Source organism: Uloborus diversus, chromosome 9 (assembly GCF_026930045.1).
Source record: "Uloborus diversus isolate 005 chromosome 9, Udiv.v.3.1, whole genome shotgun sequence".
Classification (NCBI taxonomy): domain Eukaryota; kingdom Metazoa; phylum Arthropoda; class Arachnida; order Araneae; family Uloboridae; genus Uloborus; species Uloborus diversus.
The window spans coordinates 134,878,114-134,934,557 of record NC_072739.1 but is presented as its reverse complement, the minus strand read 5'-3'; the positions used below and the strand labels follow the sequence as shown (position 1 = coordinate 134,934,557).

At 35.3% G+C, this 56,444-nt stretch overlaps 1 protein-coding gene across 1 annotated transcript; it reads right to left on the bottom strand.

The window, feature by feature from the left end:
- Nucleotides 1-3,202: 3,202 nt before the first annotated feature.
- On the bottom strand, nucleotides 3,203-35,640 carry LOC129230513 (dynein axonemal intermediate chain 1-like). The gene is made up of 5 exons (XM_054864916.1): nucleotides 35,408-35,640; nucleotides 30,753-30,852; nucleotides 27,744-27,880; nucleotides 8,438-8,489; nucleotides 3,203-3,326 (listed from the first exon to the last, which is right to left on the bottom strand). Exons 1-5 carry the CDS (start codon nucleotides 35,638-35,640, stop codon nucleotides 3,234-3,236), a joined length of 615 nt encoding a protein of 204 aa, XP_054720891.1. The 3' UTR covers nucleotides 3,203-3,233.
- Nucleotides 35,641-56,444: the final 20,804 nt, after the last annotated feature.

Below are 56,444 nucleotides of genomic sequence, written 5' to 3'. Positions count from 1 at the left end.
AGGTACAACAAATCTGTGTTTCTGAAATTGGGCATAAACATAAAGTTTTAAACTTTGTACACTTCAAATTCAATTCAGAACCTAATGCTGTTATGATCACTATCTCCAGTATGATCCCCTACACACAACCCCTGAACAGAACTTCCTGTCACAGAAAACTAGATCCAAAATCGTTTCCTCTCTAGTCCCCTGAGTTACAACTTGATCTAAGAAACAGTCACTACTTACTTTTAACAATTCCTCTTCTCTGCCATTACTAGGATAAAAATTATTCAAATCAATACACAGAAAATTTAAATCCCCCATTATGGTGATGGATTCCTTACTGGACACGTCACTAATAATATGATGCATCTACTCATCTTGTATCTGGTTTGAATTAGATGGCCTATAAATGTTTCCAAAGTGCAATTTTTTGCCCTTATTGCTCATCAACTCCAGCCAAACCATATCAATATCAGTAGGTTTATCATTTATGACTAATTTATTGCAAGTGAAATTGTCCCTAACATAAAATAAAACCCCACCACTTTTTGGCCTACTTTATCTTGTCTAAACAAATTATACCCGGCAAATAAATCTACATCAAATTCGGTAACTCATGTCTCTGTAATTTCAATAACATCCAACTTCATATCTATAATTACGCTTTTCAATTCTTCCACCTTGTTCCTAATACTGCGAGCTTGGTATAATCAACTTTAAGCATGCCCAAATTGCTTTTGTTTAACATCCTAAAATTTCCTAAATCACAATTGTTAAAATTACTGCTCTTGTTCGACAATTTAATTCTATTTCTAGCAATACCGAAAAAAAAATTTCTCATGGTACCTGATGCTTAAACCTTGCCCCCCCCCCCCTTCAAACTTAGTTTTTTGACTCTAAAGCCCCTAAAATCAAACCACTAACCATTTTGACCCCTGTAGAGCTCAGATACAAGCCATCCCTAGCAATCCAATCCCATTTACAATGACTCCATACATCAATGAACCTGATACTACTCTTTTCGCAAATTTATTTAAGTAGCAGGTTCATACACCTAGCACGTTGATTTAGCCAGCTCCTATGCACTCCATACCTGGGAAGCAAACCAACCACTTGGACATTCGTCGAAAAGCTGGTTGCTTTATCCAACAGGGATTCCCATTCCCTAGAAAACTCCTCATTTTTACTGTGGCCTACATCATTTAATACCTCCTTTTGAGCAACCTTATTAACGTCTTTCACCCTAGCCCCTGGTAAACAACACCTAGCCACCTTACACTTAACTCTCCCGAGTGTATTACCCACCTCCCTTACCATCGAGTCCAACAAAATTACAACCTTAGTTTCTCAGTCTAACTCCTTATTTGAAACTTCCCCCTTTATCTCTGGAGTATTTACAGTACCCTCTACAACTGACCCACAACCTAATGCTAACTGGGCTTCCAAAGTTATCGTCCTAAATCTTAAGTTTGAGAGTTCAGCACATTTAGTGCAAATATAATCCTCCTCAAAAACAGACTCATCCCCCCCTCCTTATACAGGCAGAACATATAAGTCACAAGAGATCCACCTGTCCCCCTTCCCACTCTTAAACTCTTTCATAATACATATAACACCCATTTCTACTCAGTGAATACTCTAAAAGACACACCAGAATGACAAAAACGCAAAAGAAACACAGAATGATACTAAAAACAGCAAATATAGCAGTAAATAAACAAACTGAGATGCTATACTCAACAAAGCACACAAATCAAAAACTAGGAGATCACCACATGTTAGGCTTAGCTCTAAAAAAAGCAAAAACACTTCAAAAATACAATAAAAGCAAAAATGAGCCCCCAAAACAATACAAAGCTAAATTACATGATGAAATACAATAAAAAAAACTAAAACTAGATAGTAATAATCAAAAAATACCATAAGAAACCACTTATTTGATTAGCAGCAATAAAACTCCCTGCATCACAGGCGCCCTCTAGTGGCCATCAATGCTTCACCTGGCTGAACTGGATCCGGTAACTTAACAGTTTTACTTGTAAGACTGTGTCATTTCAGAAGAATGAAGAAACAAAAAAGTGGTCAATAATCCACTAAAATTAAGATTGAAATTCCAACTATCAAAATATCACCTAACAGGCAAAGGCTTCGTTCAAATGCAAAAGCAATTTTCACTCGTCATCCCTTGACGGGCGATTTTCTAGTAAATAAATAACTGGCTTTTTCACTCCTAAAAAAAAGAGCTTTTCACTCCTCAAGTGAAAAGCATTTCAAAGAGCTTTTTCGCTCCTCAAATTTATATCCCCTGTGGGACAGGTAATGTAAATTAGAAAATACTGGGCCAAGAAGCTGTTACGTTGTCCTTTAAAACGAAATTAAAACTGTCTTGCTATTCCAAGACGCAGAAAAGAAATAGCCTTAAAAATGTGTTTCGCACAAGTTAAAACAGTTATGATCTTAAATAAGGTTGTGCAAGAGCTCTAAAAAATTTTTATTATAAATTTATGACTCAAAATACATTGTAAAATGGCTATAATGTATTTATCACGTTGAAACATGTGAAAAAGCTTTATTTAAATTGTTTTTCATTTTCAATTTTTTACTTTGGGGTGAACAGCCCATTTTTCATTTTTTATTAAGTTTAACAATTAGCTAAAAGAAAAATATTGCTTAAAATTCTGAGCCACCGACAGGAACCTTAGACAATTTTTTACCGGTCGACCTGGGACCTGAGTGCTCTTAATGCCTGTTCAGCACTGTTTTGGGAAAAACTCACGGTGTCAATTAAGCAAATATTGTTGAACGCCAGAATGTACAACAACCAAAGGAGAAAGATTGTGAAAGATGTCCCAAAAGTTCTATGACACTTGCAAAAAAATTGAAATTTTACTTGCCAAGAAATAAAAAAACAACAATATTTTTTCTCCAAAATGCTGAAAATTCCTTTTTTTTAATGAAGGAAAGAAAAGTACGTAATTTAATATTCTTAAATTTACAGTTTTAAAAAGAAAGAAAAGCTATTTTATTTACTAATTACACGTGAAACAAAATTTTCCCAATAATAAACTTTTATCCGGAACCAAACAGTTTCATTAGATGAAGACATCAATATACTGTATATATGCATGCATATATAGACATCGATATGAATAATAGCATTCACATGCAAATAATAACTAATGAAACTTTTCTTTTCTTTCTTTTTTTTTTTCTTTTTGCACTTTCAAGTTTGAGCTCGAGTTAAAACATCACTTGACTCTTTCTTTTGCCGATGCTAGCAGTTTCTCCATTTTTTCTTTCTCATTAGCAGCGTACTTGCCTGGCTCTGATGAATCTAATGTCTGTAAGTCAAAATAAAAAATACAGTCAAAAAGTTTTGTTTGAAAAATCAGTCAAAGAAGTAAATAATGACTGCAAGTAATAATAGTTTTTTTTTTTTCAATAAGGGGTCATTGAAATAACATAGTAAAACATATTTCTGGCCTCAAAAACTAGTTGCTCTCGTGTCCCCGGTATCAAAACATGAGACCTCAAAGTCTGCTGAAATTTGAAGAAAAGCCGCCAACTGACACTTACGAGGCTCAGTGAGGAGGATGGCTACGACAAAAGTTGAGTACGCATGCGCTTTTCGGACGCTTGTCCGTCTACTTGATGGTATTGGGAGCCCATTAAGCTGACTTCTCGATGTGTATCTATAGTTAATACTACATCTAAGGTGGTAAGTTCAATCCCCCCACCTCAAGCCTTTCAATTTTTCTCTTTTTTCAAAATATTGGCTGAATTTAAGACTATTATGTCTCGATAATGAGGCGCAAAGGCAAACAACATCTGCGCCTAAACTTTTTTTCTTATAGCACAATTCGTGTGGCTCCCTGGTGAGGATCACGTGTTTAAAACAAGTCTCTTGCTTTTACTGTAAGCTGGAAATTCCGTAACAACGAATACCAATATAATGAAATATCAGTTTTTGTACTAAAATTTCAGTCCCGATTTACTTGTCTTTACATCGCTTGTATTCCAGTTCAACATGAAATCCCCTTTACAACGAATAACATTTGCGGTTCCATGAAGGTCGTTGTAACGGGACTTCATTGTATATTACCGCTTTAGAAAAATGGGATTACATTCCCTCTGGTATCACCGGCTTTGTAATTAAGCATCTGACATTAATGTTTCCATCACGTAATTTATGGTGTGATTTGTGAAGAAAATTGAAAACTAAAGCAAAATTTTCTGTACATTTCAAATTTAAATTGTGTGTGTGTGTGTGTTTTCTTCACATTAATATTCAAAAGTTCATATTCTTTTAAAACAATTAGAAGGGTGTTATTGTATGAGAAAGAAAATGATTTTTGATGTGAAACTTTTTGTGCGAAACCTTTGAAGTTCTGATCCGCAAGCTTTTGTGTGTGATATTTTTTGAATGAGTAGAATGAATATTTTTTGTAAAAGTAGGCATGATCTTGCCGTTAAATATAAAATTTCCAACAGTCAAATGAACGAACTCTACTCACAACAACATATAATTGTCCATGCGAAAGCACTGGACGTCGTAATAATATGTCAATTTTATCAAAAGTGTTTCACCTTGAGATCTGTTTGTGGTGATAGCAAATGCAGGTATTATTGGGAACTGGGAATAAAAGTCGTCCCTCACTTCGTAACATAATTTATTTAAATATTAAAATCGCGGAAACATAATCAAAATGAAAATATATTAAATGCCCGTAGTTACCCAAAAAGGCTCAGTAATAAAAAGAAATGCAAGAATTTCATCTTTTTATGCTCAAGCAAGGAATGGCAACACCACAATATTATCCAGCAATTTCTTCACACTGACAATGTTGCGTGAAAAAGCAAATAAAAATGGATTTTCACTAACTTTTAATTGCTTCTAGCACTGTTTCTAGTTATCGTAGCAGGTTTCTGTTTTTTAGCCGTAAAACGGGGGGGGGGGGGGGTAAACGTTTTTTGAGGTATTTTTCATGAGCTTTTTCTAGTGTGTTGGTGTTTTTTCTCGGTAAAACCGGGTTGAAGGTGTTTCAAAGTATTTTGCACGAGCTTTCCAAATATACCAAGCTCAAAGCATTAAAATGCATTTTTCGTGTAAAAAAGTTGTTTAAAAAATTAAAACTTAATGTTTCATGCTTCCAACAATGAATTTCAACAATGGAAAAGAGATAAAATGAAAACTTTTCAGTTTCGCTAACTAAAAAACGCTTATAACCTTTTTTCTAGTGGATTTAGGTTATTGGACCTTGGGCGCCCTGACAATTTTTTCGTAAGGAGTGTTTTTTAAAGACCTTTTCAACCATATCAAATTCGAAAAAATTGGACCATCCGTTCTCGTAGAAAGAGCAAATAAGGACGAAAATGCGTTTTTATTAATAAATCCTTTAATTAGTGTTCAATTTCAAAAAATTTTATTGATGACACTAAAACTCAGCAATCGGTACCGAAAGAAAACAGCTTGCCTATTAATATAGAAAGATTTTTCATTGATTTTGACAACAATTAATAAGCGGATTTCGAGTACTGCTTAGTTTTCTTGTTATTTATAGTCTGTTTTCTTTATTAAAATACTAGCAAAAATACCCGGCGTACCCCGGTAGTCATTTTGAGATACCTTGGATAATGTTCCTCCTCTCTACTTTGTAAAACTGTCTGTTATTAATTTTCGTCAAAGAGATGTTGTTGTCAAATACTGAGATATTTTTGGTGACCATAAAATGATGCTAAAAATTTTCATTCGAGTTGTCTCCAAAATAAGTAGCAAAAGCTTGGCCAGTGTTTGAAATTGTGAACAAAGACAAACTAATGTAAGTTTTTGTGCTGTTTATAGATTTGCCTAATTTAGTTAGTGGATTATTTTACATTTTAACAAAACTTTTGAAGATTATTTTAATGGTGATATTTCGTTACATAGTGAAATGAAAGCCGAGAAATATTATTAAGTAGTCTTTGGCTGCAAAAACAGTGCCAGTTGAAAAGATTGCTTTCCGTTATAATTGAATCGTATGATTAATTATCACTATGTTCTTATTTCTATGAAATAAATATATATATATTTAGTAACTGATTTCCAATTGTATGATGCATTAACTCGTTTGAAAGTAATAAACTTACAGATATTTTGAAAACACTCTTTCTCCCAGAATAGGAAAAAAAATAGGCTTTTTGCCTACATGTTAAAGCCCAATTGGTGAAAATCTCTCATGTGATTAAGAAAAATGAATGTCATATTTGAAATCAGCGCACCCAAAAGAATAAAAGCTACCCATTACCGTACAATCACCTTTTCATGACCCGAATTTTGCAGGCCTGTGTAATTTTAGGCAGCGAACGCTTTCTATTTTCTAACTGTTGCCAAAATCAATTATCTTTTTACTTAGTCCTGGTATCGATTGCTGGCATAGATGATGAGAAGAGTCTCTGGATGAGGATAACAATCCTAAGAAAGCAATAAATGTCATGCTTGCTCCAGAGAAACCTTGATTCAAAATTTTCATTATGATTACTTTTAATATTGCTGTTGTGAGGCAATGAATTTTTGTAACAATGAGTTTTATATTTAATCATTTAATGGGGAAATTGCATGAAATTTACTGCTTTCCATCACAACTATTTTAAACTAAGTTTTTTATCAATAAATTATAGCTTATGTTGCTTCCTGAGAATGTAGCTGTCTATGGTAAAAAAATGGTTAAAATCGGTCCAGTAGTTTTGGAGCTTACCCCTTACATACATACAGAAGTAGCCATTTATGTATATAGGTATACAGTTTTGTTGTGAATATGCCTAAATGAGGTGCAGAAGGAACAAGCGCATTGCGGGAGAGGAAATGTGCTGGTGAACTAACGGTTCAGAATGCAAAAGAAGAAAGTAAAGAAAAGATAAAAGTTTCACTTCCATTATGTGCCTTGACGACACGCATTTTTTTTTTTTTTTTTTTATGGCAATCACAAATTGTTTATTATCCTCACTTGACCACAGTTGAAGTTGCTCCAATTTTTCAGATTACCAATGCGACGGTTGTTTTTAATATTCATTTAGGAAGCAAAATTTTCGTCATCATAGTTACAAATCGTCTGCGGTTTGATTTTTATCATTTTTTCCAGAGCTTAATCAAGCAGACTAAACATTGAAAAAGTGAAAAAGACATACATTAAAAAAAAGGGTTTTTTTGTGTGAAAATTACTTTTTTTTTCAGGAAAAGACATCTATATAGATGAACTAAAAAAGCAAAACATAATCTAAATGCAGAATTTTCAGATTACTCATTCGTATCATTTAAGTTTAATGAAAAATAAAAATACACAACGTTATACACTGTGAATAATCTTATAGATAAGTGTAGTGGTGGATATCGGCCATAAAATTTTTCCTTTTTTTTTTTTTTTGAGCAATCACGATTGCTTATTGCTTTCATTTGACTGTTTTGAATTCCTATCATTTTATTTTTCCACCGCCACCCTCTGCCAGCACCACCGTCGACCGGCTCCTCACAATGCTGCTCCTATAGCGAAAGCCGTCTCCAGGTTGCATCCATGTCCTACACACACGCGCATGCATACACAACAACACACATACACAAACACATACACACACGCATACATACAGAAACCTACACATACACACACACAAACACATACACACAACTACCCACACATTAATGCTTGCACACAGACACATATGTGTTTGTGTGCAGGCTCACAATTTCACATTTTTTGAAATTAATTTCTTTATTTTTTTGCTGCCGCTAAAAGTCCTATAGCGTTTAGTGGTCTTTTTTTTTTTGCCTCCCTCTCCTCCTCCCCTTTAAAGCTCCAATTGTAACGCACACTTACACATACTCCCCCTCCCCCACACACATTCATACACAAAACTACCCACACACTTATGCCAGCACACAGACACAAACACACATGCCTACACACACATACACATACCCCCTACACACAAACACGCATACCCCCCACACACAAACGCACACGCCTACGTACACACACTCGTGATTGCGAAAAACATAATTTGAATTCAAGATGTCAAAATTCAAATTTTTTTTTTTTTTTTTTTTTTTAATGGATATTTACCTATTCTAGAAAATCACCAGTCATAATATGACGGGTGCACGTTTCTTGGCCATTTCCATTCCATTTCATTTACAAAAACAAAAAACCTAACGAGTCGAGTCCTGTCGCAATTCGTGATTGCTAAGAACAAGATAAGATGTCAAAATTCAAACGAATGCTGGATACTGGGTGGTTCATTATTTTTACTTTAGTTTCTTTTGGTATTATTATGTTTTAGGTAATTATTCTAGTTACGTTTCATCGCCCACTGCAGTTTTTAAAATTTTGCTTGATTAGTAAACTCATTTTATAGTTTTGCTATAAAAAGTTGGATCTAAGAAATGGAGCGGTTCCCATCTTCAATAAATGCAAGTGTATACCTTCAGAGAAGACCTCAGGTTGGGGGACAATTTGAAGACGGTGACTTTTCCCCTGAAAAAGAGAGAGGTAAAATATATATTATGCATAAGGTGACCCAAGATCTATTACGTGGAGAAAAAAAAAAGCAGCATCGCGTGCGCTTCTATCGTTCAAGGCAGAAGCAAAATTCTCCCTCCCCCCCACCCCCAAATTATGATATTTTTATACACATAGAATATTTGAAAGATAAGATATTAAGCTGCAAAGAGGTTGTTATTTTTTATTGACATTGAGCCCAGTAGCAGATTTTTTTTCATCGTCTGCAATGCAGATCAAAAATCAAACAAGCAACGATAAAATTAAAAATTCAAAAAAACCCCGACTGAGTCGCAACTGTAGAATCAAGAGGGAAAATTGAAAATAATTTTAAAAGCCTTAGATTATTAAAATCAATATCAAATATTTTATTTCCTATTAAATAGAAACTGGCAGCAGATAAAAATTTTAAATCATTGCGTTTTATTTCCTTGTCGGTCAACAATGAATTCGATTATCAATCGCATGAATAAAGGCTTAGTTCATTATTAAAATCTGCTTTTAAAAAAACGTTATAGTTCGAATTCTATGAAATATGAATGTTCCAAACACATTCTATCAGACGCGGAAAAAAATTCTCTTTATTTTGGCATTAAATTTGAAAATTTTTAACTTTTTTTACTGCAAAAATTGCAAAAAACCTTTTAAAGGTTTTTAACTAATATCTTCGTTAATTAATGTCATCCAAAGATGCAACCTAGCTAAGAACACTCTCGATCAACTCTCCTTTCTCGAACAATTTTTTTTTTTTTTCCAAAATCGGTCCATCCGTTTAGACGCTAGAGCGCCACAGACAGACACGTCAAACTTAATTAGTAACTCTCCCAAAGAAAATATTCGAAATGGAAATTTAAAAAATGAAATTTTTAGTTACTTTTAGCGACATTAGGAAGGAGCGAAAGAAACGGACATTTCCCGACAATGCATGCCTAAAAACGCAGTTTTCGTCTCCCTCTCTGATCTCGTCAAGCGGATCATGTTCCGTTTTTGGATCCACGCTTGGACAATATACTTGGCTTTATCAATCGCAGGAATAGCAGATACACTTCGTATTGCTGCTTATTTTTCCAACTTGAAGGGGGGGGGGGTAGGCTTCACTAGTCTCTTTAACATTAATTTTGCCTTGGTATTTCCCCCCCCCCCGTTAATAAAAGTACTGCCCTGACAAGCGCCCCCATTTCCTCTACACTACGCCACGAGAAAAAAGCGTCAGTTAAAGCATAAATGCAGCTCTGTCCCATTTTTTTCAACTCTCTCCCAACCTTAGCACAGACTTCTTTTAAGAATAAAGTATATTCTTGATTATGTTTTCGCAATAGATGGAATTTTCGAATAAATAGGGCCTTTACCCTCGCGGTAATACCGTTCGTGACAAATTTTGCACTTGAGTAATGGGGTCGTTTCCAAAATTTTAAAAGTATTTTTTTCTGAAAGAGCATGCTTAAAAACATAGGATCTGATCATTTTTAACACGCTTTTATTAGCTTCACCTGTATGTATGTATGTATCTTGTAACAGAATCTTGCAGCTCAAATTTCACCCACTTCTTTCGATCGGATTCTTTTGAAATTTGGCACGCGACCTCAGACCCGATGACAATGCAATATTCTATGATCAAATTAATTAATTAACTCTTTTAATTGTTAGTTTCCTCCAATTTAATCAATATTTTGGCATAAATCCAACAATGTGAAAAAGGAAAAATTTAAAAAAATACATTAAAAAATGCTCGCAAAAATTATTTAAAAATATCTACAAAAACCTTTAATTTTTCTGCATCAGACAAAATTTGTTCCAATGTTCCAAGATAATTAGAACATGAAATATAATTGAATAAAATATGACAACGTATATAAAGTACAAATTCAGAATGAAAAAAGGTTAAAAAACCAGCAAACAGCTGTTTCGGCACTCTAAAATACAAGTGCCATCATCAGTGCAATTAAAAACGAAGACAGGTTCAACCCGACTAAAACACAGTCGAGGCGAACAATGGAATGAGAAACGAGTTGTAAAAGATATGAGAGCAGTACCGGAAACGATGACGTCAAGGTTACGTCAGAACTGCAGAGGACAGTTGCACTCAGGAGAAAACGTCACGGACAAAAAATAAATCAAATAACAGACTTCCAAACATTAGGAAAAGGGGGAGTGCTAGACAAATCATTGACGATTAAATTAGCATTTTTCCATATGTGATATGACTCCCAAAAATCTAAATCATGAATGGACGAACACTCGTGAATAACTTTGGCGGAAGAAAAAATAAAATTATGACCGCAAGACCAACAATGTTGAGCAATAGAGGAGCGTTTGAGATCCTGTTTTTTGACGCAATTTTCGTGTTCTTTTATCCGGAATTTGAGGGATCGTCGAGTCTGCCCAATGTAGGCCAATTTGCACTGGCAGGAAACACTATAAATGCCCCATTTGTCAAGGTTCTGAACAGGGTGTTTAAGCTGTGAAAATTTTAATTTATTGACAGGAGAAAAAGTGACGGAAAAATGAAACTTTTTTAAGATTTTGGCAATTTGTAGACTGATTTTAGGAAAAAAGGGTAAGACAACGGAACTCGAATAGTTCACAGGAGTAAGTGTTTGATTTTTGTTAGTTGAGCTACATAGCTTCTTATAAATAGTATCAATAATATCTGATGTGAATCCCCGATCAACCGCAATACTTCGTAGGTAATTCAGTTCTGATGAAAGTAAATTGGAATTTGAACAAATGGCTAAAGCACGGTAAATAAAAGATCTAAAAGCAGCCAATTTTTGTTTAGGAGGATGAACGGATAACTTGTGGGGGGGAAGAGAAACAGCAAAGGGTTTACGGAAAACAGTAGTTGTAAACATATTGTTATGACGAGTGATGGACACATCAAGAAAAGAAAGATGATTACCAGATTCCAATTCAACAGTGAATTGAATATGTGGGTCAATAGTATTTAGGATGGATAAAAGGTTATCAAGGTCACTGACAGACGAGTCCAAAAGCAGAAAAATGTCGTCAACGTACCTGACTTAAAAATCAAATTGTATAATTTTAAATAATTTAAGTTCGAAATAGTGCATGTACAAATCACTTAGAATTGGACTCAAAGGGTTGCCCATAGCAAGACCTTCAGTCATCCGGAAAAAATTACCGTCGAAAACAAACGTGTTTAGTTTTAAGCAAGAACGTGTTAAATTGCACAATTCATTGATCTCAAAGTAGGAAAAGTGATGTTCAGTTAATCTCATTTTAAGGCAGTCTAACGCACCTTCAACGGGCACGTTAGTGAAGAGTGATTTCACATCAAAAGAGGCCATTCTATGGTTATTTAACTGAAAAATTAAACACTGTCCTCTGCAGTTCTGACGTAACCTTGACGTCATCGTTTCCGGTACTGCTCTCATATCTTTTACAACTCGTCTCTCATTCCATTGTTCGCCTCGACTGTGTTTTTGTCGGGTTGAACCGAGACCCACGTGATAACAGGCCAGACAACTCACCCCCCCCCCCCCCGCTTCGTTACGCCACCAGTCGTCGATCTTTGAACTTGGCGCGAAACTTTGAAAGCAGTGCAGTCTACCAGTTAAACAATAGTGCTTCTTGCTCTGGTTGAAATAGATGAAATAGGAAATATGTAACTTCGGCTGCACATTTTTGAATACAATACTGTTGGATTTATCTCATCCTTTCCACGTACCGGAATGTAGAGGCAATTAAAATATATATATATATAATATAAGTGTCTGCGGAGTGAAAGTGAGTCAGCGATTTCCGCTTCCGAACAACCTGCATGTGAAGAAAAAAGCTGGGCGTCTCATGGAATAAATTTTAAAGTTCGGAGGTAAGTACTTTTCTCAGATAAACAAATTTACATTTTATGCAGTTAAGTTTACTTAAGTTTTCCTCCATTACACAAACAATTGTCAGTTTTCTTTCTGATATCTTTGTCTGTAATTTGTAATTTCAGTATACTGCTTTAATATTTGAAACGGTTAACTTGCAACTTTTTATTTCTTTATTTTTTCAACTTTGTACACGCATTTATTCGAAATGGATTTTCCATGCTGACAATATACATATGTCAAAATTTTCTGCAAATATACTTGTTGCTATCAGAAGCAACGTAACTTGGTGTTGATATTCAGTTAATATGTAAACAAGTTTATTGAAACAGGCTTTTAACTGAACTAATCTTATATTTTCCGTTTCGATTAAATTGTTTCATACGCTAGCATGTGTTATTTTGATCAAAAAACATTCCTTTATGGGCTTCCGTAGTTCTGAGATAGAAGATTAGATTTGAACGCCGGAGGTCGTGGGTTCGATACTCAAACATTTCCCCCCAACTACGCCCCTGCAATGTTATTCAAACAAGCTGGTTCTGTGCGTAAATTAAAAAAAATATATATGGTTTTTTTTCACTGTTGTCTTTAAGTTTTATGATATTTATGCACACATTGTGGTTAAGTTAATGGTATTCATAATTTCTGGGCTTGTGAAAGATTAATTTTGAGCAGTGGATACACAACGTGTTTTTGCCAAATGCTCTGTGCTTGTTTGTTTATGCTTAAAAAGGGCAAAATATCTTGAACTACATATTTTTTGAACTCCTTAGGTTTTCTGTTAATAAGCTTTCAGGAACTCTGAAACTGTAACATAAATTGAATTAAGGGGCTGTCTATAAAGTATTATGCAAACTTTTGAACAAATCCCCCCCCCCATCCTCCTTGTTACATGTAACGCTGTTCAACATGAGCATATTGTTATAAACAACGCGTGATGTCACACTTCTTGTTATCCCCTCCCTTCCCCCTGTCACAAAACTGTCACATTGATTTCCTAAAAGAGCATACTCAGCAAAATGTTGATCTAAATTTAACATATATGAGGTTTTAAGTATTAAAGAAAGTTGCTAAAATGGTCATTCTATGAAAAGTTTTTTGAAAAAGGTTACTTTGTCATCAATTAATGCTTTTTAAAATAATTTTTCAAAAGCCTAAAATGATGAACTATTAAAGCCCCCCCCCCCACACACACAAGAATCATTAGCAGCAGAAAAAGCTGAAAATGGAAAAGTAGCCGAATTCCAAAAAAAAAAGGCTGTTTAGATATTGAATACATTTTTTTGATGTACAACATACAGTATTCATGATGTTGTATTATTCATTCTTTAATTAACGTTTTTCAAGTTGAATTCCTGTGTAATTTTTCGAGAGTGCCCACCAAAGGGGGGGGGGGTCGGAATCATAGTCTCATAGTAATGATAGCTTTTCAACGGCTATAGTTATAAATAACTGTGCCCTTGAAATTTTAAGGGAGATGGAGATGTTTTGGGTTTTTTTTTTTTTTAAGTTTTCATAATTGAAGGGGGTAGGGCACCGTCTACTTTGGGGGATGTCACCCAAGCATTCACGTCTTTTTAAAAGCATAAATTTGCTCAGCTAAGTTATTATTAATAATTTGGTATTATGTACTTTAATTTGATGTTATGTCTTTGAAACATATTGCAGTCATGTTCCCCGTTTTCTTAAGTAAAAATGTTTATTTATTTTTTAAAATTTCATTTAATTCTTATTCAAATACAATAGTAATATTATTTTTTGTCTTGATGTAATTGTAAAATGAAAGTTCATTTATTTATTTGAATACTTCTTAAGACTTAATGTTTCAATACAATATACGAGTAGTTAAAATGCGATTAGTTAAAAAACAATTTCTAATGAAAAATAAAACTGTGTTTATTTATCACTTTGTTTTAACGTGATTGTAAAATAAAATCGTGTTTAGTTATTTGAATACTTTGTAAGACTTATAAATGTTTTTACGTCAAATACTATGAATTAAGCACAGTGTATTTTTTAATGTATGATTATCGGTTCCTTTTTATGTTTTCAAATAAAAAAGTAGAACTTGTAATGCTACTAAAATAACAGAAGTCAATAATAAATAAACCAAATAGTTTTATTTAACCAAAATATTAATCGAAGTGCTCACTTCCCCATATCATTGTGGATCGACAAACGATGACGTCATTTGCTAGTTGAATGGCCTTCCTATCTCGAAGGCCTCGGTTGAACCTGTCTTCGTTTTTAATTGCACTGATGATGGCACTTGTATTTTAGAGTGCCGAAACAGTTGTTTGCTGGTTTTTTAACCTTTTTTCATTCTGAATTTGTACTTTATATACGTTGTCATATTTTATTCACTATGCAGTACAAAGTTTTCGACTACTTTTTATGTATGAAATATAATTGTTTTTAACTCATTTCGTGCTAAAATTTAGGTGAGCCTTCAATTGGAAATTCATTGCTGATCAGGGCATTGTTGAACGAAACTTTTATTCAAATGCATTTAAAATTTTCAAAGTTATGTAGATACACATACATCGATGACTGAGATAAATTAACTGGATCTGACAATTACTCCACAGGCAATTTATCAGCGAAGTTGAATGTTTTTAGAGCTCGGCTATTACACTTTAAGGGGTACAGTTGCTCTTTTTGGAGTTTGAGAGACCACATTTCGAATGCCACCCGAGACCTTTAGTCGCTTTTTTGGGCAAATTTCATGAATATAAAAGATTTTGAACAATGTTGAAATGAATATTTTTTTCGTAAAACAAGTTAAACTAAAAAGAAGAAAATAAAATAATAGTTTAAAAAACAAAAAAAAACACGCTTTCGTAGCAAAGTGAACTAAAAAGTGAAAAATAATCTTTGGATGATAGTAGTTGACCAATCACTTAATTTTAAATGTATTACATAAAAGCGTGGAGGCTTCTTATCAGTTGTCTTAAATTTCTTCCATTTGTTGTCCATGCAAAAATGTAAATAGACAGCAACCCACGGTTTTTTTTGTATTACATTAAAATTAAGTGATTGGTCAACTACTATCATCCAAAGATTATTTTTCACTTTTTAGTTAATTTTGCTACGAAAGCGTGTTTTTTTTAGTTTTTTAAACTATTATTTTATTAAATAATTTGTTTAAATTTAATATTTTTGAAAAATTACTTAAATCGGCGCGCTTTCAATGTTTATGCTTCTGTCCGATGACATCACAAATGATTAAATGCCATTCAATGTTGCCATTCACAGAACAAAATATTTAATTCGCATCTTTACTCACGTGTATTGGCAACAATATGGTGACAGCAAGCGTAGAGCGCAATTTTAATTCGCTGCTTGGGGCCGTGGTAGCCTGATCGGTAAGGCATTGGACTCGGGACCGGAGGGCCTCGGGTTCGATCCTTGCTGGTCGAAGACCCACCGTCGTCATTAAAGGGGACTGGGCGACGTTAAATATGGTCGTGGTCTCAATGTCCTCCAAGTGAAACGATACCTCTGGGGGTGCTAGCACCAGGTAGCTATTAGCTCTTGGAGTAGTTCTAAATTCTCATTAACTGCTCGATCCGGTGATGGTGCTGCCATCTATCGGTATATAAAATAATGGAGGTAAGGCACTCAGTATGCAGACCTCGACATAAATGCAGTTGAAGTCAGTTGTGACTCTGAATCGAATCGAATCGAATTCGCTGCTCGTAACGTGGAAACGTAGTAGAAAGATGCGCCAAATTGCATTATTTGTGACATCATAAAGACCACGTCTTGTTTGAAAAATCGGACATTTAAAAAAATTAATTAAAAAAAAAAAAACTGTTGGGAAAATGAAAGTATTTTCAGGGTCCATGTTTTTTTTTTTTTTTTTTTTTTTTTTTTTTTTGCTCATTCTATCCATTTCAATGGCTAAAAGTAGTACATTTGACTGAAGGAAACCACCCCATTGAATTGAGTGAGGGATAAATTGAGATCCTTATCCGTGGATCTAGTCTCTAATGATCCGTATCCGCGGATCTACATTTTTAACGATCCGATACATCACTGATATATATTGGGCCCTGAAACTAAACTTGTTAGATGTTTACTCGATCTAGTGAATTTTATTTTAAACTAGTGGTACCAGAACGGCTTTACCCGTAATAGAAAAATTAAAAGACCTTTTGGTTCGCCTGTATATTAACAAATAATGTATGGTGGATTTTCTCGCCAATTGGCTTGTGCCCATGTTACGGTTTCACGTTATGATAATTTTGTAATTTACTCGTCCATCTTATGATAATTTTGTTCTTAAAATTGGAATAGAAAAAGAACCACATTGAGTTTTCGAAAAATCACTTCGAGGTGCACACCCCCATGCTATAAACTAACTTAGTGCCAAATTTCATGAAAATCGGTCGAACTGTCTAGGCGCTATGCGCGTCACAGTGATCCAGACATCCAGACAGAGAGACTTTCAGTTTTATTATTAGTAGAGAAAACAGATGGGAACTGCGTATCAAGAAAACAAACGTGTAGTCTCGCTGATCCTATCTATTACAATATAATAACAAACAACCATTACAAATGATGTGCATGCCTCAAAGTCATTCGCCATCTCTCTGTGGTCAAACTTTAACAATAGTTTCTGGTTTGTAATTTTCTCCCTTTTTCCAAGTTTTTCCATGTTATCTATTAGAGAAAAAGGTTTAAATATATTTTGATTTTATATGTGCTCTGTCCCGCAAGTTCATTTTAGTATGAGGTGTGATCCTCAGGTAAAAAATGGTTGGGTATGCATGAGTAGGGGAGGTTACTTTTCGCTGCCCCGTGTCTCTTCCAAAAACTTTCATTATCCGCTCCTGCCTGCTGCTACAGTTTTACTCCAACAACTTTGATTCTTCGCGTCGCCTTCTAGCGCAATCAACCAATTATGGTTCTCTGTTCGAAAATGATCGAACGGGTACCTACCAGTGAGTATGCACGAAGGCGCGTTAATTAAAATATGCGAAACCTTCCACGTGAGGCAATAACTATGTGATCAGTTCGATGTCACAAGACTTTTTAAACAAGCACTACTCTTTCAAATTCCTTAATAAGAACAACTGCATTTTATATTTCGCTTAATGTTTTACTCTTACAATGATTGCTCATCTACTTCTACGAATAACAAGCAGCTCGTTACGGCATACAGAGACTGCAGTCTCACCCTCAACAACCTGGAATAAGCCACGACAGAGTGGGAGGTAGTTAACCTCTCAAAAACTGAGGTTACCATCACACTGGTAGCTAAGTATGAGAGCGATCTCAACTTCTATGAAAAGCTAACTGCATCCAGCCCGGTTATGACCCTTCTTGGGTAATAATCACTAACAAGGATGAAACTGCAGTCTCTAAATGCCTTAACTAGTTATTTCGTTTTTGTTTGTAGTTGTACGTTTTTTTCACTTCGTTTTACAAAAAAGGAAGTATTGTATTCGCGAAAAAATTTTCGCCTCCGAAGTGAATGTTGAGGTTTTTTTTTTTTTTTCGACCCGACCACATGTACCATATGTACCTAAGTACGTATAGGCGCCCGAAATATCTATTTTGAAGTTTCCGAGTTAATTACAGCGAGTTTTCTCGTGACGTCTGTATGTACGTATGTACACTGCTCGACATTGAAAATGCAACACCAAGAAGGAGTGGTCAGAAAGTGATGAAATTTGGAAAAAAGACAGAGACAGCAAGGAATAATAAATGATCTTAATTTCAAAATAATAGGCAGAATACAGAGCGAGAACGGCGTCGGCTCAGTAGGAAGTAGGACCACCGCGGACAGCGATACACGAAGAAACACGTCTAGGCATAGAGTCAATAAGGGTGCGGATGGTGTCCCGAGGGATGGCTCTCCATTCCCTTTCAACCATTTTCCACAGTTCGTCTTCTGAACGACGCGGGGACAGAGACTGCAAACAGCGTCCAATCACATCCCCCACATGTTCGATTGGTGACAGGTCAGGAGAGTATGGTGGCCAGGGAAGCATCTGTGTGCCTTGGAGAGCATGTTGGCAGATGCGAGCACTGTGTTGTCGGGCGTTATCCTGCTAAAAAATTGCATTAGGTAGCCCTTGAAGGTAAGGGATTGCCACCGGCCGCAGCACATTATCCAAGTATCGTTGGGCCGTCATAGTGGCCTGAATATGGACTAGAGGTGATATGGAATTGTACGCAATTGCGCCCCAAACCATTATGCCACGTTGTCGTGCGGTGGGACGTTCCACAGTTACTGCCGGATTAGATCTGAATCCACGTCGACGCCACACACGTATGCGGCGACTATCACTGGATAAACAGAAGCGGGATTCATCTGAGAACACGACATTTCGCCATTCTGTCTTCCACGTCGCTCTAGTCCGGCACCATACTAAACGTTGCTGTCTATGTTGTGGGGTCAATATCAGTCTTCTTAGCGGACGCCGTGATTGCAGACCACGTGCGACCAAACGACGGGAAATGGTTCTGGTTGACACGGGAACATTCAGGGTATCTTGTACCTGCTGCACTCTCAGAAATGGACTTTCATATTCGACGAAATTTTCTTCGTTTCTGACGAAATCGCTTCCAGGGATATGCTCCGAGCGAACATTTCGTCAAATTGAGGAAACTGCTTTCGTCTCTGGTTTGAAGATGCGAATTTCGTCAAATGTAACGAAATATTTCTTCATTCTAGTTTCGTCAAATCGACAATCATTTTCGTAGTTTTGAGAGAATTAGTTTCGTCAAATTAATTTCGTCATATTTGACCATGTTAATTTCGTAATTTTTTGAGTTTCTTTTATTTTTATTTTTTCTTTTTTGAGCTGATTAGTTTTCTTTCTTTCTTTCTTTTTTTTTTCTTTTTTTGACGATACTGACGAACCTCGTTAATTCGAACACGCTTAAAAAGAATTACTTCTAAAACGGACTTTTTTGTATTCTGTCCCATTGTTTTTTGTTTTTCGGATAAGACGAATTCTGTTAAGAGTAATCGATTTTAATGATCCATTAAAGTTCGTTTTAACGAGGTTCGACTGTATCTTATAAGATTTAGTCAAATCTTTACTTCAGAATCTTACCACCATAATTTCCCACTTTGATGCGCATAGTCACACTCACAGGCCCGTCATTTACGGGGGGGGGGGGTCATTTATGGGGGTTGACATTCCCCTCCCCCCCCTTTGATTTTTGAACTTTTATTCTTTACGTACCAAAGGCCGTGCTTTTAGTTGGTTCTCTATAAAAATTTTGAAGAGTGTACACCTTTTTCCACAATTGGAAACAAAAATCGAAATGACTGGCCTGCACCCCCCCCCCCCCCCGCCTAAAGCAAAAGGCAAGTATTTGTTGAGAAAAGAAACACATAAAAGATGTTAAATTTTTTTTTATTAATGTAAAAATACAAGCAGACAATTTCTTTAAAATACAAAAATAATTATTGCAAATTCAAGTTAAAGAACAATGTGAAATTATATCTGGGAATTAGGGCTTTACGATGCATCGATGCATCGTAAAATACCGATGTACAGTACACCCTACATCAGCGGTTCCCAACCTTTTTCTCTTTGCGAACCCCTTGGAACAGGCAAAAAAGTTCGCGAACCCCTTGATGTTGAAATTAGTAACATGTAAGAAATAATAAAAAAACAGCACGTTTGCTTTCCATTTTTTGCAGCATTTGATTGCAATAAACAAAAATATAATTGCAAAATATCATTAAGTGCAAACATTAATAAAAAGTTAAAACTACATCTACAAGAAAAATTATAAACAAGAAGTTTTATAAACCAACTATTTTTTTAAGCATACTTTAAATTGGGGAAAAAATCCTTAATGCGATATTTGTGGCTGTTTGACGGAACAAAGAAACTGAAAGTTTGGTTCAATGTCTGACAATTTGAGTCTTAAATCAGGTTCTGCATTCAATCTGCTTCGGTATTTATCTTTGAGATAAGTATAGGAGGAAAATCCTTTCTCGCACAGATATGTTGTACAACGGTATTGTCATTTCTTACACTGAGCCAGAAGTCAATTAACGAGAGCTCTTTAAAGGTAGTTTTCAATGAATTATCACAGGATAACTCGATGAGCATTTCCTTTTCAGGTAATGTCAGGGTGTTCTCTAAGCATGGATTTCCTTCAAAAGGATTGCGTATCCAGTTGTTTGAGAGAGGGACGTTACGCCTATTAGGAAAATACTCGTCAAAAGTTAGTTCAAGATGTTGCAGATGTTCACATACATTTCTTTTAACGCTTTCATCAAGTTTCATTGAGTTTTCTGATAAAAAACTACTAAGAGAAGTGAAACAAGAAAACTCACCCATTTCCAGGCATTGGATCCAGAAATTCAATTTTTTTTTACCATAGCTTCAATTTTATCATATACAACGAAAATATTAACAACTGCACCTTGCAAGGATAGATTTAATTCCTTTAATTTTGAAAAGATGTCAGCTAATATGCAAGCCTTTGCATCCGAACAGGATCGAATATGCAAGTGGACAAGTGAAATGGATGATCAACAAAAAATGCTTGGACTTCTGACTTCAATTCAAATAAGCGTGTCAAAATTTTGCCACGGGGAAAGCCATCTAACTTCTGTGTGAAGAAGTAAAGTAACATGAAGGCTTCTCAATTCCTCACAAAGCGCGTAAAATAGACGGCAGTTTGTGGCACGTGATTTTATGAAATTTACAATTTTTACCGCATCATTCAAAGTAGCGGATAATTCTGCGGGAATACGCTTACATGCTAATGCTTGTCTATGAATGCAGCAATGAGTCCATTCAATTTTCTCGTTAATCTTCTTTACTCGCACCACAAAGCCAACAAATTTTCCTGTCATTGATTTTGCACTATCCGTGCACATACCCACACACAAAGACCAATCTATTTCATTTTCTTCAAAGTAACTGTTGACCAGTTCGAAAATTGCTTCTCCAGTTGTGTTGGTTTTTCAAAAGGTTTTGCAAATAGTACATCTTCTTTAATTGTATCGTTAAAAATATACCTAACATAGACAAGTAATATTGCAGCGTTTGCTACATCAGTCGACTCATCAAGCTGGATCGCAAAATTATTCTCTTTTATTCTATTCACAAGTTCTTTCTCCACATTACTTGCCAAATCAGTAATTCTGCGTGATACTGTGTTGTTTGATAGCGGAACCAGGTCAATATTTTTTTTTGCTGACTTTTCTCTCAGCATACACTTAGCAATATCTTTAGCACACGGTCCAATGAAATTTTCTGCAATTGTATGTGGCTGTCCAGATCTTGCAATTCTATAACTGACTCGATATGAAGCTTCAAGGGCCATTTTACTATCTTCGTTAGATTCTAACAGGAACGTAGAGACGCTACACTTTTTATTATATTCCAATTTTCTTTTAAAATATTCGATAGGTTTGTCCTTGTGTGTCGGATGCTTTGTTTCGAGGTGTCTTCTCAGAAGTGACGGTTTCAAACTGCTGTTCGCTAGAACTTCGTTGCAGAGAAGACAAAGCGGTCTAGGTTCAGACTCTTCTCCAGTAAAATAAAAGCCCATTTGTAAATAGTCACTGTCATATTTTCGCTTTTTTCCTTTTTTCTCCCCTAGTTCACTTTTCTGTTTAATCGGGGGAGGCGGCAGTTCATTACAGCTATCTATTTCAATATCCTGTGTTGATTCGAAAGTTACTGCTGATGTTGAGGGTTGATCGATTGACTGCTTGTCCATTTGTCGCTCAACCAAACTACCAGTTTTCAACCATCGATCCATAACAGCAGAAAGTTATTAAATCATAAAAATTACCAACACGATTATAACTTCACAAACAGAGTAGCAAGTTCACGTAGCAAAACCAATTGCAAACAAAATCACTTGTTTTCAAGCATCTCTAAAGTATCTCTAAATACGTCTGTTAACAACTATTTCCCCAGAACTATGAGCATGCTGATGTTATATATTTTTGAAAACGAACCGATGGGTAAAATCCAGTAATAAATTTTAAGTTTGGAGCCTTTTGCTGTCGTGTCTGCTATTCGATGACTGAATTCGACGGAAATTCCCGAGTTATATTTCAACCAGATTAGAAATAATACCCCTATGATGCATTGTTTGAGAATTCTTTATTTTTTTCTACATATGTATATTATGTATATTGTTTGATTGACTCCACGCGATGGCGCCTTTTTAAGGTCATCGTGATCCCCGCCACAGCTTAATACAACGTTTCTGCATGGCGCCTCGCAATAAAGAAGGAAGGATATCTCTTTTTGTTCTCTATCGAAAAAAAAAACGAGAAAATTTCTTTTTAACCAAGATTATAAAACCGCTGAAAGATTTTTTTTTTTTTTTTTTTGGAGCTTAATACAAAAGTCTTGCGCGTTTTCAAATTAAAAAAAAAAATTAGTAACTATGTGTTCAAATTGAATATTTTATAATTTTTTACCAAACTTATAGGAAAAATCCGCCATTGCACCGAAATTTTCGCGAACCCCCTTCTTGCACCTCGCGAACCCCTGGGGGTTCGCGAACCACCGGTTGGGAACCTCTGCCCTACATCATTACACCGGTTTAGAATAAAAACCTCTAAACCGATAGATCAGTGTTCGCCACAAGTTTGCTTACATCCAAGCTTTTCTTTTTATCCAAGCAAAAAAAAAAAAAAAAAAAAAAAAAAAAACGGAAACCCGCATGTTAGTCCGGTCCCATAAACTCCCCATGGTATCTAACTAAAATCCCATAAGGGGGATTTTCCTGCAAAAAATCTATTTTTTGCCGGATCTTTTCCATATTTGGCACAGAGGTTCATTCTTGTTGCTCAGGAATACTCATTGAGCAGTTTCCTTCCCGCTATGGGGGGGGGGGGGGGGACAACCCTCATAGGGGATCTCCTTATAAAAGCCAAGTTTTTGTCTAATTTTTCCAAATTTGGCACAGAGGTCCTTTGATGCTCGGGAATGCACACACAATGGTTTTAGTCCCTCCATGGGGGAGGGGGGGGGCAACGCCCCCCTTACAAAAACCAAGTTTTGTCGGATTTCTTCTAAATTTGGCACAGAGGTCGTTTGATGCTCGGGAATTCAAAAAGTAGTTATCGTCCCTCTATTGTAGGGGGGGAGGGGAACCCCATTGGGGGTGCTTCTTATAGAAACCACGTTTTTGTCGAATCTTTTCCAAATTTTACACAGAGGTCTTTTAATGCTCGGGAATTCAAGCAGGATAATTTTCGTTCTTCTATGGGAGGGGGGGGGCAACCCCTCATTGGGGTTATTCTTATAAAAACCAATTTCTGTCGGATTTCTTCTAAATTTGGCACAGAGGTCGTTCGATGCTCGGGAATTCAAGAAGATTAGTTTTCCTTCCTCTATGGGGGGGGGGGGGCAACCCCATTGGGGTTCTCCTTATAAAAAGCAAGTTTTTGTGGGATCTTTTCTGAATTTTGGCACAGCACTTCTTTGATGCTCAGGAATTCTCATTGGGGAGTTTTCGTCCAGGGGGTAGACCCCTATTGGGGTCTATTTTTTTTTTCAAAAACCAGTTTTTATAAGATCTTTTAACAATTTGGCACAGAATTCCTTTGATGCTCGAGAGTTCCCCCATTTTTAGTCCCGCTATGCATGGGTAATCCCCCGCGTGGGTTTTTGTCGGATCTATTCCAAGTTTGGTACATTTGTCCTTTAATGTTTGTGAATTCCCACAGGGTAGTTTTCGTGCCAAATTTGGGACAATTCTGACAAAAGCTTCGATTTTTGCAAGGAAAACTCCCCTAATCGGGGGGTTTGCCACCTGTAGCGGGAAGAATAATTCAAACTGCTTCAACTACTCGCGATGTAAGTTTGGCGATGCATCACGATGTAAAAATTCCTACATTGTCCAGTCCTACTGGAAATATAGAAGTGCTACTTCCTCAGCAGACATTGGGTTCTGAAAGAATAAGACATAGGTTACTTTTATGCAGAGTTACATCAATATTTGCTCAAGAGAAAATTGCTGGGGATTTACTTCTTCATTGCATCGCATAAAAAATTCCAGGAAAAAAAAGATTTTTTTTTAAAACTAATAACATAAATTTTAAAGAAATAGTGCAATAAAATGTACAGCTTTAAGTTTGTATATCTTTGTTCGAAAATTAGATACAGAAAATGAAATTAGATAATCTTGAAAAAAAGCTTACCTTTTTCTTTTTTCAATCGATTATTTGTCTTATTAATTTTGCTTCTATGTAGAATGCTTGTTTGGCAAAATTTATGTTTAATACAGGAAGTGTATTATTGCATGCAGTACATACTTTATACTTTGAAGTACTTTGTTACATACTTCATATTTACTTGTCTGGAACTTCAAGGGAAATTAGGTACCTTTATATAACATAATTGATTAGAACTTTACTGATTTACTAAGATAGCTCCATAAGCATTAATGCAACCATGGCCAACGCCAAGACAGAATTGCAAGTAAGAGATTCAAAGGTATGTAATGAAAATAGTGACTAGCGTATCGAGAAAAGTTTATTAGTTTTTATCATATACTTTTTTATTTTCCTTTCAATTTTTCAATTGAAATTTTACATAGACATTTTACTTTGTCTGCAGCAAAAACCATTACTCTAACTTAAATTTGGACTTACTAGTAGTTCATCTATGAAATGCTTCTGAAGAGAATTCCCTTTATTTTGCTGATAATTCCTTGAGGCAGCAAATATGGCAATATAATTAATGCTGTATTTATTTCAGCTGTAGAAACTATGTATAATGGAAAAATTCATAATTATCACAAATCAGGTAACACAAATTAACATAGAATTTAGCGTACTAAATGTTAAAATAAACAACAAAGAACGATTTATAATTGTTATTATTTTCAAACATGCTGCTAACTTACCTTTTTTTTTTTAAAATCAAGGTTACCTTCAATAACTTATTTTAAATTTGGGATAAATTGAAAAAATATTGAAAATATTTAGCTGCAAAGCACAAAGATACAGTTCTTTATAAAAATTAATGTTTTCTTTGTAACTTAAAATGCTTTGTTTTAAATTAATACTTACTTTATTTCATCTTTTATTTTTGCAAGTAAAACCATTCAAAAGAAAAAAAAAACAGACTCAACAAATAGTGAAGTATTGATACAACATAAACAAGAGACACCTGCAGAAGGGGATGACATTACTAAACAACATGGGGTGCGACTTTAATAAGTCCAGTCAACGAGCCTAACAAAAAAAAAAGGGGGGGGGGGGTATCATTTCCGAACCGTAAGCTGATAGCCAGTTTGCATTTATTTTTAATTGCATTAAAAATATTTTTCCTCGATTTTTGTGGGCTTGTTTAAAAGGTTGCTAAGCAATTATTAAAAAATATTTTTATGAACACTTTTGTGTGATAAAGTTCTTAATACTTTCTGATTATTAATTTCTTCAAAATCATATTTCATTTTGCTATTAAAATATTTCATGTAGTTTTGTTAAGAATTAACTATAAAAGATCTATTGTTTACCCATTTCAAAATATTAATCTTACCTAATGGGTAGAGCAATATTTCATTGAAAATGATTAAGTGTTACGTACACTTTTGTGAGAGAGCTACTGTATAAATTATTATTGTATTGAATAAAATATTACATGTAGAGTAGAAGAAGAAAAAATACCAATGCAGAGGAAAAAAATTTTGAATTATTAAACAAAAACACTTCGTTCACCAGAATTATATTAGTAAAATTCATGAAGAAGAATGAAAACACATAACCATGAAACATATTCAACGTTGAAATTAAAAGCTTCAAAGTTCTATGCTATTTATCAAGGCGCTGTATTTATTATCTGCGTTGCTGTAGCGACGGTGGAATTTTTTATGTAAGTTTAAATTCGTAAAAATGCTTTGATCATCTTTGTCAATTGTCTAACGGGGGGAAATAAAGGAAGTACGTTTTTGAAAACAAATGTCAACAAACACACATTTTCATTTGCAAATAAAAAATAACGCTAGTTAAGCCTAACGTGGAGGTGACTCAAAGTTAGTGTATACAGAATTCCAAACCAAATCGAACAGGTCGTTTTCAATTTTAATGTGTTTTAAATCCAACAATAAACACAACACTAAACAAAAATGTAACAATACATAAAAGAAGGCACATTGCACATACAAATTTTAATAAATACTAACCTTCTTTATGAATCCTTTAGAATAACTGCCGTAAAATATTTTAACGAGCAAGTACAAGACTGAAACGAAAACTCCCAGAATGCACTGCAATGTGACGAAATCGGGACGAAATTATTTCGTGAAAAATTTGAGATTTCTGGTTTCGTCAAATATCACGTGATTCGGTGACGAAAGGATCGTAGAAAATAACGAAATAGTGCTCGAGGATTGCCGAATCGTTAAAATTGAGCGTTTCATTTTTGACAGTGTGCAGAATCGAGGAACAAGTGACTTGTGTGTCTGCAACAGCTTGTCGGTGGATGCGTCGATCCACGCGTTCTGACGTCACTCTGGCTAACGCTGCACCCCTCAATCTTGCCACATTTGGTTGTTCCAACCATCTTCGGCATAGTCGATGCACCGTGCTCGCATCCATGTGGGTATCAGCTGCGATTTGACGTACGACCAACCTCCCCTTCTCAGCCCGATCAACATACCCCTCGTAAAATCGTCTATCTGCTGGAAGTGCGTTCGTTGACGGCGGCCTGGCATTCTCTCATGTTACACGTATCCTCCAAGACAAATACAAAATTTCTTCGATAATTCTCCAGTCAGAAATAACGACACGAATATTACTCATTCCGCAAGTTCCTTCCCTTATATCTTACTTCACGTGCGTCGGAGAGCTGCGCATTTCACATCATTTACATAACTCAGTGATGTACGTCTACTCTAAAATTTGCATAAATTTCTGAACGCTCCTTCTTGGTGTTGCATTTTCAACGTCGAGCAGTGTATGTGCGTATGTACGTATGTGTGTATATGTGTATGTATGTCCCATAACTCAAGAACGGCATGTCCTAGAAAGTTGAAATTTGGTACGTAGACTCCTAGTGGGGTCTAGTTGTGCACCTCCGTTTTTGGTTGTATTCGGGTGTTTCTAAAGGGTTCTTTTGCCCTTTTTTTGGGGGGAAATCATTGTTCATTTCGATGTAAACTCAAGTAGTGTTACAGTTTGGCGGACACTTGGCGATATATCGCCAGTCTTTTGGTCGCCAAGTTTTGTCGCCCACTTGGCGACAAATTTGGCGACTTTTTTAAAATCTGGTTTTAATGTGGCCATTGTTAGTGATATTTAGAGAGTTAGAGAGAGAATCACATAAAAATTGCAATAATAGGGAAATAACATTAAATTGGAGTAAAAGGAAGTCATGTGATGCACACATCAGCTCATTTACTTAGGCTTTTGCTCTTAATTGCTCTGTAAATGATTCCTCACCTGTCGTCTCCGACCATAAGGATTGGCTTGAATAGATGGAAGCGGAGAACTGTAAGCCGGGAGTTTTGTTTGGCGGTGTAGACTGTGTAGGTTCCCACAGCTTCTGTCTTACTCGTCGAGAGGTCAAATACATGAATCTGGGCGAAAGATTAATACATTTCAAATTTGTTTTACAAGAATTGGAAAGAACGTTTTCTTTTTGAGCAATCACGATTGCTTATTGTTCTCATTTGACTGTTTTGATGTCCTATCATTTTATTTTCTCCCCGCCATTCTCTGCAGCATCACCGTCGACGGGCTCCTCACGGTGCTGCTCCTGTAGCGAAGAAAACCGTCTCCAGGTTTCGTCACTTACTTGCCTACCTTTACACATTCACCCACACACACACACACACACACACACACACCAGACATATATACACCTACACACACACATACATCTACACACACAAACACATACACACACGCATATATACAGACACACAAACGCGTACACACAACTACCCACACATACACATACTCCCCACACAAACACACACACATGCTACACACACACACACACACTCGTGATTGCGAAAAAAATAATTTGAATTCAAGATGTCAAAGTTCAAATTATTATTTTTTTTTTCTTATTCCTTTTTTTTTTTTCTTTTGAGCAATCACGAGTTGCTTATTATTCTCGCTTGACCAAAGTGGATGTTGCTCTGATTTTCCAGATTGCCATGACGATGAGAATAAGTTACTCGTTGTTTTGATACTTATTAAGAGGATAAATTTTCGTCGCCATGGTTACAAACCGTTTGAGGTCCAAACTAACTTGTAGGGGAAAGTGGGGTAAAACCGGGAAGTCGGGAGCAAACCGGGTACCCCCCTTCTAGCCTCTGTAAGGGCTGCAATCACGTGGACAAGAAAGCAACTACCCTCCACCTTGATGAAGAAGCAGCGGCCATTAAATTAGAAAGTAATATACTCGCTTCTTTCGTTCTTGTGAAGAAAATTCTGTATGAGTGGATTTTGCTTAAAATTTTTGAACAAAACTAGACCAATACTATGTTTCTGTTTCTGCAACAGTAAAGGTATGTAGCTCTCTTTTTACAACATTTAATTACCTTCATTATCATTCTAAGTAATTGTCTGTAGCTTTCTGTATTGTCATATGACGGCATTTTTATGAAAGCTGTGCGTGCGGGGCAAAACCGGGTACTAACCGAGGGCAAGACTGGGTACTACCCCCATACACTGAGTGAAAGACGCAGTCGAAGGAGGACAAAAGAAAAGGGAAAACTCATTTTGACGGGCTCCCCATACAAGTTTCATCTTTAGGCAACATTAGAAGAAAAGAAAAAGAAAAATGATGCAAAGAACACCAAAGATAGACGGAAGAAAAAAAAAAACCCTGAAGGAAAGATAAACGAATTAAAGAAAAGACAGCATTATAAAGATGCCAAATGGAAGAACCAGAAAATAAGCGTCCAAATAAAGAAAAGCCGAAGGAGCAAATGAGGGATGAGTTCAATGAAGAGGATGACAATACTGCCTGCATTTACTGCAATGAGCTTTATTCGGACTCCAAGGGTGGTGAGAGATAGATCCAATACTTCCAATGTCGTCGTTGGGCCCATGAAAGCTGCTATGGGGCCGAAGAGGAAGATAACTATTTTACTTGCGACTGGTGTCAATAGGCCTTATATTAAAGCAAAAAATTAAAGGTAAAATTAAAATTACTCACCACTCATCAATATGTGTCCTTTTATACTTATTCTATTATGTTATGACAATAGTTAACATATGTCACTAAATAAAACTTGAATTTTGTGGACACTTTTAAACTTTTTATTTTCCCATAGCAATAACATGTCTACCCGGTTTAACCCCAAAATCGGGTAAAATGACTTTTTTACAAACAAATTGATACAAATTAAAAAAAAAAACACTCATGTTTTTGCAACTGTGGTAGCATTAATAGATAAGTAGTGAATAATTTTGAAAATTTTTGTTCCTTTATGCTAAAAACTGATTTTTAGAAGCCTGAAAACCTTAAGGTCCCAGTTTTACCCAACTTTCCCCTACAAAATTTCACAGCATTGGTAATAAAGGGCCCCTGGGCATAAAAAAAACGGCCGTAGTGTACGTTTGAATATTCGTTTTCAAACTCGTTGTCTCCCGTAATACGTTGCTCTTCCTCTCTGTGCTTGAATTCAATTCAGCCTAGGATTTTCGCTAAAGTAAAAATATCTTGTATCTCTTTTTCTATTTAATTGAGAAATTGAAACAAACTTCCCCTTGTGTGGAAAAAAAGCTCTTTAGAATGACACATACATACATTTTAAAGGGTTGCGAGAACTGTTTCACATCTTTATTACGCAATTCACATAATAGTTTAGTTAGCTTATATTTTAGTTTACATACGTTCCCATATGGGGTAGGGCCTCAAGCGCCCCCCCCCCGGCTCTCCTTTAGAAATTAGAACTTTCTTGCTTTTAGTACTTTTTTCTTTGCGAAAATCTAAAAACATTTCTTCACCAGCCATTAATGAATGCGTCATTGAAAATGTTAAATTTTAATAACTCTAATCTGTACTGAAAACGGTTTCTATGGGGAAAATATCTGAACCCCCCTTACAATTTTGCATATGGACCATGCCAATAGGGAACTATTTTTGGGAAATTAGTTATCCTTTTTTTACTTATGAGAATTGAACATATTTTATTAAACATATACCAATTTATTTCACACATACAAAGTGAAAAATATGTTTTGCTTGAATTTCCCATTCTTATTGCTTTTTTAAAAAGTATCTTTTCGGAACTTTCTCATTATGAGTATTTTTTCTTTAAACAAACATCCCACTGTTGTCAAGTTTGCCTTGGTGTAAGGTTAAATTGTATGGAACAGAACTCTTAAAAAACAAAACTAAAATGAATTAATGAAGATGGCAATTTAAACTGCATACTGTTCAAAAATGTAGTCGTTTTACAAAATTGCAAATGATAGTTCATGTTCACTTACTACAGCATTCCCAGAAATGGCTGCAAACAACGTAGACGAAAATGGCGCCCAGCGCACATCCACGACTTCTTGCTCAAAAAAGAATTTGAAAACAGAACTCCTGAAACAGAGGAATACCGTGAAGTGAAGGTAATTAAATGCTGACAATCACAGGAAAAAAAATAAAGGACATAGCAGGAAAAATGACATAGCTCAAAAATATTTAAATGTGATTTGTCGGAATAGCATTCTTTTTAGTATTAAAAAATCTGCTGATGTTTTGAAATTGCCCAAAGTGTTTTATCCTCAGAGAGCATCATCCATAACTAAGCGTTTATTATAATTAAACATCTACTGTTTGACTACGTTTGCCATAGATTTGGCAAGAAGCAAGTCTGGACAATGCCATTGAAGTGGGGGGGGGGGGGGAGAGATAAAATTAGATACGTCTGTTTAGTTCATTTCAGTGCGACTCTGCTTAATTTAGAAGCTATCACATCTGTAATGATAAACAGGCATCCTCACAAACTAATTCAGTGAAATCCCGTTTCAACGAACTTCAAAAGACCGCAAATTTTGTTCGTTGTAACGGGAATTTCGTTTTAAAGGAATTCGAGCTATGTAAGGGAAGTTTAATTGAAACTGAAAGTTTATTTCGCTGAAATGGATATTTAGTTGTATTTAGAAATCGTTTGTAACGGGATTTTCCTGTGGATGCATTCGTTTCCACCCAAAGGCAGCGATTGGAACTGAAAAGTGGATGGGCGGGGGGGGGGGGACAAAACGACAACTAAAAGCCACAGGATTTTTAGCGGAAGCAAAAGAATGGAAGAGAGAAAAAAAAAATACAAAATTTTGCTAAGTCTGGTTTTGAGAGCATATGAGTGGTAATTGATGCAAATCTAAGGACTCAACTCATGTTTTCATTAAGATTTTGAGGAATTTTATACACAATAACTTTCCCCGGAGAATCACTTCGACATGACTTGAACTTACATTATTTACCCCAAAGTATTTTGAGATGTCACAAACACTTGGTAATAATTTCATTGAACAGATATGGCTTGTTTAAGTAAAGCAATTGATTTACTAATATCTAATCAATGAAAATACATAAACTAAAAGTTACTGTTTGTGCTAAATTATGTTTGTGTTTCGTAAACAGATATCTCATCAAAAACAACCCTGTTGTAAAATTTTCCCCGCCAAGAAAACCTTTAACTTTTCCGCACAAAAAAGAAAGCCTTCATCCTAAACCCAAAAACCCTCAGCCTTAAAAAGTTATATCTAATTTGTCCGCCAAGTATCTGCCAAACTATCGTCCTTCCTCTTCTCCTTTTTCATCATACCTACTTTCATTAGAACCTCCTCCCCACTTTCAACTCCTCAGAAATATGGATAGATCCTTTAAATTGTTTATCCTATTTGCGGGAAGCTTTTCAAAATGAAGTGGTTGCTTGGTGAGCAAAAAGCTTCCCGCCAAACAAGATAAACAATTTTCAAAAACCTTTACCGGTCTACGGGAAGTGAGCATTTTGGACGTAAGATGGCCGCCGGTCTGAAGTTGTCCAATCTCTTCTTATTTAGGATCTCTTCTTTTAGTATTAGAGACACGTTGGAGCATCAAAACTATCAGTATCTGACAGTCTCGAGTATTTTCATGTAACTTTTTTTTTTACATTTATGAATATCAGTAGACACTTTGCCCACCACTGAAGTTGAACATTGTGCAACATTTTCTTCTTTTTATAACCTAAACTACAAAACCCAATGCGTCCCCGCAAAGCTCGAGTAAATCCACACTTAGCATCATGGGCTCCCCTACTAACAGTCTCACCAGTAAATCAGTTAGGTTACCGGATTCAGTCTAGCCTTGTAAAAATGAAGCCTTGCCCAGCATGTTAAGCATTGCCAAAACATATTATCAAATTATCATGCTATGGCCCTACACTGTAAAAAAAATTCGGAAATGTTTCTGAGTATATAGTGCAGCTGCGGTTCATGAAATTTTCAAAAACGTTTCTGAGTATTTCGGAATTCTCTTTCTATAATGTCCGGAAACGTGTCTGAGTATTTCGGAATCCTCTCTCTGTAATGTCCAGAAACGTGTCTGAGTATTTCGGAATCAATCCTCTTTCTATAATTTCCAGAAATGTTTCTGAGTATTTTTGAATCCTCTTTCTGTAATTTTCAGAAACGTTTCTGAGTATTTCGGAATCCTCTTTCCGTAATTTCCAGAAATGTTTCTGAGTATTCTGTGCAGCTGTGGTTCATGAAAGTTTCGAAAACGTTTCCGAGTATTTCGGAATTCTCCAAACAATTTTCAAAAACGTTTCTGAGAATTTCGGAATCCTTTTTCCGTGATTTTTTCTAAAAAATAATTCTTTACTATAGTATTGCATGCCATATCAGTTTCAATTCTTTCATATCTAAGAGCAATGAAACAAGCAATTTTAGAATCATTCGTGGATTTTTTTTTTCTGAATTTCTAATGACAAATAGCATGGTTAACAGCATAACATATGCACAGTTATAAATTTTTGAAAATTTATGAAATAATATAGTAGTTTCATTCATAATCACAAAATCGTCGGGGGAGGGAAGGGGAGTACTTTCTCAAAAGTGGGATTGTTTGTTAAACAATATTAAAATTCAGTTTTTCTCTCAATATTTTCAAGACAAAATTATCAACATATTGTATTTTTAATGCAGAACTTAAAAACATATCTTGTATCAAACTTGATAGCTTTTATTTTCGGATAAAATTTGACAGAACTTACCTACACTTTGCGTTCCGAAATTCGTTCACGTCAAGTCAATTTCTTTGACGAACAAAGTGTACCGAAAAGTACCAACAGAGAAATTGATGAATTTAAATATGACACCAAAGTCCCCCTGCTGGAACCATTCGGGTTTATTCTTCTGTTCTTGCCCTTTCCGAGAGTCCCCCTCCCCCACACCATAAGAGTGATGGTGCACCCATAAAACGATATAAAGCGCCCCCCACCTTAAAAAAAGCAACCCCTTAAAAATGTCAATGGCACAGTCTGCGTGGTGAACGCCCCTCGTCTTCTCACCATATGTGCATTGCATATTAATAACATAGTATTTAAAAACTGATCACTTTTAAAACGATGACATGAAATAATATTACTTTTTATTTCAGCATGTAAATGCAGCTGTTCCATTTTTGCCACTGACTCATTCCTCCTGAGTGTCCTACATTAAACTAGTATATCCACGAAGGAAATGTTATTTTCGTAACTAATGTCAAGGAATTTTTTTATTGTTAACCACATTTAACAAAATGAATAAGCAGATGAATTAATTTCATAACGATGTTCTTACTAATAGATAACATGGTCATTTTCTAATGGTATAAATATTTTTAAATGAATGAATAAATTATAATAAAAAAAGATAAATTATACCGGCACATTTTTTGTGAAGCATATTACAATACTAGAAAATATTTGCATTACCATATTTCTGATGAATTAAACAATTGATTTTTTTTTCTTTTTGAACCAAAATGTATGTACATCCAAGTATTTCGAAATAACTTTTCTGTGATTGCTTCTCAAATATAAATCTTACTTCTTTTGCGTAATTAATCAGTTTCAGTTGGTTACAACAAATAGTACACCGCGCACATAGGTATGTAGGATAACTTTAAATTAATTCGATAAACCCAAAAACAGTTACAATTGGAGCCTCATCAAATGCAAATCAACAAAAATATAAATGTATATAACAACATGTTTTAAAATATTCATTAATACTTACAAGTGAACATGAGCGGAAGAAAATCTTAAGTACCTCCATTACAACTGAATAAGTAATCCAAAGGGTTTCGTTTCATTAAGTATAAACACGGGTGTTGAAACTATTCACGCTTGAACACGCAATATATATCTAATTATGGTCGCATTGGAAATTGTAAAGAAGCAAATGGTTATTAACTAACTTAATAGCTGCGTACATCGTCTAAAAAATCAAGGGCAGTCCAAAATGCAAAGGCGTAAAATTAGTTTCGACACATTTTACTACTCTCTAGACATGAAATAACAAGCAATCCAATGCTAAACAGTTGCTGACTGCAGCAACCATAGATAAGAAAAAAAGAAGTTCTCGTTATTTCCGACTCATTGGCGCCTGTGTTGGAAGGATGAAATAGGTTTCGAAGCGTTGCGTCATCACTTCCGCTTCTAGATATCTTGAAATAACAAAAAGCTTTCTGAATATTGAGGAGTTCGCTATTGGATGAAGGATTCCTACTATTTCGGAAACGTTTCCGATATATCCAGAAACGTTTCCGAAATTTGTTACAGTGTAGAGCCGCTATATAGATATAGGCCGACGCATCAGCTTAAGTTTAGCCATTTTGGATCGGATTTTTCATTGTTGCGCTGCTAGGGTTACCACAGCAAAGTTTCGGAATTCGCCAAATTTGCCAAGAATTCACGTGCAGCTAATAATTACTTACAGTAAACAATTACCAAACGCAATAACTCGCCAGAAAAGACAACCACTCAAACGCGCGCTCCGATCCAAAATGGCTAATCTTAAGCTGATGCGTCGGCTCGTATATGTAGGGACCTTATATGGCCCGAGTTACATTGTTGATGACGTCAGGAGCGTTACTCGATCACTGGCTGTTATATATGAGGATGTACCTAATCGATCGATGCCAAATTCTGACGGTGAAATCTTTCCCACACGACAAAAACACATCCGGGTGATACGGATTCCACTGTACGGATCTCACAGAGTGCTTGTGGTCCACATGATCTGCAGTGCCGACTTTCTCTTCCAAAGAGCCCAGCACGATCGCTCCGGTGGTTGTGCCGACGGCAAAAGAATCACCGGTTATGGAGAGAGCTGTGCCGCCAGCTGGAAAGAAACCCATGTAAATGTTTTTTCTGAGACATGAAAAAATATAATATTACTATTTGGATGGATCGATGGCATTTTTCCGATAGTGAAATTCTTTTTACGTGGATAAAAGCAATCTGGGTGGTGTGGATTCTAATGTACGGATCTAACAAAGTACTTCTGATAAACTTCAGGTAAGCTCCACAGCTGAATTTTTCTTCCAGAGAGCGTACCCCCCCCCCCCTGCATGATCCCCCTTGAGATCATATTAACGGAGGAGGAAGAATGGAATGTGGAAGAAATGTATCATTTGCAGCCTTAGTCCTCCTTCACAATAGGGATCAACTTTCGAACTGGTAATTATTAAGAAGCCAAACCTATGTGAGCCGCTCCATTCTCATCTCGTTTAGTTAAATCAACTAAAAGGATATTGTCAACCTTTCACTCAACCCACGAGTAAAGTAGTTGAGTCAACTCGGTCCTGTTTTAACAGCGTTGAGGAGCAGCTTTCAAACGGTACCGGTGGATGGAGCTGGATGTCTACTTATAGGAAAAAATAGCAGTCGGAAAATACTACGGTGACGAAAACATGTCCCACCAATGAAGAAGAAACATGAAGAAGTTATTTTTTGGGGTTGAGAGGTATATTGGACCACCCTCCTCACAGTGCCAACCTTGCACCGCTTGATTTTCATCTCTCTGTACCTTAAAAGAAACTCTTGAGAGGTCAGCACTTCAGAACCGATGCTACGGTTTAGCAAGCCATCTTGATGTGGTTCCTCATTCTTGACGATGATTTCTTCCTTTCCAGACCTCCAAGTGTTTCTTTAAAAGTCTAAAGAGATGGAAATTACTTAGTGCAAAGGTGGCCCATTAACCCCCAACGAAAAACCTTATCAAATTTCATTGGCAGGATATATTTCCGTCAACGCAGCAAACTTCTAACTGGCATTTTGTCTTTTTAGTGAATTTCACCCAGCTCTATCCACCGATACCGTTTGAAAGCTCTGATTATCTTCGTTATCTTCGGCGCGATTTTTATTCTGCGATCTGCACGCCCCTCAGAGCTCTTGTTACCTTACTTTTTGAAATCCTCTACGCACTTCAATCCTTTTAACGGCACCCAGTGCCGGATTTTCGACTTTTCCGAGCCGGGACAAACCTTGAAACCGCCAGCTTTATCCTTTACCCACCTTCCTTCAATTTTTAAATAAGAATTCAAAAAAAGCACAGAAATAGGGTAAATTCGCCACCCCACAGAAGTTGTTCCAAGAGACAAGGACCCCTACTTGTTCCCCCCATATCCGACATTGACCCCATCTGGTAACGTTGCCAGCTATTGAGCTATTGATAGAAAACTCATCTACAGTACTGTGAAAAAGAACAGAAAAATAAAAGGGGAATGCTCCAAAATAATCCCCAGTCATCTGACCTTTTAAACTAACTTCTTCCATTACAGTTTCTTTTTCCATCTCTATGCCCTTGGGCGGAGCTTCAGGAAGAATATTCCTGACCAATAATGACGTCACTACTTCGCTCGGAAATAGGTCATGCTGTAATCAGAAATAAATTGCAAAAGATAATCAAAATAAGGGAAGCAAAGTTTTTATCAGACACTAAAATAAAGCAGGCTATAAAGTAAGCTTTTTTTTTTCTTTTTTGACTTACCAACATAAATTGCCATTTTATTATTTTACCATCAGCAGACACAGAACAGAATTTTTGCGGAATGGTATCTGGTAACCACTGAATCTGTTTAAAGAAAAAAAAACAAAGAACTACTTTGCTACTAGTTATAAAAAACAGTCATTTATGTATGTAATTTACGTAGGTATCCCTCGTATAACACGGTTAATTCGTTCCATGTAAGCATCAAATCCGTGTTATACGAGACCTTTCACACTTATTTTTTAAGCTAACTACACTTATTATAAATCATGTCAATATGTACAGTGTTGTATCGGAACCAAGTTTTGTTTTATATCGAAACCGTGTTATACGAGACTTTGAAAAAATGTGAATCAAGGAACGTGTACCTTGTTATATCGAAACCAAGTCTTAAGATATAAATTTTATAATAGAGGAAGTTTTGACTCAATAGAACATACAAATAAAAACTGGCAACCAGAGCATACAACGCCCCACTGATCAGAAACAAAGAGTTGTTATAAAAGATACTACTTGATTGTTTTACATGCTTACAATTAAAACTTTTATGCACAAGAAAAAACATAAAGCACTTTTTTTAGTAACAACAAAACGTATTCTATCAGAAAAAAAATCTGATCTTTTCTATAGCAATAAAGTTCGTCCGAGAAACAACGAAACAAAATATTTAATTCAATAAATAGATTTATTTTATTTTATACTAGCAGTACCCGAACAGCGATGCCCGTGCTAAAAATGTAATGGAAGTCCGTTGAATAAAAAAAGTTGACGCCTCCTCCCCTCTGATATGAAATGATCATTTTTCTTTTTATAAAATGCGTACACACCTTTTCAAAAAAAAAAAAAAAAATATTAAAGTTTCTTTGGAATTTAAAACTTTTCGTTAAATATTTAAACTGGATTTACAGTTGCTTTAAAACTTTATTTAGCGAGTGAAGCGGTTTTTACTGCAATTTGAAATATTTCGCCTAATAAACAAAAAAAAGACATCAAGTAATATCTTTCAAACGTAAAAATAATTCTGAAACTCTATTGTTTATCGCCAAACTCGCCCAGCAACCACGCTATCATAATCCATCCGTCTAACGAAAAAAAAAAAAAAAATAACATCCCGTGAAACATTCAAAAATCATCGTCAGAATAAAAAAAAAAAAGAAAATGCACATTTCACTCGGATAAAAACCAATCTAAAGTTTCTTTTCTTTCAAAACAAATCACCAAAACAATGAATTACATTTACGGTTGCTTTAAAACAATAATCCTACACTGAACTGCTCATTGCCTAACGCACCAAGCGACCACGCTACCGGAACCCAACCCTTTTGCAAGTGAAGTTGATGTCTTTTCTTTGGCAATAATAAATGTTTCGTCAAACAAACAAAAAAGTATAAAATCACATTAACAGTAGCTTTCAAATCTTTATATATTAAGAGCTGCGTTGCCCGGCTTTGTCCGGTCTACCATTGAGAATAAAAATTGTGTCAAGTGACATATATTCAACAATCAGGCTTAAATAAAGGAAAAAAAAAAGCACCTTGTAAAATTACCCTTCCAAACAATGACGATAGATATAAAAATACTTTTAAGAAATTAAAAAGTCGAAAGATGGACTTTAAAAGCGTAACCATGGAAACACGAAATAAAGTAAGTTTAAGAAATTAAATACAAAATCAGGAATGAAACAACGAATTCAAAAAGCGTAACCATGGGAAACGCGAAAATAAAATGGTTGACAACCTGAATCAAAATGACATTTTTCGAACTTGATTTAAAAACGCTTGTAACTTTTTTTTCCTTTGAAGATAGAAGCTAAGTTTTTCGGTCATAGGTCGAGAAAGATTTGGAGTAAAAAATGTCGCTTCTTCCAATGGTGTCAAAAAGAAAACTATGGGACAATTCCTTCACTTTTTATTGATAGATTTAATGAAGAAAGTAGTGCCTAAATTTCAGCTAAGCCTAAAAAAGTTCGAGCTAAAAACGCAAATTACTCCCGCCGTAATTAAGTTAGATCATTGAAACAAATTGTTTAGAACGCGGAAAATTCTACCCTTTTCAACGATATATGATATTAATATGTGTGAGTAATCTTTCACTCAAATATTAGGGAATTTATGTGAAATTTGGTCCTAAATTGGAATTAAAAAAAAGAGCTATTTATCTGATTTTTTTTCGAATTATAGCCTATGTTACTCAGTTAGGAAGTACCTTTCATATAGTAAAGGAATTTTTCAAATAGGTGCAGCGGTTCCGGAATTTATTTCGAACATATAAACACACAAAAATCCGCCTTCTCTCTTTATAATATTAGTATAGATTTTGTTTCGACTACATTTTTTATTTATCGTTTGCCAAATTTAGCTTATGTTGAATCCTAATGTACCACGCATTGGAAACCAAATAATTTTCATCCTTTTGTTTTTAGAGCACTGATGAGAAAAATCAAGTATTTAAAAGTTATAAGTTAGTTTTACACAAGGAAACTAAACTTACGAGCCGAAGACAAACTTTTTCGTAAAAGTTTCATGAAAATAAAGTAAAAACTTGAAAAATTATTATTATTCAGTTTTAACAGTGTGTTAAACAAAAATGAAATTCCATCTTTTAAAATTCGAGTCATATCAAAACTGTGTAGCGTTAAATTCAAGTTTTGTACCATGTAATATCGAAACCGTGTTGTGGAAGCACTATGCTATACGAGGGAGGCCCAGGCCTGTATATTTAAATTGCGGAATTCAAGTGGCAGGAAGTTAAATATGAACATGACAGAACAGTTTCTAGCAAAGTCACGCATTACGTAAAACCTGTTGTTGTCGAAAACAAGCAAAAACCAATCATCTCATCTACGGCATCCACTGACTGCAGTTTCATTCCTTTTAGAGCTCATTAGTGTGGAAAAGCCACAAACAAGCTGGACGCAACATACATCTCATAAAGAGATAAGATTATCTTCACGCTAGAAGCTAAAATAAATTTTATTCGTCAAACAAACAACCTAATTTAGCTAGCAACGTAACTCAACTACACCGCCTCCAGCTCGAAAATCTACCGACAGGCGGTTGGGTTTAAACCCGCAATCTCTAACGTAAAAAAGTCAAAGCCAAATCGCTGCGCCAAATTACTGGTAGTTACGTATGGTAAACATAAACTATTTGGTTGAGTAAGAAAAAGCTTCAACTAAATAAAATTTAAGATGATCAGGAACATACCTCACTGACTGTGTCCTGGTGGAACAACTTCTCCGAGTTTGAGTTTTTTCCCGAGGGCGAAAAATCTTCGCGTCGCAAATCGTAAACTGCGACTGTGCCCCCGAAGAATCCCATCGCCACTAGATAGGGACGATCCGGGTGAAAATCCAGGCAACGGACAGCAGATGGACAGACGTATATCCGTTCCGGATGCGACGGACCCTTCAGACTGTACACGCAGACGCAACCTTTCTCGAAGATTATTCCAAGGTCATCTGCAGAAATCGAATCACATTTTTTATCGCCATGTCTAGTCAAAGTTACATCGAAGCTGCTTCTTTAATGATTACAAAACAAGCTACAATACTAAAAGTTGCATAAAAATCAAAAATATTCCGCCCAGTAATTAAATTAGGCAATTAAAACTAAAATAAACCGCCACCAGCCAAATAAACATCGTGGAAAATTTTCACAAAAATTAATCTCCAAATAATTAAAACAACTTTAAACTCTACGTAAAAATAACTAGTCAAATGTGTCGTTAAGAACCAATAGAAGTTCCATTTAAATGTAAAATAAAAACAGAGCGAGCTAATGTAGAGGAAACCAACGCTTACTAAGCAGTACCCCTTGCATATAAACTGAGGGTTTTTTTTTTTTTTGCTGTGACGAAAAGAAAATAATCGTCTCTGACTCCGAGAATTTTAGAATCTCCGACTCCGTCTTTTTTGCCTCTAAATCAGTCCCACTGCGCAAGTGCTGGCAGCGTTGCAAACCAAGGGAAAATGACCGACTCCGACTCTTGGACTTTTGCACTTTCGACTCCCGACACCGACTCCTTTTCCCCAAAATCAGCCCGACTCCGACTACTCAGTCCTGTAATTTTCTACACATGCCTCAAAGAACCACTTGTCCCACTCTCTAACACATTTTGCCCACTTCTGCCTGGCAGTATTATCATAATACAGGGATCGTACTTCCTTAAAAAAACCCTAAGAAACCCTTATTTTCATCAAGCAAAATTAAGGTCCCTACAAAACCCTTAAAAAGTCCTTAATTTTCTGAAAATTTCCTTAATTTTTTTCAAAATTATATTAAGTTTGGTCCCCTTTTCTTAGTTTTTCTATTTTCTCCCTTCAAATGTTCATCCTCCGCGTTTTCTGCCGAAAACGTATGTTTGGGAAACATGCCAACGATGTCAAACACGTGTTTCGCCGAAAATTGCATGTGTTGATTGAGATTTCAATCTTTTTGCATCCTGCAAATATTTCAATAATTTTTAATGTTGGAAGGTTTTTTCACCATAGGCTACTTTATATCTACGTATTTTATTCATTATTTCAATAATAATTTTTTCTTAAATTTATTTTAGAAAGATTGCAAAACTCAGTCAAAAAAATATGGGCTAACTCCCACAAGCTCAGATTGTATTGAAACTTGGCATGGTTACTTTTTCATGTATTTAAGAAAACCTTCTAAATATTTATGGGGAATCTCTAATGGTTTACGCTTCTGCAGTCTGTTAGTTTTTTTGGAATTTTATGATTAAATGAAGCAATTTCAAGTAGTTATTTTGATCCTGAAATAGGGTTATGAAGTTTTTTTAAAACCAAATTATAAATTCCAATACAAGAGAAAGGGTTAACCAATTATTTATATTTATATATGTTTATTTATTTTCAATTCTCGTTGTGAAAATATGTTCTACCAGATAAGGAAAACCTAGATTTTTTATTCTGTTGTAAATTTTTACTTTACAAATAAACCTAATTTTAAAATTTATGATCCAATTTTCTATACCTTAAATTCAAATGTTTTTTGTTAAAAAAATATATTTTTCTCTAAAAATTGTGAAAAATTGATATTTAGTGATACAGCCAAGATTGAACTCTAGCTCCCTCAACCCTTTATTTCAGGACTTGGGGGGCTAGAAATTGCTGCCTCTCTTTCAAAATTTAAATTTATGTTGAAATAAACAAACTTGCAAGGATTTGTGCAATGCAGCAAATTTGTGCAAAATGGGATGTTAGTAACAATAACAAATGCAAAGCAATAATAAACCATAGTTTGAATACCTTGAAAAAAGATTTTAGTTCTTTTTCTTCAATTTCCCTCTCACTCCAATAAGGTATGCTAAACAAATAATGCTTTAATATACAAATAATTTTCTACATTTATCCTCATTTTCCTGATCTTTTTTATAACTGAAATTTGAGATATAAATACAATGCTTTAAAAACAATATGTGCATTGTATTAATCGCTACCCAATTATTTCAAAGATAATTAATAAGGGAAAAGTGCGTATTATCTTTGAATTTGGTAAATTTGCCATTTTTTGTTCAATTTTGGAATGTCACGGACTTTAAGGGCTATTTTGATTTCTGCATGATTAATTTTTTTTTTTTTTTTTTGGATTTCCTCCCTTTTGATCTCAGACCACTCTCATCCCTGTGATGCATGACAATTTAAATATATAATTCACTGATAATGGGGCAGTGCAGTCAATTGTGCCTTTTCCTGCAGTTTGGGAACAATGTTATGCATTTGTGTATGTGTATATAAATATGTATCAAGTTCTTTACCACCTGGGAAACTTTGAAATGGTGTGCCTAAAATTATCTTATTATTTCCAATGAGTCCTTAAAAAGTCCTTAATTTTCACTTTTAAAAATGAGTATGAACCCTGTAATAGTGTTGCTACCGCATTCGCGAGTTACGACTGTAATTTTCGAATTCCAAACTCCCACAACACTCCTTCTTGACCTTCTAGGTCCCTGTGTCGATGTCTTATTGAGCAGTTGCCTCCTCTATTCTGTCTGCAGATCCCCTTTGGACTATAGTCTAAAATTTCCTGATGTTGAAATGAAGCCCCAGAAATTCAGGAATATTACGTCCATTAGAGTTAGGTTACATGATAAGCGTGCACGGCAACCGATCATCACAGGGAAGAGGAGGGGGGGGGGGGGGGGATCAAATACAATGGTAGAACCCCGTGTTTCCGTCATACTTGAGAAATTTACTACCATGATTGTGACTCATCATCATGGCTGCAGCAAAGCAAGCCGAAACGTCTGGAATTTCTACTCCAATTAGACCACGGCCAATAAGTCCGGAAATGTTATTTCCCCATATTGACGCCGGCCGTGAAAGCCTTAAACATTATTTAATTAATATGTTTGGTGCAATAATCATGTACATCTAATGGATTTAAGATTTGATTATTAATTGGGCGCTGTAAACTAGCCTTTCGAACTAGCCTCTTTACTGTTCCCCCAATCCCATCGCATGGGCCTTTCCCATGGGACGTAGCAAAAAAATGCCATTCTGCTTTTATACCTAAGTCCTCTTCATGGTGGCTGAGGTTAATGAAGTTCTTTCTGTTTTTATATTGTGCAGCAGACCCATCTGAAAAGTAGGTTAATTTTGAAACTGAAGGGTGGTTTGCCTTAATTTTTTTAATAAGGATCTTTGCGATAATGTTGTGATCCAGGTAATCACTTACAAAGCAAAAACTTTCAGTTTGAACATTTCCAATTTTTTTGCCAGTATATAACAAAAGGATGAAGTGTCAATTGAACACCTGACCAGTGATAGGCCCTGTCCTCGTCTTGGACAACACAAGAAAAATTTTCTGAGAAGACTCCAAGTACCAAAACTTCTTCCTTATCCAAGGGAGCCCATATGGTAGGTAGGGGAGGGGCAATTAGGGGCTTAACCCCCCCCCCCCCCCTTAGAAATTAGAACTTCCTTGCTTTTAGTACTTTAGAACATTTCTTCTTTTGCCATTAACGAATAAGTTATTTTTAAAAATGTTAAATTTTATTAACTCTAATTGGTACTGAAATTGGTTTCTACAGGGAAAATATCCTGCTAAACCATGAGGAAAATATATGAGCCAGCCTCATCCCTTAAAATTTTGCCTATGGGCGCCCATGCCCTTATCCAGAACGTCTTTTTTTTTTATTTTAAAAACTCTGCTTGCTTACTGGCAATAAAATGGTGGCTCTTCAGGTGTTCCAAATTTTTCACAACACTTAACCAAAAATTCTTGCAAGGGAAGAGCCCTTTCAATAAAAAACTAAGATTAAAAAGTGGAAAAAAAATTACGTTGTTTCAGTGCAATTATTTGAAAATTCAGACCCTTATATTTGCCTAACACCTTTGAATAACAAAACAACTTTTATTTTGTTAGAAAGCTGGTAAACACAGTACTTGAAATACCACAAATAATAATAAAAAAAATATCTGGCCCCCCACGTGCATTTTTTTAGCATTGAAAACTGGATTTTTTTTAAAAATTAGCAGCTTCGGGGGAGCATATCTCAGAAAGGGGGCGGAGTAACAAGCCAATTTTTTTTATACAATACGTAGTCATGCATATAAATATATGATGAAAAATAGGGCTGATTATTCTAAACCCTTCATGGGTTTTTTAATTTTCAAAAGTGGTAAAAAAAGTTTTTCATAGCAAACTTTGACCTTGAAAAAATTGGTATTTTTATTAAATCTGAAATTTATTGATATCATATATGAAAAGATCTTTTTCTTAGCTTTCCAATGAGCTATGTTTGAGTTCAAAAGCTTTGATAGAAAAAAAAATTATTGTCCATAAGGCAAAGCATCAAAATGCCCTATTTTTGCTGTTGCCACCGACAAAAATGGCCTATATATCAAAGGGTAAATTTTTTAAAAATAAAATATTTATTTTTTTGAGGTCTAGAAAATAAAAGGAATGCACATGCAAATTTTCATCAAGATCAAAAATGGTGATGCACACCCCATTTGTTGATTTAAAATGAAATGATCCTTCTATTCTAAAAAATTTAAATATTTGAATAAAAAACTCTTAAATTCCGTTTAAATTAGGTTTTATTCCCTATTTAAATCACAAGGTATCATTTCAGAAGCCAATTTGTACTCCCCTCCCCCCCCCCGTGGCAAAAAGGAAGGGGAAATAAGTTTTAAGCGTGTGTATCAGTGTCTTTTTTGGCATCGTAGCTCCTAAACAGATGAACCGATTTTGATAGTTCATTTTTCGTTCAAAAGGTGACTTGATCGAAAGTGTTCTTAGCTGGGCCTCGTTTTTGAAGAATTTTAATTACCGGAGATATTAATTAAAAACCGACTTAACGACTTTCACAATTATGGTAGTAAAAATTTACACGTGCGTTCAAAATGTTGGCCCTAATTGAAAGAACGAAGTTTTCTGCGTTTGATATTTATTGAAACTTCCAACTTATAAACAGAAGCTAACTACTAAAACTATTATCTTGTTAAATAACTTTTAAATGCAATTCTAAGCCCTTATACGAGTGATTAGTAGCGATTTCACATTCGGAAGATAAGGGGTAAAAGCTCAATGATTTAAAATTTTTATCTGCTGTCAATTCATATTTGTTAACAAATGTGTGTTCTGACCCACGAAATTCATCTTAATATGAGGTCGGCTCTCTGGGACATGTTTTTTTTTTAATTTTTAAATTAATATTAGTTTTTGTTATTGATTTGGGGTTTCAGTTATTCTTCGTTTTGGTTTTTCTCGGCATCCTTAAAAAAAAAGAGACTAAATTCTCTGTTTACTGCTTGTAAAAGTGTTCCTGGCTCTGTATTTCGTCGGTCGGAGTAAATTCGGTGGAATGGGTCAGCGCGGCATTTATACTGAAATAAAATGCGAAAAATTATTTCTAGCCTGTCCAGTAGTAGCTTTACACTCTTGCTCCTGTATCCTACATTTACCGAGTAAGATAGAAATAATTTTCCACATTCCATTTAAGAATTAATGCAACGCTGACCCATTCCTGGTTTCTCTCCCTCACTTTTAACCGATCATAAATCATAGTCTTGATTATATTTTTGCCACAGTTGACATTTTTTGAAGAAACTGCCATTATTCTGACGGGAATACATTCCGTAACAAATTTTACACTTGGACAGTTAAATTTGATTAAAAAAAGAAAAAAAAAATGAGGTCCGTATCCGTATCCGCGGATCTTGACACTAATGATCCGGATCCGTATCCGCGGATCTACTTTTTTTAACGATCCGGCACATCACTAATTACGACACTGCCTGATTAAGTCTACCCTAACTACAGTAACATGCTTACTTTACGTCTGAGCAAAAAGGCTCGACTTTCCGAAGTAACGTGCATGAGGAAGGAGTGTAGCGAAGAACTGAACCTTGCATTAGCTTGCGGAGTGAAGAGCTGTTCAGAAGTTTTCATTGCCAGAAACAACGAAATTTTTAAAAGATTGAGTATGCTAGAGGTCGTACGGCATGACAGTGTCATCAGGCTCTTGCTCTTCAAAAGGCTTGCAGAGAATCTGCGTTGCCTTACAGCAGTGCTTCTCAACCGTGCTGTGGTCCATGAACCACTTGTGGTCCCTGAGCAATTTTCATGTGGTCCGCGAACATTTGTGTTAATATATTATATACCATACTCCCCTGTACTATCTACCATATTCCCTTAACAAAAGCCTTAGTGCCTTTGACTTGATTCCTAAGATGAAGGGTCCCTTTCTTGGCATTTGCTTTAAGACAAGTGACTTACATAGCACCCCCGCAAACTCCGCGTCGTGTCGCGGAAGGGAGGGGTGCAAGGAGCATAAGGGCGCACGCTCTGAACAGATAACACTATGCTAAACTTTAAAACAAAAAATATTCTGTGGGGGATCACTTATGAATCTTGCGGGGAGGGGGAAGGGTTGCACCGATGTCTATGTTCCAGAGGTTGGTGCGGAAGTATAAAACCAAGCAGAACAGGCAGAGGTGTAATACAATTTCCACATCTTTGGAAACGGGTTGTACTAAAGCTGGAGACTAGCGGTCACCACTAGGCAGTGGTGGCAACAAAAATTTTTTAGCGACTAAAAAACCTTAGGTGTCGTTACATTTGTACGTTTTACGTTATATTTATATGTGATGTCTTTATTACCTCCAATTTTAAAACTTTATTTTAAATACAAATTACATTTTTCAGAAAAGATTTACAGTTACGACTGAATGGAGAAGACTAAGGTATATGAGTATGTACATGATGTAATATTGCATGGCAAAATTATGTAGTGGGGTACGTAAAAATTAGTTTCGGAACATGGTTCGAAGTGGCTACCAACAGTTTAAAAGAGATGGCCACTATCTTTTTTGGGTTTACTGGCCACTGGCTACTATCAGTGTTTTTTATTAGGTTGTTGTCAATGCCGGCAAACATATTGAAAGAGGTAAAACTAGGCGGCACGTATTACCTTTGTATTAGATGGAAAAAAAATAGTTGACGCTATTAAAAATCAAACCCTTGTATTACAGCCCAATGGTTTGCACCAAGTATTCAAGTAACATTACCTTCTCCTTTCTCATCTGCTTCGTCCTTTTCCGGATCTTTGTACGCCACTGCGAAAAGGTCCGGGTACAGGGTGTTCCAGCAGAGGTCAGTGACCAGCATACCCCGGACCAACCGGCAACCGATGTTCCACAGGGGCAGGAGTGAACCCGTGTTGGCCCTGAACTCATCATTCGGGTTGTTGTAGTACGTGAAATCTAAAGACAATGAGTTGTTGTTCTTTCATCAGTTGCACTCAAACGTTTTCTATTAAATGCACCAAAGTGATTTGAACGCTTCAAGCTGTTTTTTTTTTTTTTTGAACATCTTGCGTAAAGTCAGTCAGAGTAAAAGTAATCATAGAGCTGATGAAAACAAACTCTATAATCACACTTGTGGTGATTTTTGAAACTAAACTATGGGTGAGTGAAGACTAGGAAAATAATGGGCAAGTGATGTGCCAGTTTCTGCCAGTAATATAACTTTATAACTTGCAAAAAAAAAAAAAAAAAAAAAAAAAAAAAAACAGGAATGTTTTCCTGTAAGTCAGAAACTTTTCTGAAATCATGCAAAAATATTTCTACTGTGCAAAGCCGGGTGATGCAGCCAGTAATTAAATAAATTCGGGGCATTTGGAAGAGCATACTAAAGCATGCTTCTGGATGCATAAACAATTACCCTTATAAACTCTTAAAGTCTGCCGAAATTTTAAGAAAAGTAGCCAAATTTTGAGAGTTTCGGTGAATAAAGGGAAACTTCTTTCACAAGCTTTGCGGATGGATGTCCGACCACTTGCAGACGATTAAATCATTGGTGAGAAATTGGTAAATTCAACTTCAAATCTTTTGAGTTCGGCTTTTTTATATTTCGGCAGACTTTAAGACCTTATATTTCGGTAACGGGGACACGAGGGCAAATAATTTTTGCGCCAAAAAATGTCTCAAGATGTTCTTTCTATTGTTACCTTTTCCAACTTTTTTTCATTATTACACTGTTCATGTGGTTCCCTGGCAAGTAGATTAATTAAGGATTGGTAGGTGAGGGTTTTTTTTTTTTTTTTTTTGTCTGCAAATCACATGATAAATTGATTTGCACGCGTTCTCTAAGAAGTTTCCGGCGGACGAGAAACGAAAAATCGTCAGTTCCAGAGCTTTATATCTCAATCAGTGTTTAGTTGTATAGTTGTAGACGAGGTAAACTTTTTTGTTTAAAATGTTAGGGTTGCTGAGTATGATAGGTAAAAGGGACTGTGTAAAAATTTTGGTTTGTACATTTTACAGACACATTCATTGTAAAATATAAGAAATAACAACGTCTAAAATCACAAATTTTATATTACTGCTGACACATGTTTTGGAGTTACAAGGAACACCTTTTTCAATGCAAAAGAAATGAGTCGGATGTCTTTTCATCCGTAAGCTGATTTCTTTTGCATTGAAAAAAGCAATCCTTGCAATGTAGAAACACGTGTCTGCAGCAATCTGTAATTTGCGCTTTTTGACATTGTTATTTCTTGTTTCACTTTGGTCACAATTGAGGATTGCAATCTCATTCATTAAATATCCATTTGATACTAAAAAGTCACTCCTTTTTGACGACGCGCTGCAGTAAGGTGTGGCAGGGCAGGTAAGTTAGGCCAGTAAGGTGTGGCAGAGCACATCGAACAGATGCCGCCCCCCGAAATATTTGGTTTAGTTGCAAAAATAATTAAAGTGTAATTTAAATTGGTTTCAAACCACTTTTTGTTTGAGAGAGTTCCCCCAAACCCAAACCCCAGGTGAGTTTCCCAAACATTTTTTTATAACCAAAATGTCTATTTTAAGCAGCGGTTTAGAAAAAAATTATTCGACTACTATTAGTGTAGATATACCCTGTACATATAGAAGTGATTTGATATTTACTACTCACAGAACTTTTTCTAAAATTCTGAAAATTATTAATTTGAGATAGCAATTTTTGTAGTTGTTACAGGTTACATTGCGTTACAGGATAATGGTTAGAAAAAGGAAAAATACATAGTTACCTAAATTAGCTTCAGACATGTTTTGATCCAGCATTCTTTCGCATAATCTCAGATAACGTCGATTTGAATCCTGAAACTAGATTATTGACTTTAATTTAAATCTTCAGATGAAGGTATTGTATTCCAGATCAATTTCAATCTCCGTTGTGATTGAACTTTACAAAGCAAGCATGCTAAAAAATATATCAGAACTAGCAGTACCCGCACGGCGATGCCCGTACTAAGAAGTTAAAAGCAAGTCCGTTGAACAAAAAAAATCCACGCCCCCGCCCCCCTTCTGATGTGAAGCTCTATTCTTTAGCGAGTGAAGCGGTTTTTTCCCCTCTATAATTTTTAAAGTGCTTCGTCAAAAAAACAATGCTATAATAAAAAAGTTTTAAAGAACAATCACAATTGAATAATGCGACAAATCATATTATGTACTTAGATAAGTAACTATCTTCAACTATAAGAACAAAAACAATCGTTAAAGAAATAAGGAAAACAAAACACACTAGAAAAATCCTACAAAATCAAATTATGTACTTGAACATCGAAAAAAAAAAAACGCATTCAAAAATCTGTTCGCTGATTACAACAGCTTAGCATGAACATGGGGCGCGTTTCTAAACTCGAGACCGGTCGCGACCGAGCGACCGATCGAGACCAGGAGTGTTTATAAACTCTCTTCGGGGGCTCCGAACGAAACCCACTCGTGTTTACAAACTCCGATCGTGGTCATTTCGGTCGCGACCAGAGCGACCGCGCTTTTTTGCCGGGCGAATTCGTCACGTGACCGGTCGAATACTGTTTTTGCACAAATAGGCCCGCGAAACTACTCTTATTTACATTTTGTTGGCTGCCGCGCAGATTGAGAGTATTAGAACAAAATAGAAAAAAAGTGCATTTTAGTCGAAAATTCTCAATCATTTAATTTTTTTTTAACTACTGACAACCTGATCCACTGAATGTTTGGCGGAATCAACTCTTTTATTTTATCTGTTCTTTTAGAGGAACACATTTACATTGCATGTTGAAGTTAGAAATTCATTCGTACAGCGGTCCTTAAACGTGGTTATAGAAAATAAATTTAAATTTTTACGCTCGAATGATGCAAATGTAGGGTAGAATTTAAAGTTGAAATAATGGTAAATTTTTGTATTTAGCTTGAAACGATAATTGAAAGCTTCGTTATCATATTTAACGGGGCATTCCAAGGTATTTTTGACATTTATGTAGAGTCCGTAACGTGACCTTTTTTGCCATAACTTTTTAATTTACTGTTTGATTAGCATATTATTTTATTTTGATCTTTTCCTACCAACATACCAGCTCAAAATAAAATAATTTGCAAATCAAATGTTAAATTAAAAAGTTATGGCAAAAAAAGGTCACGTTACGGACTCTACATAATGTCAAAAATACCGTGGAATGCCCCTAACGCATGATTGTTGGCCCTAATATGCTGTTACAGTTGATATTTTTGTCAACCTAAAATTTGCAACTTTAGATCTGCATTTAAGATTCTTTTGATTTTCAGTGTGTTGGTTTTAATGAACAAAATTCAGTTTTATTTGCTTCAAGCTAAATGGAAATTTTATCTGTCAACACTAATTCCTTTTAAATTCTATTCCTTGTACATATTAACAGGATATTCTGTTTCTTTTTTTCTGAACAAGAGTTTCATCAAATATCACAATATACTTCCAGTTTCAAAACTTCAACTGAAAAAGTTCTTTCTTTAAAGTAAAGCAGCTGCATTTATTCCATGTTAACAAAATGTGATAGTTTTAGCTGTATTACAGAATAGTACTTTTAATTTCCATTTTTTAATTTTAAATGGTCATCTCTACTGAATATTCTCTAAATTTGCCAAAAAACACAAAAAAGGATATATCTTTAAACATCTCTACAAAGGTACTAATAGAAAAGTGGACTGCCAGCTGAATATTATTTAGTACTAATTTTACATGTTAAGCTTTTGTTAACTTATGTATACAAGATAGCAAAAAACAATGAGTTCTCAATTTATACCAGGATACGTGTTCAACATATATTGCAGATTGCACAAGTAGGATGAAAGTGGCATTTTTTGAATTTGTTTACCATTTAGTGTGAATGCTCCAATGCTTTTCTAGTACACAACAGCTTCTTTGAAAATATGCGGATTTTCTCATGGATGGGGACACCACTTTTTACCAGAGCTTGAGCATCATTTTCGGTTGATTAGGCACTGCGTGTTCAACCATATTGGGGAAGGGGGTATCATTACCTGTTATAGCTTTTATTAAAATAGAACAGACTAGCATTTTTAGAAAAAGTTGATTTTTTTGAGCAATATACCTTACTATTCACATTTAACGCATCAAAGAATAAATTAATATTTGTGCAAAACAAAACTTTTGATGAAATTTCCAAAAAATCATATTCTGATTTTTGTTACAGCATTTAATTGGTGTAGTCCTGAAAAAAAAGGTGGGGGATAATGCTTACAGATGAATCAGTGGTATGTTCAATGAACACTGGTTTGGGAAATTAAAGAGTTGGAGAACATCATGCCCTCTTGACTACACACCTGAAATACTTGGAACTGCCAGATCTAGGGGGAGCAAGCCGGAGCTTTTGTCAGAGGGTAAAAATCTACAGTATAACTTCGATTTAACGATACCTGATTTAATGATTTTCTGAATTTAAGGACTATTTCACTGGTCTGGGTTTGACTGCATTGAATGTCTATGCTCCTCGATTTAACGATATCCTTGACTTAATATCTTTTTCCAGTCCCTTGACAATTGTTAAATCGGGGTTAAACTGTATTTGTCTTATTTTTTTTAAGTCGATGTACAAACTCAAAGAAAAATGAGTGAAGGCATCAGTTGTCTGGATAAATGAAGGTTTACTGCATTACACGTTTCCGTGACAAAAAGCATTTGAGTGTTTTAGACTAGCGCTTCTCAACCTTTTGTGACCCGCAGACTGGTAAAAGCTGTTGAAAAAAGTTTGCAGACCATTTAAATTTCTTTGAAAAATATATAAAAAAAACTTATATTTGCAGACTATATTAAAAACATGCGACACTTTTTTTTTTTGAGGCTGTGGTTTTTCTTCCCTTTATGGATTTATTTTAGAAAAAAAAAAAAAAACTTCTGATTCAGGGAACGATAAAACTTCGTAAAAGATTGTGTTGACAGCAAAGTTTTTTAAAAAAATTGTTGCAGAGTAATAAAAATAAATGAATAAATAAATAAAGAAAGGAAACTTAACAGGATTTTTTTTAAAAAACATGAATGAAGAAAAAGTGTTTGAGGACTGGTCATGATTTTTTCCTGCTAACCAGTACCGGTCTGCCGGACCACTGGTTGAGAATCGCTGTGCTTCACTATAAAAAATTTTAACTTGAAAAATTTATTTTTAAATACGGTAAAAAAAAATTAACATGAAACTGAAGGGACTAAATTTTTTTTGTTTAAAAAATTGAATTAAATTACACAATACTTTGTCCGGACTAATATATCATTGCGTGTTAACTATATATCATGTTAAACTTTTTTCACTGTATATCCATAGATGCAAGTTAGGAGACGAGCCCTGGATTGAAAGTATCTTGAATATGTGCCAGCATCCTACAGTACTTATTTATCAAAAAAATCAGATATTGACAGTTGGCCCAGTTATTTTCATGGTCAAATTTTTTTTTCATTTTGCCATTACCTGAACCACGAAGGTTCAGGTAATGGGAATGTTCAGGGTGTGGAAGGTCCACCTACCACATAATTTAATTACCCTAGCAAAAGTTCTGTAGTCCTGCCTACATCTTCGAACATTTTCAAAAACCATATTCAGGGGCAGACTGGATCCCGCAACAACCTTGGCCTCCAAAGGGCGCAAAAAAAAAAGGTGTAAACAAAAAAAAATGCAACAAAAAGATGGAAAAAGAAAGGAAAAAAAAACAATGGTACACAGGTTTACGAGTTAAAAGAAAAGAAACAGAAAAGGGAAGTCACACAGGTTCGTGAACGCAAAAAAAAAAAAAAAAAGGAAATTGCACTTAAATGTTTTTTTTTTTTTTAATTGATTAAAAGAAACCTTTTTTTAAAAAAAATGTTTTTAGGCTTGAGGGCACATTGGCCCGCGGGCCAGTCTGCCCCTGGCCATATTTAAATCACTTAGATGGAGACTGAACACTAAGCACCCTTAAATATTTTTTAGTGTAATGTGCATAAAATGAAAGATACAATAAACCAAATTTTTCTGTAAAACTATACCACCTTTGCATTTTTCAATATTAAATTGAAAACAAGTCATTTTGAAAGATCTTCTCTATTTTGATTCTTTGAAACTTTACTGGTAATTAGAAATATGCATTACATAAAATGTTTAATACAAGAATATGCTTTATTTAGAACAACAAAAAACTTCTAAATTACAGTAAAACTACAGTTACCCAAATCAACCAGACCCCATTCGTATTATTAGATTTTTCCGATAGTACATTCTAATCTACTGTCGGCCCCATTTACAAATATTGTTAGTTCCACCATATATTTGAATAAGTGGGGTTTTTTAACATTGCATCTACGGCATGGTAAATATTCGGTTCCGGGATATTTTATTTATAAGCGGGGTATTCGTTTATCCGTTATGCGATTAAGCAGAGGCGACGGTATTTACTGTATGAATGTTGAAATTCAGAAAAACTATTTTTAAAGAGAAAGCTTTTCTACTTGACCAATTGATAGCTCTAACGCTTTTCATGCTAAGTGTACTAACAAGTGCTGCTGCAGAGAGAAGGATAATAGCATGCGCCGACAGAATAATAATTTTCCAAATTGCAGCAAGTGCAATCGCCTTTATTTTTTGCTCAAATTCTGAAAGCGATTCAGATAGTTGTTGTAGAGTCATACTGTATATGTTAATGTATGGCATAACAATAAGAAACGCTTTGAATTTTCAAAAACCATTTTATAAGTTAAATTTTTCAATAGTACATTTGTCATTTACTAATCATAAAACCAGACACATGTTTGCATATATATATATACAATGGAGTCTCGAAAGTTAGAAGTTTCACTTAATTTGAGGTGTTTAATTTATATTATCAGTTATACAGTTTAGTTCCAAAAAATTGATTTTTATTAAAATCTAAAAATAAATACGTACAGCGTACAGACCTCGTGAGAAAAAAAAAGTTGCTTAGAGGTAATTAAAGCAAAATTTATGCTGAAATATCTGTGATAATTTTCCATGAAGACAATACTTCCTTTTCTTTGCACAAAGAAAAGAGGCTCTTCCATACATTCTCTAAAAAGGGTGCAAATTTAATCTGGAAGAATTTTCCGGATAATCCGAGTTTTCATCGATACGAGCCCCCAATTACCTTGAATTTTCGAGTTTCTACTCTGTACCCATATGGTAGTTTCCGCTTAATGAGATTACTTGGACAATAATTTTGATACCTAACTAAATTTGTAGAAAGTTTTTCAGGGATCCATCCAGTTTTTATTTTTTGGGACCATATTTTGTGAAAAAGCTAAATATTTTTTTGAATTTTCTTTATTTTTGAAAAGTGAATCATTTTGAATTACCAGGTTATATTTCAATCTGATAGCTATGAACGTGGCAAAATGATGCTTGTGCAAGCTTTTAATTAGGTGTACGAAGGAAATTGTTAATGTCCAAGCTATAGAATCACAAAAAGTCTTTATTGCGGGTCACCACTTTTTCAATCTGTAGTGTCCCATGGTGAAGGGAGACTCTGAATCTTGACTTTTATTTCATGATGCAAATTTTTGTGAATGAGCTGCATTTACAATGTGTAATTTTGTGAAGTATCCACAAATTGGACCCAATTCAGGTCTGGGTCGATCCCTGTTCTTATATTTTTTCAAACAATTATGTATGATTAGATACATATTTTGGCGAACTCTGGGCCACAGAGAGCCAAGGAGGGCCCCTTGTCCGTTTGGTCGATGGGTGTCCCGCTTCCTATAAAACTTATAACATTTCCTGAAATGGCCTATGGTCGGCTCTGGGTGAGCAACAAAGGTTGTTCACAAATTTTGAGGTACTCCCAATGTTGAAAAAGCAACAAGAATAACTGAAAAAATATGCTGGTATCATTGTGGAACTCGACTATGGACATTTTTGCTGTCGTCATAATATAGCACTCGAGATTCGGGAGAAGTACAGCGTTTTTTTTTTTTTTTTTTTTTTTTTTTTTTTTTTGCAGAAATTTTTTAAGAGATAATTTGAATCACAGACAGTTTTAAATCTTATCAAGATTCTGGTTGAAGTTATTGTGTACTTGAATTTGTTATTTTTGATTTCAATGAAATCCTAACAACTTGAAACAGCAAAACATGCGAGAAAAATCAAGTAATTTTCTTTGTTAATTGAGCTTTTTACCGAAACAATATTATCAATGTATCATGATTATTACATTGTGCAAGCAAATGAGATAGAACGAACATCAAAACACCATAATTGAAATAACATTGGACAATAACTATTCTTACTTACCTGTCACAATCCAAAAAAGGGAAGCATATAGAACAAAAAAGGTCAGCAACAGAGTATGTTAGATTTTAAAGTATACTAGCACTCTCTTTTGCTGCCCATTTTGTTATCGATATTTCCATAATAAAGCTCGTTTGATGCAGTAGC

Excerpts from the sequence above, each read along its gene's own strand:
- LOC129230513 (XM_054864916.1), bottom strand. The coding sequence starts at position 35,640 with ATGGGTTTCTTTCCAGCTGGCGGCACAGCTCTCTCCATAACCGGTGAT. Across the intron at positions 27,881-30,752 it reads CCATTTCTGGGAATGCTGTA|ATTCATGTATTTGACCTCTC; the intron begins GTAAGTGAACAT and ends TCTTTCGCCCAG. Across the intron at positions 3,327-8,437 it reads ACCTGAGGTCTTCTCTGAAG|ACATTAGATTCATCAGAGCC; the intron begins GTATACACTTGC and ends TTTGACTTACAG.